The sequence below is a fragment of the Agelaius phoeniceus genome, chromosome 4, assembly GCF_051311805.1.
Source record: "Agelaius phoeniceus isolate bAgePho1 chromosome 4, bAgePho1.hap1, whole genome shotgun sequence".
NCBI classification, from domain to species: Eukaryota; Metazoa; Chordata; class Aves; order Passeriformes; family Icteridae; genus Agelaius; species Agelaius phoeniceus.
Genome location: NC_135268.1, coordinates 71,487,065 through 71,558,788, shown reverse-complemented (window position 1 = coordinate 71,558,788; position 71,724 = coordinate 71,487,065). Strand labels below are relative to the sequence as shown.

At 46.6% G+C, this 71,724-nt stretch overlaps 1 protein-coding gene across 1 annotated transcript; it reads right to left on the bottom strand.

Annotated features, from left to right (window-relative positions):
* Nucleotides 1-16,013: 16,013 nt before the first annotated feature.
* On the bottom strand, nucleotides 16,014-62,286 carry ADRA1D (adrenoceptor alpha 1D). Its single transcript, XM_054633468.2, has 2 exons — nucleotides 60,869-62,286; nucleotides 16,014-20,317 (listed from the first exon to the last, which is right to left on the bottom strand). Exons 1-2 carry the CDS (start codon nucleotides 61,833-61,835, stop codon nucleotides 19,749-19,751), a joined length of 1,536 nt encoding a protein of 511 aa, XP_054489443.1. The 5' UTR covers nucleotides 61,836-62,286; the 3' UTR covers nucleotides 16,014-19,748.
* Between the last annotated feature and the right edge of the window lie 9,438 nt (nucleotides 62,287-71,724).

Genomic DNA, 71,724 nt, shown 5'->3' with positions numbered 1-71,724 from the left:
TTTAATCCCCACCCTGGCAAAAGAGAAGCTAAGGCTGGACAAACCACAAGGGGTGAGAAACTGGTGTGGAACTTCTCCAAACAAAGGGCTCTGATGGCAGCTACAACCTGGTCCAATGCTAAACCCCCTCCAAAATCCTTTTGTGAAGCACAGGGAGAGATTTCCCAGCCCCAGTTATCCTCGTGGGCTCACAGTGGGTGGTTTGCTGTGGGGGCCTGTAAGATGAGTGACACGAGTGGGAGAACAGCAAAAAAAAAGAAAAAAAAAAAAAGAAAAAAAAAAGAAAAAAAAGGGGAATTATGCTTGGAGAAGGAGAAACAGTGTCTCCTTTCTCATGGGCAGTGTGGCCCTGGCCAGGGTGGCTGCCTGAGGGCCATTTGTCAGGCATTTGGCAACTGAACACTGCCAAGAGAAAAGACAACAGCAGAGGCAGGGGCTGGAAAAGCTGATTTATAAGGAGAGAGATTAAAAAAATAAAAACAACAAAACCAGTGGAGCTAAATATGTCATGTTTGGCTGGGCAAGAGGTGAGGGCTGAGCTGGCAGATGCCAGGAACTGGGAGGGGATTTGGGATGCTCGGGGGAGGATTTTTGGCTGTTGTGAGTGACGTGGATGGGTGCAGAGGATGGAGAGCCAGGAGAGAGGGCACTGACCCACGCTGAGATGGGAACATGGATAACAGCGGGGCTGTGCTCCGAGTCACCACCTGAGGGCTGTAAATCTCCAGGAAACTCCAGCACGGGGACAGCAAATCAAACCTTCCCTTCCCTGCTCTTGTTTGCAGTACAGCTGCAAACCCTGAATGTCCCTGCTTGCAGGTAACTCGCTTCAAAGTCCCAATGGATGCTTCTGTCCTGCTTCAAAATCCAAATGGATCCTTCCTTCCTGACCTGGGCATGTTTTCAGACCATCTTGGTGACACCTGGATGTGCTTGTGCCCATAGATACAGGCAGCAATCTTTGCTTGCTCCTCGCCCCACTCCTGTTTCCTGGGCCAATGGGTTGAATTTTTGTGATGACAAATTTTGAATTTTGAATTTTTGCTCCTGTGTGGTAGGAGCAAAAGATTCCTGCAAAAGCCAGGAACTGTGGAATGTCCTGAGCTGGAAGGAACCCACCAGGATCTTTGATCCAGCTCCTGTCCCTGCACAGGCACCCCAACAATCCCAACCTGGGCATCCCTGGAGTGCATGGATTTCTGCTCTCAGTGTTGTCCTGCTGAGGGACCACAGTCTGGGCAGGGTCCTTGGCATGGCAGTGGATTTGTTGGTGTGCCCCTGAGATGGTCCATGGACACTTTGATCTCTCTGCCAGCAGAGCCAGAGCCTGAACTGGACATTTTAGGGTAAGGATAGATCCAGACCCCTGTTTTGAGGATGTCTGAGGTGACCACCCCATGTCCTGACTGTTGGTCCCTGTGCTGGTGGCGCCATCCTGCTCCTCCACCTCATTCCATCTCAGCCACATCCTGATGCCTTCCTTCTCTGCCCAGGCTTAGGGACAACCCGGGAGCTTTGATCCTTTAATTTTTGCTGCCCTCTGCATTAAAACATCAATTTATTCCCCACAAAGTTCTGACAGGATGGCTGGGAAAGGCAGGGAGATCCTCCACGACTCTTCCATGATGCTGAGCCCAAGGAAACCCTTCTGCCTCCACTTTTAAACAACAAAAAAACTCCCCTATCCCTAAAGAATCAAACTGCCTCCTGACACAAGTGGCACTAACTAAATGGACATATTTTAAGGCTTATATGTAGAATTTGATGTAAAATTTCATTAGAATATATAAAAATATATATAAAAACACTCCTAATGAATATATACTCTCATACTCTTAATTTATTTTAATATATAATATATAAATTATTTATAATTTATGAATATAAAAATTATTTTTATTTATTTATAAATATATAAATAATTTCTAATTTATAAATATAGAAGTATATTTTGATCTAAAATCTACACACATTTTAAGGATTATATGTAGAATTTAATGTAAGATTTCTACAGAATAAAATTTTAATACAAGATTTTTATATACACACACATACACACAAATATATAAATATAAACCTATAAAATATATAAATATAAACCTATAAAATAAGTTAAATAAATATAGCTAAAAATATATATTTATATATATTTATATATTTTATATTTTTATATATATGTATTTTATATATTATATATTTTATAAATTTATATATATAAAAATAGCTAAATATAAAATATAAAATTATAGATATATAAATATAAAATTATAAAATAGAAAGAAGTAAAATATAAATAAAATATAAAATTGTAATATATAAATATATTTATATATAAAGATAGAAACATAGAAACATAGAAATACAGAAATATAGAAATATAGAAACATAGAAATATAGAAATATATAAAATACAAACATATCACTGCCAGAGCTCTCTTGAGCTGCCCTTGCTGTGCCCTTTGCAAAGTGCCCAGATGACCTTGAATTCCCAGGCCAGTCCTGCCCTCAGCCTGCAGCAGGGTCCCTTCCCACAGCCCTGCAGCTCCTCCCGTGCTCGGTGTCATCTCCTTGCTATGCAGTCACGTCACTGCAGCCACGCCTGCTGCTCCAGGACAAACATTTCCACTGGGAAATGCAGGAGTGGGAGAGAAGGAGCCTTGCTGAGGAGGCTCAGCACTGCTCACCCCTGCCCTGGGGACAGCTGGGACATTGTACACGTTCTTCTTGACTAAAGAGGTGTGTTTTGGTTTGAAAATACAGGTGTCTGATAAGGAAGGCAGGAGCCCTCCCTGAAATGGGAAATGTGAACCCCCTCCCTCTGAATTGCTGTAATTTTGAAATTAAGGGGCTCTCAGGCAAAGATAGGGGAATAGGAATAAAAGTTCTTTATTAGGGAAGAAAATAAAAATAAAATATAAATGCAGTGATACAAAACAACACTGCCAGAGTCAGAGCAGGCCCTGTCCCCCTGTGTGTCAGGGGGTGGCACAGCCCCATCCCATGGGGGCTCAGCCCTCCTGCAGTGCCAGCTGTGGCTCTGCTGGAGCAGGGATCCTGCACAAGGGGGGAGTTTTCCTCTGCAGCTCCAGGGCTGCTGGAGATGGGCCTGGGCTCCCTCTGGCAATGCAGGGCAGCAGAAGCTGCTCCTCTGGCAATGCACTGGGCAAAGGCTGCTGGGCTGTCCCAAACCTCAGATTGGATCCAGGTAGGAATGCTTGGCTCCTCCCCTGGGCGGAGCATCTCCCCATGGGATGATGGAATTGGATCAGCCATGCAGGGACACTCACTGGCCATGGACAGAAGAGAATTAATAATGAATGGCCCATGAAGAGCAGAGATCTCCTGGAGGGAGGATGGGGTGTGGAAGAGATAAAGAAAACTGCCCAATGAACAGCAGAGAACTGCCCCACCTCTGACAGATGGGAATAGAACACACACATTGCCTTGCAATCTGGGACATGGCCCACCTCAACTCATCCTGGGCTGGGAAAAGTTTCCTTCTCCTGGAGGATTTGGGTCACAATGGATGTGCCAATCCACTCTCCCTGTCCTCCCAGGGAACACAGGCAGGAGTTCCACTGAAGGTAAGGAGAGAGAGAGAGAGAGCAAATGACAAAGTAATTTAGAGGTTTCCCTCCAAATTTGGATGGGATTTTGGAAGAGAGATCTCCCTGAGGCAGGGGCTCTGAAGACAATGGCAGGCACATGAGCTGCTGGATGGAAATACCACCAGGAAGAAATGCAATTTTTCACTGGGCAGGTGTTCTTGTTCCACATTTCAGTGAGAAATTTTCACAGAATCACAGAAGGGCTTGGGTTGGAAAGGACCTTAAGGCCCATCACGTCCAATCCCCTGCCATGGGCAGGCACACCTTCTACTCCAAGCCCCATCCAACCTGGCCTTGGGCACTTCCAGGGATCCAGGGGCAGCCACAGCTTCTCTGGGCACCCTGTGCCAGGGCCTGCCCATCCTCACAGGGAACAATTCCTTCTTAATATCAAATTTAATTCTCTCCTCTTTTACTTTTAAACCATCCCTGTTGTCCTATCACTATCTGACAGTTTAAAAAACCTCTCTTTTTTTCACAAGCTCCCTTTAACTACTTCCAGTAATGCAGCACCTCCTGGTCCATGGAATGACAGTCCCTGCTCCCACTGTCAAAAAGATTGTTTTTCCTTTTTTAATTTCACATCCATCCTGCCAGTGGCTGTCATCTCCAAATGCCAGGGGGACGTGGGTGGTGCCAGCCCCTCTGGAGCCCTGTGCCTGCCTGGTAGAGGCTGTTTGCTTTTGAGAGCCACAAGTGCTGCTGCTCTGACCAAACACAAGTTTTAGATGCTTGATCATAGCACTGGCCCTTTTCCAGGCAGTCAAAACCCCTGGTAGCATCAGCCATATGAAACATTTGGCAGCTTCTCTGCATAGTTTGAATCATTCATGGAAGGGCAAAGATATTCTTTGCTGGATTTTTTTTTTCCCCTGACATAGGCAGTTTCTGGTGAATCTGCTCTCAATTTTGTCCCTTCACATGTGATTATTCAGCTTTTTTCACTGATGGGTTTGGGCAGGGAGCTGGACTCAGTGATCATTCTGGAGCCCTTCCAAATGGAGATATTCTGTGATTCTGTGTGGGATGCAATCAAAATGTTGAAATCCCTCTGATGTACCTGGCAGGGAACTGGGCCCTCTGTGGTGCCTCTGGTTTAATCTGGTGGGATTTTGTGATGTCCATGCCACATGAGCTCTCAAGCAGGTCCTTCAGTGCCATGAAACACAAGATATCTTTACAGTCCTTGGCTCTGCTTTATCCTCTGGCCTCATTCCACCTCAGTGCCAGGGCAAGAGCCGAGGTGCTTGTGGAGTTCTGGATGCAAGGAGACCACAAATCATGCAAATTTTAATGATTTCCAGCTCATTAGTGTGGGAGTGGAGGAGGGATGGTGGCCTGGAGCAGATCTTGCTGCTGTGGAGGTGAGAGATAAACTGGACACTGGGGAAGAAATTTGGGAGTGGGATTTCCTGATCCCTGCATGAATGGAGAGTATTCTGAGCACCACCAAGGCTTTGGAAGGAGGTGGAGAGAGAAGGAAAGGTGCTGGTGTGGCTCAAAACTCCTAATTAGAGAGAGATCTGAGCCAGATACTGATAGTGGAGCCCTGGAAAATGTTAAAGATAGACTTTGAAAACGTTAGGCTTTGTGTTTTCTCAGATCACTGCACCTGCATAAGCAGTATGATAAATGATATAATTGTTAGATGTGATGATTGTTTAGTAACTAAATATAATTATTGTATAATCATAAGAAGAATCATGAGAAACTATCGTAGAAATTTAAGGGGGGAACCATGAGAAGCTATGTTTAGCTGAAATCTGTGTATACAATAGAACAATATAAGTTTAATAATTAACATGAAAGTTATATAACGATAGAATATAAAACACGTTCACCTCGAATGTGTGGTTGGAATCAGATTTGGGTGGAAACTACCCCGATTCCCAGAGCTCTTAAATAAAAAACACCACATATAATCGCTTATGTGATTATGTGTTTTTGAACGCTAACAATACACCTGAGAGACACAAAACATAGAGAGAGATCGGGATCACTGAGCTCTGATATGGGAATGCTCACAGCCAGCCCTCCCAGAGATCAGAACAACTGTCAGATTTTTATTTATTTCCTTTGGAGTTGATTTTTCTGCAGTTGAGAGCTGCATTTTGGGCTTCTGTTGAACTGCAACTGTCTTAGATCAGAGCCCCCCAGGAACTGGGACCACTTTCTTCTCAGCTCAGAGTCATTGAGGAGGAGGATAAAGAGGAGAAGAGGGACATGAAAAATGAAATTGTGCACCTCATCAGTGAGAGTCAATTGGTGCCACAGGTGACCAGGGACAAGGGTGATGGAAGTGTGGTCCCTGTGGGAGCCAACTCTGTCTTCACACACCTGAGCACATATTGCTGCTTGCTTTGCATGAAAACCACACTTTCCAAAGAGAAAACAAGGAAGAATTTATGAAAAACAAAAAAAAGGGGAGAAAAAAAAAATTTGCTTTCTGAGTAACTGTGTATGTACATAGAGGATATGGAAGTGCTTTTATCATAAACATCAATTACAATAAATAAAACCATTTTTCATATTCACTGGGGAGGCGGTGAGGATGTATTAGCATAAAAGTGACTCAGTCTCTAAGTCTAGATGCTTCTGAGTGCACCACATTTATTTTCCACTTTCAATGGCAAATTTGACTTCCAGACATCAGCATTTTTTCTCTAGCTGATGATATTTACACACTTTTTTTTTTTGTTGTTTTTCTGGAGAGAGCGAGAAAAATCCAGCTGCATTTTTGGTTAACTTTCTCCATTTCCTTGTTAAATGCTCTTTGTGCCCTCAAATGGCTCCCAGACCCTGCTGAGGCTGGAAATGTGAGCTTGATGTCATCCATGTGGTGACACCAACCCCATGGACTCCTCTCCTCTCTCTTGGCACCCACCTTGGTGAGACTCAAACATAAATATTGGGATTTCAGGGTTTGAGGGTCTTTCCCTTGGAAACACACCACTTGACCTTGGTGCCCTTTCAGTTTCTGACCCTTCTGATGATGGGAAAGATGTAACAAAAAGCTCTGACCAGCCAGAGCAAATCTGGGTGGTGAAAACTTAGGTCATCCCTGATTTATGAGCCCTGCCGGGGTGCAGGGCGTGCCGACCTCCAGAGCACATCTGAAATTCAACAACAGGGACTGCCTTCTCCCCTGGTTGTAAACAAACCAAAACCAGCAGGGGACAAGAACACTTTTACTTATTTTATTATTATTATCTTTTTAATATCCTGGATGACAGCCAGTGTTTCTCAATGAAGTGTCTTTAAAACTGTGCCCAGGCAAGTCTGGCTGTTTGAGGAGTTATGAACATCTGCTCTGAGGCCTGAGAGGAGCTGCTGCTTCTGAGGCTCCTCAGAGCCTCTAATCTGGTTGTTTCTCTCCGGGAGAAAATGTAAAGCTCTGCCCTCTGCACCTCATGGAAGAAGAGATGGCATTTCTCACCCTAGCCTCAGAGGAATTTCACCCAAGACAAAAAGTGGCCTACAGAAAAACCCATCTCCTAAAGATGGAGGAGATGGCCTACAGGAAAACACATCTCCTAAAGATGGAGGAGATGGCCTACAGAAAAATCCATCTCCTAAAGCTGGAGGAGATGGCCTACAGGAAAACCCATCTCCTAAAGCTGGAGGAGATGGCCTACAGAAAAACACATCTCCTAAAGCTGGAGGAGATGGCCTACAGAAAAATCCATCTCCTAAAGATGGAGGAGATGGCCTACAGGAAAACCTGTTACCTAAAGCTGGAGGAGATGGCCCACAGAAAAACACATCTCCTAAAGATGGAGGAGATGGCCCACAGAAAAACACATCTCCTAAAGATGGAGGAGATGGCCTACAGAAAAACATGTCACCTAAAGCTGGAGGAGATGGCCTACAGAAAAACACATCTCCTAAAGCTGGAGGAGATGGCCTACAGAAAAACACATCTCCTAAAGATGGAGGAGATGGCCTACAGAAAAATCCATCTCCTAAAGATGGAGGAGATGGCCTACAGGAAAACACACCTCCTAAAGCTGGAGGCCTCACACAGATGGGATCTATTTTCCAAAGGATTGTAGCACTGAGGAATTAATGACGTTGGAGGTTTCTAATTCAGCCCTTTGCTCAACACTGGGCCAGGATCAAGTTGCCCAGGGTCTTGTTCTGGGTAGTTTCAGGTGTCTCCAGGGTGTAGCTGCACAGCCCTTCTGGATCCCTGGCCTAGGGCTACACTGCACTCAGAGGAAATACTTTTTATTTGTTTATTTGGAATTCCCTTTGTTGGATATTGATGCCATCACCTCTGAGGGGAGCCTGGCTCTGTCTTTGCACCCCCACTGTAGCAATGCAGCCAGATATCCACCTAAAACCTTCTTTTCTGTGCAGTGGATGAACCCAGCTCCCTCAGCATCTCCTTGAGTGCATCCTCCAAACTCCTGGCCATTACTGTGGCCTCTGGAGCCCCTTGTCCAGGTCACCTTGCACAGCAGCCCGGCCTTCCAGCAAAGTGGCATCCTTATCCAAACTGTCCCCATCCCAGGGAAATCTCCTGGAGAGCTGCTGATCTCCAGGATGTATTGTATTTGTGTTCCCCCCAGATGAAGGAAGGAATGATGAATCTGACTCCATGTTCTCAGAAGGCTAATTTATTATTTTATTATTTTATGATACTATATTTTATTAAAGAATACTAAACTAAACTATATTAAAGAATACAGAAATGATGCTTACAGAATGCTAAAAAGATAATAATGAAAACTCCTGACTCTCCCCAGAGTCCCAACACAGCTTGGCCCTGATTGGCCAAAGAGTGAAAACAACTCCCAGCAGAATCCAATGAAACAATCACCTGTGGGTGAACAATGTCCAAACACATTCCACATGAGCACAACACAGGAGAAGCAAATGAGATAAGAATTGTTTTCCTTTTTCTCTGAGGCTTCTCAGCTTCCCAGGAGAACAATCCTGGGTGAAGGGATTTTTCCAGAAAATGTGAATGCCACAAGGATGGAAGCCCAGATGTCTCCCCTGGATGGGGAAGCATAATACTGCTTTAACTTTTCCTTTCATTGATTAATTATTTATGGCCTATGCAAACACTGAGCTCCTCTTTCTTTCTCTTTCATTTTTTGTCCCCTTTTCTTTTCAACTCATGCTGATATTCAGGTTGTTTTGTTTGATCTGAGACTCTCAAAGCAAGAGGTTCACCCCGATTCTCTTTCAACCTGCCTCAGAATGAGCTCCAGAGCTGGGAGCCTTTTCCTCCTTTTGTTCTGCACTTGTCCAAGTGATTCCAATTTCATTTGAAGATATTTCATTATCCTTTCTCAGTTATTTTTGTACTTTATCCCTCCATTAGATATTACCTCTTGTAGAAACATAGGGTGTGGAATATTTTTGAGCTCTGTTAGATATTTCCAACCTAATTCAATTATGGATTTTGGTTGGTTTTTTTCCTATTTACTTAAATTATTAAAATATATAAACTAATTCTGAATTGTGTATATTCATGTCTCTTATTCTGTTCTGTTCAAGTCTGTTCATTCTGTCTGCCCATGACTTTTTTTTCCTGTGTTGCCAGTGGTATTTTCAGAAATACATGGACACAAACACCGTTTTCTTGTTTAAAATAAAAGAACAAACAAATTCTTTTACCTTGTACTTGCCTGTCACATTGGACTTTGCTATTAAACTGCCCATTGTACCAATGGAAAAAAGTATTTGATTTGGAGAAGTTGGAATGTGAGATATACTGTAGACAGTATCCAAATCCTGATGGTCTTTGAAATTCCTCTCCTGTGATATTATTTCCTCTCTATTACCCATTCCTCTTCCACTTTTCTTTCCCATATAGTCAATATTGACTTCCTTTGTAAAGGTTTATTTGTGTTTACAGCCTTGTTTCTACATTCAGCAGTTTAGCCTGAAAAAGTTCCCCTCCCTCTAAGCTGTCATGGAATAAGGTAAAAGGTGGAATAAAGGTTTGATAACAGGTGGAATAAACAGAGGAGAAGAAGAAAAAGTATGATTAAAGTAATTTCTGACACTGGACAAAGTTTATTAGGTCCTACAATCATTGCTGAATTCCAAAAAGAAATGGGGAAAAATGTGAATAACGAAGTTTGGTGACAATCCTTTGTTATTCAGGGCAAAGCTAATGCTAATTGTGAATATGGTGCACGATGGTGTCATGGATGTAATGACATCCCTGGAGGAGCTGCTGCTGAAATAGTCAGGTTATCTTTGGCATGTGCTCCTAAAAATGAGGGAACAGACCTAGAAAAGGTCAAGGAAAGGAGGGAACTGAGAGGTCTGGAAAAACCTCCTGCTCAGATAGGCTGGGATCTGCATCCTTGGTTGGAGGTGTTCCAGGCCAGGTTGGACAAGGCTTGGAGCATCCTGGGACAGGGAAAATGTCCCTGCCCATGGCTGGGGGGTGGAATTAAATGATTTTTAAGGTCCCTCTCAACACAAAGTCTGGGATTCTGAGACAGGATTCCTTCATTGGAAAAGGGATGGTGGGGCTGGACATGATGGTTTATAATTTGTGAATTAATTACACACATCCATGGGCAGCAGATGGGAGGCAGTTATTGCCACAGGACAGCCTGGATCCTGAAAGTAGATGTGGGATGAAAAAGGAATTAGAAATATCCAGTGATTTGAAATCCATTGGTGACCCCTTCTTTGCATGTCCTGAGTGTCAAAATCCAATTTCTTGGTTTAAAGAGAGGCTGGAGTGAGAGAGACCTCTCAGGCTGTCAGTCAAGTTCTCTCCTCTCTGCTAATAAACCCCTCCAAAATAAAGACCCAAGTGAAAAGGGTAAAAAATTAAACAAATCTGGCCAATATCCAGCAGCAAAAATAGCTGAGGGGGTCCTTGGTAAAAAAATCTAATGCAAAGACCCTTCTGATGATAGGAAAGGGCCACTACTAAAAATAAAGTAAAAATTAAATAAATTTAAATAAAGTAAAAATTAAATAAAAAATAAAGTAAAAATTAAAATAAAAATAAAGTAAAAATTAAAATAAAAATAAAGTAAAAATTAAATAAAGTAAAAAATAAATTTCTGGAAAAAGAGGAGAGGGAGAGGGAGAGGAGTCCTTACCATTCCCTTCAGGTCCTTTGGGCCATGGCAGATGCCTCAGCACATCATTTTCTCCTTTGCAAAACAGGTGCAATCTCTGGACAATACTTTAAGCTCAGCAGGACTTGCCAAGTCAGGCAGAAAAACTTATATTTTTAAGGGCAGACAGCACATTTTGATAATTGAGCCTGACCTCCTTTATAAGCAGGGCAGGAGAACAAATTTTTACATTAAACCCATTACTTTTCCCCCAACCAGATCATGCATTGCAAAAGAATTTTCTCTTTTCTCCCAAGTTCTGCATTTCAACCCCCCTGCCCTCAAATTTTTGAGAAGATTTGCTCTGTTTGTTGATAATTCCCCGTGCTAATTTTGCTTTCAATTTTAATTTGAATTTTATTTTTTTAATTCAATTTTTTAAATTAAAAAAATAAAATTCAATTTTTTAAAAAAAGTTATTTTCATCTCCCTGCTAGAAAAGTGGATTTTCTATTCCTTTGCCTGCTGAATGACAGAATCCTGCTTCCCAAGAGGCTGGGATCAGTTGTTGGAGCCTGTGAGACTCTCAGGAACAGCTCTGTGCCAGAGCAAAAATGATAATTTAGAGGCTGATTGGAGAAAGTGGAGACTGAATACCAAAGTTAAATCATGTCTCCTGGTACATTAATCAGCAGGGGTGTGTTTATTCCTTTTCACAGGCAATTTGTTGGCACAATTATTCATCTTTGCTCAGTTTGAAAAGCTGGAGGTGGGATAAATACCTGTTGTGCAACCAGAAATAGATGGCCAAGGCACAAAAATTGAAACAAAACCTCAGTTTCTAATTCCTTGGGAGCGTGTTGTGAAGAATAAAGCCCTGTCCAACCTGGCCTTGGATATTTCCAGGGATCCAGGGGCAGCCACAGCTTCTCTGGGCACCCTGTGCCAGGGCTCAGCATCCTCCCAGGGAAGAATTTCTTCCTAATATTCAATCTAAACCTGCCCTTTTTCAGCTCAATGCTATATTTCCCCTCATCCTGTCACTATATATAAAAAGTTGGTCTCCCTCTTTTTAACAAGCTCCTTAAAAAAAAAACAAAACAGTTTGAGAGCAAACACATGGAACAGCACAGAACATGGAATTGTACAGCTCACAGGAGCCTCAGCAGGCTCAAACCCCTTCCTCTCTGAAATGCTACCTGTGATAAATATTTGCCTGGACTCCAGGGGTGGAGAATCCACATCCCCACATCCCAGCAGGGCAAGTGGTTTCAGCAGGGCAATATCAGAATGCTCATTATTGATTTCTGCATCCCTTGTGTGGTGATTCAGCAACTGCACTGAGCACATGGAATTTTGGGTGGTCTGGGGAGCACATGGGACCCAGGCCCATGAGTGCTTTGGCAGAGAGAGCACAGAGAGAGGGTTGGAAGGATAAATTGTACACATATTTATCTGTGTTAATGTGCAGATCTGAACAGACATATCTATTAATACAAATATATGAATATACACCTATACAAAACCACATTTATACCCTGTCCACCCCCATCCCCTGCCCCCTAAAGCTTTAACAAGCAGCATTTAAGCTGGAAACTCTGAAACAGCTGAGAAATGAGAGCCCCTCAGCAATCAAAGTGAAATTGGATTTACCCAGTGAATCATCTGCAGTAATAAACACACATAAAACAATGGCAATTTACTGACATATTAACAATTGTGCTGTCAGGGCAGCAAACCTCTGAAACCCATAAAACCACCTTGCTGTGAGAAAAATGGGGCTGCCCAAGGGGGTTCCCTTCTCCCAAGGATGTGTGGAGAAATTCCAATTTCCAACTTGCAAATGGGGAAGAGCTTTTGGGACACCTTGGCCTAAGTGAAGTTTGGATTTTTTTTTTTTTTTTCCTGTTGGTATCTGCTGGGTTTGGGGCTTTTTGAGGGTCTTTTCTTGTGTTCCTGTGAGTTTTGTGAATTTCAAACACCTCCTGCAAACTTTGGGAATGGGAATTCTCCATTGACAAGGAGAAAGACCATGGTGTTCCTCTCCTAATAATTCCAGCTGAAGCCTCCTGGCCATGGATTGGGCTAAGATTTGGGACCTTCTCTTTCCAAAAACACAGTCCTGCCACAGCTGAACTCAAATTCCTGATCCATCCCTTGCTCTGCAGGTTTTAAAGCAGCCATGGATCTGCCAGGGGAGAGCAGAGGGGTTTGAATAGGAAGGGCTGTGCTTTTCAGCAGTGCTGCTGCCACTTAAATATGGTCACATTTCAGTGAGATTTATCAATCATCTATAGCCCTTAAGGATATTTTTTTCTTCTTTTATTATTTTAAATTATTTTAATTTTTTTCTTTTTTTTTTTTTTTCATCCTGAAAGCAGGAGCTGTAGAGGAAAGAAGAATAAATTTCCAGCACATAAGCTGTATCAGGCCTAGATTTTTTGTGAAAATCCCAAATTTTTTTTTTTTAGTGAGATTTTTAGCCATGGTGAGCTGGACTAAAATGGGCTGAATCCCTCCTTGCCTCAGTCTTTTTGAAGGCAAAGGAGAGGAGTGAAGAAAGTCCAGCAACCTCCAAACTGTTTGAAATGTCCTGCTCAAGGCTGTATAATAAAAAGTTAAATTGGAGATCTGGGCACAATAAATGCCAGATAATGTTCTGAGAAAGTGCATAAAACCTATTTTTGATGCCTACAACCCTTCCCCCAAACCCCAAGACATCTGTGACCCACCAGCATTGCACACAGGAAATCTTTAAATTTGGGCAAGTTTGGTTTATTGAACTGAACAGAACTGAACATCTTTGCTATAAACCTTTATTTTTAATGGCCTTTGGGGACCTCAGTGTAATTTTCACCCTGATTTATCCTTCCTGGCCTCTTGGCAGGACTCTGTGTCCTGGGATGTCGCAGGGGCTGGGTGGGTGGTGTCCATCCAGATCTGACTCTTGGGGATGGGTTCAAGCACAGTGAATATCCTGTGTCCCCTTTTCCCAAGAGAAAAGGGGGGATCAGACTTTGAGTTTCTCTCTGTCCCAGCCCAGGTTCTTCTGCCATGATCCTGAGCCACTTTTGCCCATCAGGTTTTTCTGTCCTATTTCCTGACATGTGCAGATGTCTTGGGTAACCTGGAATGGCTCATATGGCATGAAATGCCCATTTTCAATCCAGAATTAATTATTTTTTTTTTCTCTAATGATATTTAAACATGTCTCATTCACAGACACCTCATTGGAATGGAGAGGTTTGAATCCATGAGCTGAATCCCACAGAAGATACCAAAAATCCCCCAAACCTTCTTGTCAGGGACCTTGGTGTCACTCTGTGTGTTGTGAGTCCCCAGGAAGGGAACCTTAGAGGCCTGAAAGTGGGAAAAATAAAGGAAACCTTTGTCACAGTCACATTTTCTGAAAAATCCCTTTGCCCAGGATCTTCTCTGGGAAGCTGAGAAACCTCAGAGAAAAAGGAAAACAATTCTTATCTCATTTGTTTCTCCTGTGTTTTGCTGCTTTGGAATGTGGTTTGGAGATTGTTTATCCAACATGTGATTGTTTGATTGGTCTCATGTGAATTGTTTCTATTTAATGACCAATCAGGGCCAAGCTGTGTCAGGACTCTGGAAAGAGTCAGGAGTTTTCATTATTATCTTTTTAGCCTTCTGTCTCTATCCTTTCTGTATTCTTTAGTGTAGTTCAGTATAGTATTCTTTTATATAATATAGTAACATAAAATAATAAATTAACCTTCTAAGAACATGGAGTCAGATTCATCATTCCTTCCACTGGTGGGGGTCCCAGAAAACACCACAAACTTTTGCCCAGGATGGCTGAAGTTTCTTGGGAAACCTCTGGGGCATCTCCCAGTCCCTGCTAAAATCCCTGTCCTGCAAAAAGATTATAAAAGTCTTTTTATTGAGGGGGTGGTTTTCAATTTCTGAGTGGATAAAGAAATTTCCCAGCAGGAACTGGCACACAGGGATGGCAAAATCTTCTGACCTTGATGATGTGATGGGGACTAAACTTTGGGTTTTCCATTTTTTTTTGGGGGACTAAACTTGAGGTTTCCATTTTTTCCCCTCATTTTTGCCTCTGGGCAGGGAAATGCAGGGTGGAATTTTGGCAGGGATGGGCTGCCAGTGTGCAGAGGGAAGGGATGCAGACAGGGCTGGACCTTCCCAGAGCCTGGCTCATTCTGAGTCCCCTCTCTGAATTCTGAAATTCAGAAAGGATAGAGGAGAAAAAAAAAAAAAAAGACAACAGTGAAATATCCCTTGAAATATCCTCCCAGCTGACAGCAATTGCTGCCTCAGGGATTTCTCAGCTCAGAGATTATATAAATGCTTCCAACTGCCCTTGATGGGTTTATCTGTCACCAAGGCACCTAATTGCTGTTCTAACCCCTACAGACAGATGCAATATCTCGTGGTGATGAGTTCCACCCTTCAGAAATGAGCCATGAGAAGAATTACCTGGCTCACTGGGTTCATTTTGATAATTGGGTTTGATGTCACTTAGTTCTTGTACCAGGAGAGGCAGTGAACATTCACTGCTCGTCTTCTCCCCAGCACTCCCGGTTTTACAGACCTGGATTCTCAGTTATCAGAGTGCCATTTGATTTAAATGCTCCTTGGATGGAAACTGTCCTGTAGCTTTGGTCCATTCTAAATCCATTCTACCTTTTTTGAACTGAACAATCCCAAAAGCAAACAGGAGTCAAATGACACATATTCGGAGGTGCAAAGATATTTTCAAGGTCATTTTCAATCTCTTCCAGTCTCCATTTCTTCCCCCAAATAATTTTCCCCTCTGGCTGCTATCAAATATTGATCCAGTGTTTTCATGATAGATCTCCTTTTGATTTTCCCTTTTGCCTTTCCCCTTCCAATCTACATATGCATCATGTAAATAAGAATCCCAGAATGGTTTGGGTGGGAAAGGACCTTAAAGCTCATCCCATTCCACCCCCTGCCATGGGCAGGGACACCTCCCACTATCCCAGGTTACTCCAAGCCCATCCAGTCTGTCCTTGGACACTCCCAGGGACCCATGGGCAGCCACAGCTTCTCTGGGCACGCTGTGCCAGGGCCTGCCTAGAAAGCCTGGGAAGAATTTTTTTCCTAATATCTAATCCAAAGCCGCTCTCTGGATGTGGCTGGTGCAATCCCTTCCTGCCTGTGTGTCAAGAAACTGAGTGTCCTCTCTTGACTTGCTTTTATCATTAATTCTTCCAAGTGGGAAAGAGTATCCCTGTGAAATTGCAAAAATAATGTCTTAGAGAAATAAGCAAGAGTGGATAATTTTCCGCCTTTTCTTCCTCCCTCCTTCATCCCCTATAACCCTTGTTTTAAAAATCAGACACAGCAACAATTTACAGCAACATTTTAGACAGGTTTGTGCATGTATTTGGTACAAACAAACAAAAATATGTGCATTCTGTTTCATAGAGCTTACATCAATCTGGCAGAACCTGAAACACAAAACAGAAATACTCCGGCTAATAAATACATCTGGGGATGAAAAATAAAAATCTATACATAAAAAATTTCCAACGTTCTGCTAAAGAAAATGTACACTTATATACACACTGTAAACAATAGTAATGCAACCCAGCTGCAGCCCAGCTCAGGCTGGCAGGGACCTTCCTTCCCTCGTGGACCTGGGAGAGTCCAGTGACACAAAATCTCATTTTCCACCCCCAACCCTTGGTTCCTTGGAGCAGCAAGGTCTGAGAATGCAACTGTGACATGGAGCCAGTGCAATGAGGTGGGATCTGATGGATAACTGAGGTGCAGGTGCTTTGGGAAATGGCCTGCCTGGAAAACCTGCTGGAACAGGGCCATTCCCTCAGCTGGTCACACCCTTGTGGATCCAGGGAAATCTGTGGGATTGGACTGAATTTACCTCCTGAAAGTCTGAGCCCGTTTTTCCAAACTTGGGAGAGCTTGGAAATCAGGGGATTCAAGGAAAAATGCTCAATTCCAGACACTCAGGTCATATTTCATACAAGTTTTCCTTCCTCCCTGCCAGCAAAGACAGCCCTGTCTCCTCTAAAGGAAGCTCTGCATAAGCAGCCTCAGAGTCCAGTCCTGGCACTGCTTCTGATGCAAGATGCCAAATCAAAGCAGGGTGAAAACCAAGAATTTTGCCTGAATGCAGCAGAGCAGAGCTCAAGGCTTTCCTACAGCTCCTTCCAGGGCATCTCTTGGGGCCAGATCAAATACAGTGAGTAACTGAGCCAGAATTTGGGCATTCATGAGTGTGTGTGTGCCATGTGTGTGCTTGAACTGACTTTATTTTCTCCCTTGTTGGTCTGTAAAGACTTGGGATGGAGAGGCAGCAAACCTCCTTTTTTCCTTCTCAAAAAGCTTTCAAGGAGCTGGAGGCTGTAAATATAAATATTTCAATACTGGAAAAAAAAAAAAGAAAAAAAATATTGAAAAGGTCAGGGAGAAGTGTCAGCTATAATACCAGCTCATTTATGGGAGTGCACTGCTTGCCAGCATTTGCTAAATGTTCATTTATAGAGGGATGTTTGCCCATTTGTAGGAGAATGCCTGGCATTTTGGAAATGACACATTTATATAAACACAGTGAAGTGTGTCTGTCTGTCTGGTCATGGGTGTCCTCTCCCTGCTCCCTTCTCTGCCACATCCCCAGTGCTTCCCATCAGGATCCCAAAAACACCCAGGAAACCAGTGGCAGCTGCAGTCCTCACACTAAAAATGACTTTTTGTGCCACCCCATTATCACTGCAAAGCCTCAATTCCCTTCAGAGCCAAATAAACCAGGGGAAAAAAATTTATTTCCCCACAGAAGCTCCCATGGGGTGATGGGAAGTCCCCTGCTTTGGTAGGGCAGAGCTGGCAACCTCAGGCTGGTTTTGCAGAGCTGGGGAACATGCAGGTGGTTGTGAGTCTGAGTTCAGTGTAAGTGCTGGGATTTGCTGCTGGGAGGAAAATATCTGGACAAGATCTGCTGGTATTTGTGCAATAATTGGTCCAGTTTGTCCTGCATCATGTAAAGGGTGTTGAGACAGGGCCAGCTCCAGATATCTTGTCCCAATATGCACTGCACAAAAGAGTTAAAAAACAACAAAAAATTCCAACTTCCCTCCTGTCCTGTTTTCATTTAATGCAAATCAGAACATCAGAAAGAAAGGTGACATTCTCCTTGCTGTGCCTGGCACCTTTAATCTTCCTTTGGCAGCCACCCTTGGTGGGATGAGCTGGATGTGCTGCAGGCACTTCCATGAAAGGCTTCCATGAAAGGGTTTGAGGGGCACTGCTGGTGTGGAGCAGTTTCCACCCAGGACACGCTCAGTGCCGTGTTTCCACCCCTCAGGACTTCCCATTCATGTTCTTTAGTTCCCTGGCTTGAGGCACTTCCCCTCAGATCCCTCCTCTGCCTCCATCACCTGCGTGTCTCCTGCTCGTGGCTTAACCTGACGGTCGCTCCTTGGGGCTCATTATCTGGAATTTGATTAAACCACTCTGATTTTTGAAACCAGCGCCTGCAATCCACGGCCAAGCAGAGTTTGGGTCACCATTTCCTGAGCTGCCTGGTCAAGGTGGGCTTGCCATGGCTTCAGATCCTGGAGTTTCCTGGAGGAGGCTGTGGTGCCCTCCCGAGGGGTGCTCACACTCTGGGACTGTGAGCAGGGAAAAACCCACTTTAATTGTCATTACTTTTGGCACAGCCAAGGCAATTGTTGGCAGCCACCAGAAGTTTGATGCATGAAGCATGTGGGAAGTCCCTTGGGAGACGGATCATGAGTGTGACCCTGACTGGGGAGAGGATCCCTCTACTTCAGGGAGCTCCAGCTGCACCTCAGCTCCACTTCAGCTTGGACTCTACGGGCAGTGGGAATGCAAATTTCCCAACTCAGCCATCCCAACCTTTCCTGAGCCACAGCACAGGCTGGCTGAGGACCTTCATTACAGAATCATTACAGTTGGAAAAGACCTCTTGGATCATGGAATCCAACCATCAACCCAGCACCACCCATTCACCATTAAACCACCTCCTCCAGGGCCACATTCGCAGTCTTTTGAACACTTCCAGAGATGGTGACTCCACCACTGTCCTGGGAAGCCTGGTCCAGTGCCTGGCCACCCTTTGAGTGAAGAAATTCTTCCTAATATCCAGCCTAAATCTTCCCTAGCACAACTTGAGGCTGTTTCCTGTTGTCCTGAGTGAAGCCCCTGGGATGCATTTTTTATCCTGCGTTTTTTTGAGAAAAACGAGAGCAAAGAAGGGGACAGGAAGGTTTGGGGGTGACTGACACCAAAAGGAGCTGGTTTCTCTGTGTGTCACGGATGGATGTTCACTAAAGCAAGGTGGGTTGCAAGTGTTTCACTGGAAAGTGAAATGCAAAATGCTTCACAGGATAGAGTTAGAGGAGAGAGACCTGTACACCCCCTGGCAGCACATCTGGAATACTCCTCTGGCCTAAAACCAGGTGATGTGGAAGGGCCAAAGCTGTGGCCACTGCAGAGATGATGACTGAGAGCTGGGATCCCTCCACCTTGCTTGGGAATACCCCAGTCTGCTCTCCCTCCAAAGTCAAGGCCTCATCTGGATGTCCTGTTCAGGACCTCCAGGATCCCAACCCACCCACATAAAGGATCAGCTGCCAGCTCCTGCTTGGCAGGGTCCTTCCTGGCTGCTGCCTCTGAATGGAGACATGAGCACGTTTACTAAGGCAGGGTTGGCAACTTTTGGGATTCAATCTTTCCATTAGGTTTCGCTGTGGTGTTTTTAAGGCAAAGGAGACATCCTGGTTTCCCTTAATTGCACAGCTTCTTCCAAAGCCAAAGACAACTATCCACCAGAGGAGACAGCTCTTGCCCTAAGGTCATATCCACACCTTCTCCTCCTGCTGTGGCTTTTTAGAATGGGATTTGCCATTGGCTCTAATTTGAGGAACCCATAACCCCACAGAAGGGGCTGAGCTCCGCCTGGGGGACGCTTGGACAACCTTTGGGCAACTGCATTTAATACCTGATCGCTGCTTCCAGCCTGCCTGACAGACCCACAGGTGGTATCCCTCCATGTTTCTTCTAGATACCTCTAAAGAAACCATCGACAGCTGCCCCACAGGCTTCAAATATCTGTTTCTCTCAGCCCACAGCAGTCTGTTAAGTCATGGGTTTGGTAGTCGATGGTTTCCGTGAAATCATGAGGGATCCCAATTGAGACAGACTCCACCTCTGTCTTGTAGGTGGCTGTGGCCCCCCCTTTGCTGGATCCACCCCGGATTTTGTTGGAAAGGCTGTTCATCTTCTCCTTCAGCTGGGTGGACGCCGGCTTCTGGAAAGGCGTCAGCATCTTCCAGCCCTTGAAGCTGAGCGTTCGCCTCTTACCGCCTCTCTCCTGGAAGGAGGAGTTAAATATGAAGGAGCTGTTCAGGGTGTTAATCCTGGGCCGTAGGTCTGTCTCTGAGTCCTGCACTGAGCTGTTGATGGAGGCCCCTCTCCAGTGGTGGTCGTAGACCCTCCAGATGGGCCGGCGCCGCCGGCGGCACTGGCACTTGAGCAGCCGGATGAACGCGCGCTTGAACTCCTTGCTGGAGCATGGGTAGATGATGGGGTTCACGCAGCTGTTGAAGTATCCCAGCCAGAAGATGATCTTGAAGACGATTTCCGAGGGCTTCAGGGACGGGAAGAAAGAGCCTTGGGAGAGATTGAAAGGAACATGGTTAGAGGAAGTGGAAGGATGTGGTGGAGTAGGGCAATAAGGTGTCGGGGGTTGACAAGGAAGTGAGTTTCCTTGGGAAGTAATAGCCAGGCTTTGGCTGGAACCTGTCACAGACATCTTTTATGAAAAATCCTTTCCTTAGGATTTTTCCTCCTGAGAAGCTGAGAGGCCTCAGGAACAAAATGTAACCAATGGTTATCTGCTGCTGTGGAATGCAACAGGTGGGATCTGTGATTGGCCCATGTTGGTTGTTTCTAATTAATGACCAATCACAGCCCATCTGGCTTGGACAGAGAGTCAGAGCCACAAGCTTTTTTTATCATTCTTTTTTTTTTCTATTCTTAGCTAGCCTTCTGATGAAATCCTTTCTTCTATTCTTTTAGTATAGTTTAAATATAATATATATCATAAAATAATAAATCAAGCCTTCTGTAACATGGAGTCAGATCCTCATCTCTTCCCTCGTCCTAAGACCCCTGTGAACACAGTCACAGAAACCAGTTCTCTGAGCTTTCTGGAGGATGGTTTTCCTCCAGCAAACAGCCCAGGGAGCCCTTATGTAGGTCAGTCACAAAGCTGGGGGTTAATCCAGTCTGGAAGAGGGGAGATGTGTAGAAGAGGCTGATGGTGTGGTGGTGGTGAGACCCTGGAACATGTTTCCCAGAGAAATTGTGTCTCCTCACCCTGGAACTGTCCAAGGCCAGGTTGGATGGGGTTTGGAGCAACCTGGCCTGGTGGAATGTGCCTTTCAGGTAATTTACTGCCTCCAGACTTATGGACTTCAGCATAAAAGTATGGCCACAGCCCTGTCACCTGCACTGAGAGAAGAGCAACACCTCCTCACATCCTCCTCTCGTGTATTTTGGGTCATCAGTGTCACACACCCTCTGCTCAGATTCTGTGGTGATGCTAAGGGAGGCTGTTAAATGGGCTCAGACAATATCCACTGCCCCGAAGCTTGTCCTTGATACTTTAAAACACTTTTGTCCACCCAGTTCCTCCTTAGGTTTTTGCAGAGTTTCCCAGTGTTTTTCTCCATGAAAAAGCTGGAGATAATATTTATTTTGAGCCAGAAGATGTCAGTGTTGCTCCCACATGGCCTCGGAACAGCATTCCCCACTTGGATCTGAAATAACTTTCTGACTCAGCCTTAATTTCTTTTAATTTTAGCTCCAGATGACAAATCATGCCACCATGTGACTGAGCGTTAATTTGTATTTTAGTAAATAACATTAACTCCAGATATCATTATTATTTTCCCCTGCGCTCCTAAGCCTGGTGTCAAAACAGTAAAACAGGTGCCAGGAGCCAGAAATTCATGACTGACACTACATAAAATCTCCCCAGGCTGTTTGCTGGAGGAAAACCATCCTCCAGGAAGCTCAGAGAACTGGTTCCAGCAAACCTTTTCTACACCCATCCCTAAAAAGTGGAGAAGTTTCAGCCAGACTCAACATTAGGTACGTGGGCAGCTCCACCACGGGTGTGTGGGAGAACACAGACACATACCAGCATTTTGGGCAGGCAAAGCAGATTAAATATCTGCTGCAGGCCCACCCAAAGCAGGCAGGAGCTCAGGCTGGCTGTCAGTGTGTGCTGAAGGGGGCATGGAATGAGGACTGTGAGCAGGACTGACATCTCTGTGCTGGGAAGGCTCAGGGCCTTCCTGGAAATGAAGGCATTTGCAGCTGAATGAGCAGCAGCTGGTGGTGGCTTTGAATGGAGCAATGATCATGGAATGGTTTGGGTTGGAAGGGACCTGAAAGATCAGCTTGTCCCAAACGCCCTGCCATGGGCAGGGACACCTTCCACCATCCCAGGCTGCTCCAAGCCCTGTCCAGCCTGGCCTTGGGCACTTCCAGGGATCCAGGAGCAGCCACAGCTGCTCTGGGCACCCTGAGCCAGGCTCCTCACCCTCACAGGGAACAATTTCTTCCCAATATCCCATCCAACCCTGCTCTCTGTCAGTCTGAAGCCAATCCCCCTCATCCTGTCACTCCATGCCCCCATAAATAGTTTCTCTCCACCTTCCCTGTAAGCTCCCTTAACACAGGGCTCAGTTCTGTGGGCAGTGACCCCACCTTGGTTGTTCCAGATTAAAGGAATTTATTCTCTTGGGGACAGTGCTGAGATTTCCAGGTTGGCTCTGGGCTGCTGGAATCACAGGTTTTGATTTTAACCCCACCAGAAACTCCCTGAGTGACAGCTCTGAACCCCCCCAGTGCTGCTGGGGCCATCCCCCTTTGCCTTCCACACAACACCTCCAGTTTTCATCCCACCTTCTCCCTTTTTTCACAGTGCCCCCAGCCCACCCCTCTGGACCTACAGGAACCATGGATGTGCCAGGAAATTGGACCTAGGAAGATGAACTGAACATGCAATCCTGCTTATTCCCTTGTCAGGGAGAGGTTTCCTGCCTCAGTTTCCCCACAGAGAAAGGGTTAATGACCAGGAACTCCCCACAGTGTTGCTGTGAACCCTTTTTGCAGCGTGCTCTGGGTTCTCAGAGGAGCTGCAGCTCTGTGGAGCATTTTTTTTTTTAGCTTCAAGAGAGAGGAAAAGAAAACAAAAAACTATGGTAACAAAGCAAATAAAAGAAGGGTCTCTTTTTAAATTCAGCTGGTAATTACTGCTTGAGCCAGGCTACTTAAGAGATTGGTGTTGCCTAAACAGCCTGATGATTGCTAAAATAATAATTTCTATCTGGTGTTTAGCAGTTCAGGGCACAATGCAGTTTCTGTACTATGTGCTTTGTCTTTTGCATCCAGATAGAAAACACAAATTGAAAAGGAAGAGAAACTATGAATTCTCTGAAATTCAACTCTGGCTGGTTTTCACCCAGTGAGAACCTTGTGTACATATAAAGACAAGGGGCCCATTAGCATCCTCATTACCATGCAAATTAGCGTGCCCCTCGAAGGGACGTGTCCTGAGTGCAGCCACAGTTTCCTCATTTCCTCACCCTGGGATGAACAGAACTGGGCAGGGAATCCCCAGAATGGCTCCTCTGCACATGCTGGAGCATCAGAATCTTCTGATGGGCACTGGGAAGCTCCACATATGAGAATTTAAGAGGTTTTTTAAAGGAATGAGTGAAAAATCAAAGAAATCAGCTCTTGCTTTCATATACTCGAATATGCAACAACACTTTGAGGGTTTTTGGGCTGGGCTTTGTGACATTTTCTATATACATAAGTGAAAGTCAGTACTGAGTGATGGACACTCAGGAAACACAGAAGGATGTGTCCAAGGTCCAGAAATGTGAGTAAAAGATGAATAATAGCAACACAGAGTGAAGCACCAGCACTTCAGTCTGTTATCTTAGTGTGAGAGCAATTTTTGGTGATCTGGCCCCAAAAGCATCAAGGCCAGTACAGGGCAACATCAAAGAAGAGGAAATATGATTTCTGTGGGATCTGTCACAATCCAACAGGAAACCTGGTCTTGGTTAGAGAGGAGAATTTGCTGAGCACTCAAAATCAGCCCTCTGGGCACCTCTCCTGGGCATCCAGCTCAGCACCTCATGGGGTGAGGGAGGAGGAGATGGTGACACCCACCTTAGGGACAACCATCAGAATTTATAATAAAAAATAATGCTGGGGTCTTAATAGTCCATCTGGGGACTTTATTCCTTCCACCATTTTATAAAAAGATCATCCCACACCTTGCAAGATCTGAATCTGACAGAGCTGGGTCAGGGCAAGGGCTCTATGTCTTGTTGTAACCTTAAATAATTCCTGTTGTAACCCTAAATAATTGTCTTCAGGACCATTCAGAAATTAAGAAGGCTGCAGGTGAGCTCAGGAAAAGCCTGTTTGCAGCTTGCAAAGTGACTAAAGTTACAGACTAAGCATGATCTGAAGATTGAACTGCAGTTTTCTGGTGATGCAGAAGTCGAGCCAATAAAGTATGTACTCATACAATTTTTAAATTTTTTTTTTATTGTTACTTGTTAATGTGTTACTTGTTAATGTTTTTTTTTTTATTGTTACTTGTTAATGCTCATATTTGGGGAAAACCAGGCAGGTAAAAATCTCTGGAACTATGGGCACAATTCCCAAAACTAAAACTGTGACACTCTGTGGTGGGAGGTAGTGGATGCAATCTGCCCTCCATGTATCCAAACACATTTCCCATTTTTTTTAGGTTGTTTGAGCTGACACAATCTCATGATCTCTCCTCGCCTGCCCTTCTCCACCCTGCCCTCCCCATGACTCACTGGAAGGTGATATCACTTGGATTGTTCAGAGTTGCTGGTCCCAGTGTTCAGAGCTCAAAAAAATAAAGCAAAACAAGGAAAAAAAAAAAAGACAAATGCACCAATGCAAATGGAGCCAGTCCAATCTAAATTCTGGCCCTGGCTCCCAGTGTACAGCCAGAATTCATGAGCAGGCTTAGCTGGCAAGGGCATCTTTGTTGTAAAAGATCCCTGCTTTGCAGCATGTCCTGAATAGTCCATGGAGCAGGAATGCTGCAGACATGGGAGAGGTGGGAAGAACAAAGGGACAAAGTCATGTCCCAGCGCTGCCCCAACTTGGAAATGCAAGGACCAGCAGGGCTGCTCAACACTGATAAAGGGGTTGCTGTTGCTTGGTGTGGGCTTTGTATCAGGAATGGGCTTGCAAAAAAATAGCTTTTGGAGAGCTGGATTTTACAGGTGTCATCACAGGAGAGGACAGGTAAAACCTTCCACAGGAGGTGGCAGGTGAACAGCTAAGAAGAGGACATGGCTCATCTCACAGCAGGTTGCTCAGCTGTGCATGTCCCTGCAAGCAGGAGGTAAAAATTGATTGGCCAAACTCATGGAAAATAATAATAATAAAAAAAAAAAAATTACCAATGTGTGAACCACTGTTTCTGAGCTAGGAAGCTCCAGAAATCCATCTGTAGGATTAGAACTGTGGTGGGGACAGGTGTGCCATCACCTGAGCCTCTCCTGGATGTGTCTTAAAGGTTCAGGAGGGGATTGAGGACTGCCTTGGGAGGTATCAGAGCAGCAGGTCAGAAGAAATCCAGCTGACAGAGGAAAAGCCCTGGCACAGGAGGTACCACAGCTGCTCACTGTGGGTCCTCCTGGCCAAAGGAAGGCAGAGAATCATGGAATGGTTTGGGTTGGGACGGATCATAAAGCCCATTTCATTCCACACCTTCCACTGTCCCAGGTTGCTCTGAGCCCTACCCAAGCTGGCCTTGGACACTTCCAGGGATGCAGGGGCAGCCACAGCTTCTCTGGGCACCCTGTGCCAGGGCCTCCTCACTCTCATACTCAAAAACCTTTCCCTTGTATCCAACCTAAATTGACCCTCACTCTCTTCCTTCTTTTTTTTTTTTTTTTTTTCCTGACTCTCAAAAAGTAAATTAATTAAATCTGCTCCAAAAGAACCATGAGCTGCCCCTTTCTGCTCAATACCCAGCTTGCATCTCTCCTTGCCAGCTCCTTCCTGGGCCCCAGGATAGACAACCTCCCTGGAGCAGCTGCCAAGCTGTGGGAGAAGGGGCTGGATTTCAGCAAGGACTTCTCCCAGTGGTGGGGCTCTGATTCTGACTGGTCCTTCCTGACCTTCTCCTCTGTTCTCTATGAGCCACCTCCACTGGGTATTTGTAGGCATGTCAGGGTCCCTAGAGGGTTAACACCTCCTTGGTGTGTCTTGGAGTGGTCAGGGAGTTCACTGCCCTGCTAGGATGGATCCAAGAGCTGCTTGGCCTGGGGAGGAGGACAGCATGTTCACAGCCACTCCAGCATTTTCCCTGGAGGATGATGGCATTGGGATATCGGGTGGAATTCCTCAGGCCTGTCAGCTCTCCAGCCAACCCCATAAACAATGTCACAGATAAGCTGCAGCTTCCCAATGAAAGCCCCAATGAGCTGCCTGCTTGTCTCCCTGCTGCCTGTGAGTCCAACTTGTGCATCCTGCTCTGGCCCAAAGAGAAGCAGGGAGGAGCCACCACTGCCCTGACCACTGCTGACCTTCTAGGCCGTGTTTTGTCCCAGGTCATGGCTGGAGATGTGCTCCTGGAGAGCCCCTGGCCATGCCAAACCTGGTGTGTGGGCCCTGCTGGGGAGGGAGGGAAGCTTTAGGTGTGATGGAGATCAGGGAAACATTTGTCTGGCAGATTGCAGAGGGAGGAGAAACCAGTCAAGGGCTCTGAAACACACCAACAGTCTCAAGCAGGATCTCAAATTTGAGGTCTGAGCATGGTTTGTGGGCCAGCAAGAGGAGGATAATGAATCAGAGCCTTGCTCTGGTCATTCACTGTCAAATTCATGGCCCCCAAACCTGTATCCCACCATTTAGGTGCATCCTGCTCTGGCCCAAAGAGAAGCAGGGAGGAGCCACCACTGCCCTGACCACTGCTGACCTTCTAGGCAGTGTTTTGTCCCATGTCATGGTTGGAGAGGTGCTCCTGGAGAGCCCCTGGCCATGCCAAACCTGGTGTGTGGGCCCTGCTGGGGAGGGAGGGAAGCTTTAGGTGTGATGGAGATCAGGGAAACATTTGTCTGGCAGATTGCAGAGGGAGGAGAAACCAGTGAAGGGCTCTGAAACACACCAACAGTCTCAAGCAGGATCTCAAACTAGAGGTCTGAGTGTGGTTGTTGTCGCCACATTTCTCTTCCCAGAGAAAAGCAAGGCACAATGCTTCCCAAGAATATTTCTGAGATTCACATTCTCTGAACCTCAGAGAGAGGAAAAACAATTCTTATCATTTCCTGGGCCTGTGTTTGTGCAAAATATGAAGATTATTTACCCAAAGTGATGGTGTTTTGTTTCCTTGGCCTATCAGGGCCTATCTCAGCTGACAGTCACGAGAGTCAGAGCAGTTGTGTGCAGAGTTGAGTACTTAGAAAAGTCAGTTTAGATATAATGTAACATAATGTAATATAGTATAAAATAATATAGTATAATAAAGTAATTAATTAACCTTCTAATGAGATGGAGTCAAATGCATCCTTCTCTCCCCTCGTTGGGGATCCCTGCAAATACTATAGTTTGTGTGTCAGCAAGAGGAGGATAATGATCAGAGCCTTGCTCTGGTCATTCACTGTCAAATTCATGGCCCCCAAACCTGTCTCCCAACATTTAGGAGTATGGTCCTAGTGATGTCCCCAAAACTTTTCTCTAAGGTGCTGCACATCAGTAGGACTTTGACCAAAATTGCCCTTTATTCCCCTCAAATATTGGAGATGATCTCAGAGTAATCCTGGGAATTTGGCCTGGTGGGAGTAATTGATGTGAGGATGTTTATGAGGCATCAAATTTCCTCAAAATTGTGGCTTCTGTGTGAATCACCTGCCTGAGTTCAGGCACCTGAGCAGGTCCTGGGGCTCCACTTACAGTCACTGGCTTAGAGGGCAAATTTTGTGATGAGAGTGGGGTGATCTATCTCATCCTCAGTAGAAGCCACAGGGCAGATGGATCACAGCAGTTTCAGGTGACTGGACTCAGACTCCTGGCTCATCACAGACATTCAAGGTTACTCCTGGTGGGTGGATTTCACCCTCAATGTCACGATCATCTGGTGGTCTGATGCTCTCTGAGAAGTTGCCAAAGCTTCCCATGCACCAGTTTCTCCCCTGTGTGGGACAGGACTTTGATCAAGGAAGAATTTCACCAGTGGAAGGTGAAGTGAAAAGCCACACAGGTTCCTCTACGCTGTTCCCTGACAGAAACATCACAAGTAATTTCAAGAATTTTGAATACTGCTAACTTGCTTAGCGTGGTCCAGCCAGACCCCTCCAGATAAATTTGGTCCAGGGAACAATTTAATCCAGAGCCCATCCTCAAAAAAAAAAAAAAAAAAGGGATTGACTTTGCAGCCTGCCAACATTGCCCCAGCAGACTGTGCTCCCTTAACCACCTCCAGATGCCCTGGTGCCACATCACAGGGCAGGGAATGCAAAGCTTCTGCTCCACCCTGCAGATCCAGGCTGGTGGGCTGCCACACAGCCCCCCTGCTCTGCCAGAGATCCTGAACTTCACAAGACAGGAATTTTGCTGTAGGACCATGCATGGGGCACAAGACAGGCTTTGGGCAAGATCCTGTGAAGTATTTACTCTGCTCTGCTGTGCTCTACAGCTCTTGCTCCAGGCAGGGGCTTGAGATCATAAACTGGCTTTTTTTCCCCTTTTTTTCTTTCTTTCTTTTTTTTTTTTTTTTTTTTTTTTACAGTATAGCTGCTCTTAGTTTGATTCCTAAGCAAGTTGTACCAAAATAAAATTTGTGATTTGCTGAATATTATTTGGAATGTGCTTTTTTGATATGAGGTGAAGGGGACTTAGAGTTTTAAAATATAGTAACATATATGAAACAAAATAGAAGTTTTAGAGCAGAAACCAGTTATTCTTCTTTACCTTGTTACTTCTTCTTCATAAATTTAAGTAATATTTTGTACTTAGACAAAAAAGTCTGCATTACAGACTTCAAGTAATTAGTTATTAAGTTAAAAGTAAAAATAATTTATGTGTCATTTCTTAATTAAATAGTTTAACCTTAGAGGACTTTATAAGAAAAAATAGTTAACCATTTTGTACCTTGCTAATAAAAGACTACAGAACTCACTGCTGTGAAACTATAACATAGAAAAGAAATAATAAACACCTAAGTCTAAACCCAAACTATCATCTCAAGTACCTTCAATCCCAATCTCAACAAAAGTAAAAAAAAATTAAAAAAAACCCAACAAGGGGATACAAAGAAGGTTCAATCATACAATCAGGGAATGGTTTGGGTTGGAAAGGACCTGAAAGATCATTTAAGTTCCACCTCCTGCCATGGGCAGGGACACTTTCCACTATCCCAGGTTGCTCCAAGCCCCATCCAACCTGGCTTTGGACACTTCCAGGGATCCAGGGGCAGCCACAGCTTCTCTGGGCACCCTGAGCCAGGTCCTCACCACCCTCACAGGGAAGAATTTCTTTTAATACCCAGTTTAAACCTACTCTCTTTCAATGTAATCCATCTCCCTTTTCCGGTCACTCCATGATTTTGTAAATAACCTCTCCATCTTTCTTGTATGCTCCCTTCAGGTGCTGGAAGGGCACAGTTAGGTCACTCCAAAGCCTTCTCTTTTCCAGGCTAAATAATCCAAATCCTCTTATATGCCATCTTTCTTGGGAGGGCGCTGACCCTTCACCTGGGGACTCACAGCTGAAATCATCATCAGCAAATCCCTAGAATGTCATTTCATCCATTGCATCCTCCTTCCAAAGACCTGGATTCCCATGCACAAAACCCTCTTGGCCCTGCAAGGAACACACCACATTGCATCTTTCATGAGGGAACCTCTAAAGAAGAAAGCCATGTTTTAAACCAAGGAATAACCCAGGAATTGTGGCCTGGTACTGCAGAGGGGTTGATACCAAGGTCTGTAAGGAGAAACTGTACCTGCAGCACAGAGTGGATGGCACCAAAAGAAGCCCTGAGTGGTGCATCTTGTCTGATTGGATTTCTCCAAGGTTTTCCATATGGTTTTCCATAGTCTCTTGGAGAAACTGATGCACTTTTGTCTGGAAAACGGGTCTGTGCAGTGGGTGGGGAACTGGCTGACAGGGCACACCTAGGGAGAGGTGGTAAAAAGCTTCTTCCCAAAGAGGCAGCCTGTCAGCAGTGGGATTGATATCACTCCCAACGCTGTTTAACATCTCCCAGGTGAGCTGGATGATGGGATCAGCTGTATCCTGGTGAATTTTCCTGATGATGCTGATGCCTTGTGGAGGCTGACCTAGAGCAGAGGCTGGACAGAGCTAAAGAATAAAGCAGGGATTTATTAGGAGGCCTCAATGGATGCACCTTGGGCAGCACAAGAGCCCAGCCAGGGCTGCACCCAAGATGAACCAAAATGGTCACAAAATGCACGACTGCTCACGGGGTCTGTCACTTTGATCAGTTCTGCTCCATTTGCATCTTGGAATTAATTGTTCAATTACAGCTTTAGGTTGTGAAGTCCCATCCTTCTTGTTTTTCTCTCTCCAGCCCACGTTGTTTGTGCTCTTGGGCCTGAGATTTGGATCCTGTCCTTGGTGCCCAGCTGGAGCAGGAATTGTTTTGTCTCCCTGCCCTGTGCACAGAGCTCACCATCCCCTGACATGAAGCTCAGACCCACACACTAAAGCAGCACAGAATCTGAAAAATAGAAAAGCCAAAACCTGAGGCATCAATACCAAACAGAATGAGGAAGTGGACACTTCAGGAGTGGGGGACACCCTGCAGGAAGATCTGCATCAACATGAGCATCACCAGCAGAGATGGAGAAGGAATTGTGCCACTCAGTGTGTTCAGTTTTGGTCCCCACCAGGGAAAAAATATGTGGGCAGGCTGGAGAGGGTCCAGAGAGTGGCCAAGAAGATGATCCAAGCACTGGGAAGCTGCCATGTGAGGAAAAGCTGAGAGAACTGAGCTTGCTAAGTTCTTGAGAAAAGAAGGCTGAGGGGGAGGTTTTGTCACTGTGTAGCTACAAGGAAATTGTGGCTCCCTTTTTACAAGGAGTCACCTGGAAAAGATGAGGGGTCATGGGTACAGGTTATTCCTGGGGGTATTTCTATTGCACACAATTTTTCACCATGACAACCATCAGACATCAGAATAATTTACCCAGGGAAGTGGTGGGTTCCACTTTTAAGATTCATCTGGACATGATGCTGGGCCATCTTGTGCAGATTGTGCTTTTGCCAAGAAAAGTTGGACCAGATGGTCCTTCAGGTCCCTTCTAACCTGATATTTTGTGATTCCACAAGTTTTCCCTGCTTCTTGATTTTTAGCAGGAGCTCTGTGGACTCTACGCAGGCAGGACTAGGCAGAGGGAAGGGAGAGAAATTCTGACACCAGACCTGGGCTTGGATACTGCAAACCAAACTCTGTAATAAATCTTTTAAATGGTTAAGGCAATGCTTCCATGGCAGAATCACAGAATGGTTTGGGTTGGAAGAGACCTTGAGGACCATCTAATTCCAGCCCATACCCTCAAATCACGCTGTTCTATCCAACTCACTTCAACACTGCCCTGGAATTGCCTTTTTAGCTGCTTGTTTCATCCTCCAAGAAGAAGGCCCAAGAAGGGCAGCAGATTCAGGACACAGATAGTGCTGAATAAAGCATGGTGAACAGGAAGATGGACTTTGAAATTAATCACAAAATTAAAAGGAAGATGAAGATGTAGGCGTTTGACATCTGACTTTTAGCACAGACTCCCTTAAAGGTACTGCAAAATATTTTTGCAATGTTCCTCATGCTTGGGAAAGATATATGTGTGTCCAACTCCCTGCTCCTTGATTCACAAATAATAGCCTGACTCCAGCCCCAGAGGGGAGCTTAAAACAAATCTTAGAATCATGAGACTCAGCAAAGGACATAAATAAAATTAATGAAAAAAAAAATAAAAAGACAAGACTGACCAGTCTGGCAAATCCAAAGGGAGATATCAGGAAGGCTTTTATTTACCAGATGCAAATGAAGAAAAAAAAAAAAGAGTCTCCTGAGAAAAGGAAAAAGTCAGGGCAACCGAGCTGCCTGTCAAGAGCTCTTGTCCTGCTGTCTGAGCAGGGAGGAGAGTGGGATCCATGTGCTGATGGATTGAGCACGGCTGAGATCCGTGCTGGGATGGCTCACCAGAGGAAACACGCTTGGGGCAGCCTTTAAAAAGAAAATTTCCATCTGGCTTGGGATCTGAACGAACACAATGGCCTTGTGGGGTTGCTAAGCTCCCTCCAGGGCAGTGCAGAGCTTGCTCAGAGAGGAGCATTCCTGGGGCTCTCCGTGCTCCAAACTGGAGCATCCTGAGCTCATGCTGCGCCTGAGCCTGGGAATCTCTTCCCTGAGCACACCGTGGGGAAGCACAGCCAGGATGACCAGCTTGGGGAAAGGAAACATTTACAGACAAGCTGACTTGCTTGCCATCTCAGCAGGAATAAGCCAGAGGTAGAATGTCTCATGGGCAAAAATCCAACAACAGGCATTGATTTTCCAGGGGCATTGATAAGACGAGGGGAAATGTCCTTGAACTGAAAGAAGAGGGATTTAGACAAGTTACCATGAAGAAATTTTTTGCTCAGGAGGTGGAGAGGCTCTGGAACCACTTGCTCAGAGAAGCTGCGGCTGCTCCTTCCCTGGAAGTGTCCAAGGCCAGGGCTTGGAGCAACCTGGGCTAGTGGAAGGTTTCCCTGCCCATGGCCAGGACTACAATGAGATCTTTAAGGTCCCTTCCAACCCAACTGATTCCATAATTCCATGACAAACTGTTAATCCTCAAATTTTCTAGAGCTGGCTGGCTCCCTTATACTCCAGTTTTCCATGAACCATTTATCAGGCCTTCATGGACTGTCAAGGTCTGGAGAGCACAGTTTGGGAATTACAGTTCCAGATTACCCCTTGCATTTATTGACAGTGGTGCTTCGTGGTGAACCCTCCAGTTGCCTTCTGCTGTTCAACTCCTTTTAACACCTTCCTTAAACTTCCCTTTGCAAGGAACTGTTGTTCTTTGGTGGCTTCTGCAAACACAAGTCTGGCTTCCACTCACCTCCAAGATAAAATGTCCCTTTTCTATCAAGCTGCCCCCTCCGCTCTGCTCAGAAACATTGGGAATGTGTAATTTTTTTTTCCCAAATGAAAAGGTAAGCTTGGGAAATCCTGTGGAAAAGGAATGGAGTGGAATGATTCTCAAGCAAGCCATCCAAGTCTTGGAAAAGCCACTGTGTTTGCTGGGCTGGGCCCAAGACTACTCTTTGTTTTTCCAACTCAGAAGTTCTTTTCTCTGCACTTGGTTTTCTAAGAATGTGAACTCACCCGCCCCGTCCTGTTTACAAGCTCGTAAATATGTAGATCAGATTTGGCTGCAGGGTAGGCCTTGGAAGGGCTGAATCCTGCTGGGAACACATGGCATTTTATGTTCAGCGAGGCCAGATCTGTGCTGCACAGAGGAAAAAGCCAATTTTTCATTGGGACCAACCCAGCTCAGGGAAAAAAAATTGTACCCAGCGCAAAATGCGCAAATCCCGACTTCAATTTGAAGCTTCAATTTGAAGCTCGCGGTAAGCAGAACTCACTGGGGTGGCTGAGTGTGGCCAGCACCCCAACAGAGGTGACCCCAATGGTCTGGGAGGACCCCACAGTGAGCCACGGTGGTGGATGATGGCTGGGAATGCTGGGGAGAACGTTGGGATGTCAGCGTTGGGAAACCGCGATATCGGGAGGAAGTGTGGGAGCTTCCTCGGCACATTTCCACCGTGCCAGCCCCCAGGGCTTTTCTGTTTGTACCAGAACTGGGCAGACAGGACGTCACTGGAGCCTGGCACTGCAGCCCATGTCCCCTCCCAGCACTGCCAGCTCTGATGGATGCTGGACAGCATCCTCCAGAGAGCCGCACCGTGGCGTCACGGAGGAAAGGGTGGGGGGAAACAAAAAGGATGGGGGAGGTGGGTATTTTCAGCTCTGACGAAAAATTGTGGCTGGTTCCGCAGGCTCAGGAGGGGTTATTCCAGATCAGCCAGCCGGCTTCTTATTTCTTTTCAGGCTTGGAGGGGAAAATCCTCCAACGCCTGCCCTGTTTCCGCACTCGGCTCCAAGGCACAGCCCTTTTGGCTTTACTTTGCATGGAAAAATCCATGGTTTCTCATCGCTCACTTTCTCTTTCTTGGTGTTTTTTTCCTGTGATAAGAAGGGAAACTTAAAACCCCAAACCATATTTCCGTCTTTTGCCCCAGCCTGGAAATATTCAGCGGAGATAGCAAAGAGTTGGTCTGTCTCTCCCCAGCCCTGGAAGACATTTTTCAGCTGATACGAAGCTCTAAACACATTGCACTTCAAAAAGAGACATTTTTCCCCCCCTCTCTCAGAAAACAATGGGTCAGTGGAACTGAGCTCCAAAAATATATCAGGAGTGGTGAGATAACAACATCCTCATCACTCCCAACAGTTCCTGAAGCCCTTAACTTGGAGGGATAAATTCTCCTGTAAAATGCTGCACTGATTGCCGGTGAAGGAACCCTCTTACATCTGTCTGATGTGACCACAGAATCATGGAATGGTTTGGGTTTGAAGGGGCCTTAAAGATCATCTCATTCCAACCCCCTGCCATGGGCAGGGATGGGACCACTAGAGCAGGTGGCTCCTCTCTGGTTATTCAGCAGTGATGCACTTAAGCCATGTATTTTGACACAAGAGGCAAAAATTGGCTGCCTGGTTGTCTTTTCCCAAGAGCTGAGCCTGGGACAAGCACAGAGACAATGCTGGGAAGGACCAAGAAATGTGGGAGCAGATGAACCATTACCTCACGGTGGTTTTGTACAAGCTTTACAGCCACAGGGAATTTTAAGGAGGTATTTCAGGAGAGGGAGTGCAAAACCCATGCTGCATTTGCCTGGCTTAAATGCCTGCACAGGGTAATGGGATCTCTGCTGAGGAGAGAAGAGTGTCTCAAAGTGTCTCATTATTATAATGAGGCTCTCTCTCCACTGACATGCTTCCTGCTCCATCTCAGCCCTATCCCTATTTATTTTTTAATTTCTGAACCTGAAGGGAAAGGATGAAGATTTGCATTCCATTTTCATGGCACTTTGAGCACTGCCCATGAGGTTCTGTCTGCCTCTCTTCCACCTTTTCCTTGGACAAACTAAAGTCTCTTTGCTCCCATGCTCCTCACTCCCTGCTCAGAAATATCAGACATGGCACATGGGGAACTCTCCCTGCCTTGACATGGCCTTGATTCCTAATTAGCTCTTGGATATTCAAATTTTGCACGTTTACTTCTCATTCCAGGCAAGTGACTCTAGGCAGGCTTTCAAACTCCCCTTTGAGAAAGTGCTGCTTTTGTGGACAGCCCTTATCAAGAAAGGAATCACCCCAGGAAATTATTATCCTCTCTTTTTTTCCATCATCACCAACTAGTTCCTGAGTTGCCATCTCCCTCTTTGTTCACTTTGATGTGTTCTTATTTCAAGGGAACAAAAACCCCACGCCATATAAGATTGGCTGTGCTTGTGCACTTCCTCCAGCAGTGCTGTCTAAAATCTGGGGGGACACTGGGGGGGGTCCCAGTTGGTCCCCAGGGTGTCTTGGTCAGAAGATCTTTGAGCAGAGCTGTTCAGCCCCCTCTCTGTGTGATGAATTTAAGGCTGGATAAGGAGACTCTACTCTTGCTGTGAGGAAAAACTGAGTTTGCCTCCAATGAAGATCCCTTACAAATTTCCTCCAGATATCCAAAAAGAGCAAATTTCCTGGCAACTGAAGCCATCTGGCTCAGACAACACCACTGACCTGCTTCTTTGATTTTATCAACCTGTTCATAATTAAGTATTCTGTACTACTGTGTGAAGCTGAGCCGTGTGATGACCCCTGATGTAAAGGTTGTGGCACAGATTTTAGAGGTTGTTACACACTGAACTCTGACTAAACTCACAGGCATTAAGCATGAAAATATCTTCTGGACATGAGAGTTCCCAGCATCAAGCCCAGTACTGAATCTATTAGCAATAATGTCAGTTCTGGGTCAGTATTTGTGCTCACCCTCAGCAGCAGCACGTGCGAATATTTTGGTTAAATGATTCACTGGAGGAATGTTTTTTCCTTCCAGGAACAAGTGGATGACTTGCTCTTACAGTCACTTCCCTCACAGAATGGCTGTCAGGGCTGTTGGCAAAAAGACAGGTGTGATTCACCTAGGAGCAACATGTCACAGAGAATTTATAAAAATAACTCATGCTCAGATCATAAAATGCCAAGAACGGGAGCAGGTGAATGAGACCAAGAAAGAGTGAAAAATGGAGGTTACTCATATGGAAAATCACATCCTTTTTCTGTGCCCACAGAGCAGAAAAAGAGCCAAGGAGAGAGAAAATGCTCTGAGGAGCTCTACAAGGCAACACAAAGGTCTGGAAAACTCAACTTAGACCATGAGATTAAAGGGTTTTGATGTATTTGCATTACCCAGGAGAAACTGAAGTGATTTGCTCACACTTCATGGTGAAATACAGGAGAAGCTGCTCCTGACAGCAAACATATCTTCAATCCAGCCAAGAGAGGTAGAAAAATTTAATGGCTTGAAGTTCTAGCTAGATAAATTTACTCTGGGAGGAAAGCAGCCATTTGTAATAGCAAGGATATAAAACAATTGGGAAAAACATAATTGGAGGCAGGGGTTCTCCATTATTTGCAGTCCTGAATTAATTCTGAGTGTCTCTTCAGGGACAAAACGTGTCTTTGAGTTATGGGGGAGCTGAAAAAATTATTGAATGAGGTGCTGAGGGCTGCAGGTTTCTGTGAATCACTGCAGACAGTCAGAGCAATCCCTCCAAACCTTGGAACTCCATCCCAAAACGTGGTGGGTCTTGAATATGAAAGAGTTGTAAAAATTATCCTGACACAGAGAACTTCAGACATGACAAGAACTATTTAAGAAACTGCTTGTCTGCTCCAGAAACTGCTTTAATTAGGAATAGCAGTGACCTTTATTCCCTGCTGTAAGATCTTTCCCTGTGTTCCACACGTGTGCTGTGATGTCTGCATTTCTATGCATTCCATTGCACTTGGAGGCACTGACAGTGAGTGTCAGGGGGTTTAATTTGAGCATAATGAAGGTTTTGCTTGTTGGGGGATCATGTCAGCATTTAATTAATTACAATGAACTACACTGTTGATATTTGAGAGCAGCGCTCTCACGTCCAGACTTAATATCCTTTGGTGCAGCAATAATTACCCAGAGCAAACAAAGCTGGGAAGAAACAAGCACTGCAGAGGCCTTTCTGGGCCCTTCCTCACAAAGAAAGCTGCTGCCACTCGCTGGCACAGGTGTCAAGGTCTGCAAGACCTTGTGAATGCCATGAGCAGAGCCCTGCGCCAGCTGTGAGCAGTGATTCAGGTCCCAGCAACATTAAAACTCCATTTTTTTTTTGTTCTGCTGAGGAAATCAACGTGTGACATTCAGAGTACTGGATATTTTGAAGAATATCCTCTCTTTTTTGGTGGGAAGGCGCTGGCACGGGGTGCCCAGAGAAGCTGTGTCTGCCCCTGGATCCCTGGAAGTGACCAAGTAGCCACCTGGCCAGTGGAAGGTGTCCCTGTCCATGGAAGGGGTGGAACTGGATGATGTTTGAGGTTCTTTCCAACCCAAACCATCCTGTGGTGATTCTGTGAGATGCTGAAACTGCCCTGCAGCTCTGGGGACAGCTCTGGGGAGCAGCCTGGGCTGTCCCTGTGGTGTTGGGTATCTGACTGCTGATAGAGCCTTGTACCTGTGGGACACACAGCCCACCTGGGAGTGGCTGTAAGGCCCTCCCAAGGAGCTGGAAAAGCAGATGTATTAATAGAAAACATCATGAAAAAGAGCTTTTCTATTAACATGCCTTTCTCCTGATGTGTGAGCTTTCCCCTCTCAATCCAGCAGAACGTGGATAACCAAGATCAAGAGAAGTAAAAACCCTCAAGGCTTATTATAAATAAACATCTCCCTTCTCCTTCTCACACCTAATGCTTTCTTTAGGGACACTTTCTGAAGATCCCCATCAAAATATTCTCTGTTGCCTGTCAGGGCAAGGAAGCAGCGCCTGCCAGTGACTCTTTCCTGTGCTTTCCTCCCTGTGGTGACATCTCACTCTCAGGGACAGGTGACAAAGGGCACGAGCTCATCTCTGGCCATGCCCCAAAGAGGAGAATCAACCCCAGGGCAGCCCTGCCTGCAAGCAGCTGGCAAACCCTGCAACTGGAGCCCTGCAAAGCTTCCAGCACTGGGGCCTTTTCCATCCCAGTGCTGCCATCACCAGCTCTGCTTCTCCTGCAGGTGGGTAGGGGATCACCTTGTTTCTCCATTCCCTCCTCAGGATTCCTCTCCCTGAGCTGTTCCCCCCTGTGGCTCAGCTGGGGTGAAGGTTCCCTGGACCTCTCACTGCAAGGTGTAAGGGAAATCCTTGAGGGATGGTTCTTTCCAAACCTGGCTGCTCTCCTCGGTCGCACTGGAGAGCTGGAGCTGCTCCACTTTCCCAAAATAAAATTAATATTCAGAAAATAATGAAATAAAAATGTATCTCTGATGAACTGGCCAGGATGCCAATTATGAGATACAGGGGAGGTGGGCTAAAAGCCTGAATGGGGGGGTGGGAAAGCAGTCCCTGGGACGCAGGTCAGCACAAGGCTGGAGACAGAGGTGGCTCTTCTTCAGGAAATATCTTCACAAGCACTGCAGACCAGCAGACACACACATTCCTCAGTGCCAGCTCTCCAGCTGGAGCTGCAGTGCCAGACTCATCCTGCATGGCTGGAAAGGGGATACACGAGGCCCTGAGAAACCACAGAGATTGCTGGAACCCTGGATGCTGAGAATTTCAGACTTTCTGTGCTGCCAGACACTGATCCCCAGGAGAACACTGCATTGAGCTGAGGCCCTGGAGAAGGCTTCCAAAATGGAATGATAGAACTGGGATTGTGGGTGTGGAGTTTGATTAGAAGTGTGTGATATCACAGGGTGGAAAACTTGGAGTTTAAGGTTTTAGAATCTAGTAATATATATATATAAAGCAAAATGGAGGCTTTAGGGTGGAGGCTGGTCCTTCTTCTTCACTTTCTTCTTCATGGGTTTGGGTGGTTTTGTGTAATTGGATAAAAAAGTTCACATTACAGGCCATGGGTGCTTTGTGGTTGGGTTAAAATTAAAAACAATTTAGGTGTCATTTCTTAATTGGACAGTTCATCCCTAAAGGGCCTCATAGAAAGAGAGATAGGGCTCCATTTTTAGTTTGTTAGAGTGAAGTGCTGTAGAATTCAGGGTTTGTGAGACTGTGACAGAGATAAGAACTAATCAACAACAGACTGCTGAGCTGAGGAGCCACCTGCAGCTCTGAGGGGCTTTGCAAAGCCTGGCCTGGCCTTGTGTCCCTGCTGTCCCCAAGCCACCACTGCTGGGGATGCCCTTGATAAATGCAGCTAATTCCCAGTGTTCCTGGATGCTGGGCTAAGCCTGATGGCACACAGAGTGACCTTCTGCCATCTGCCCCCAGAGCAGAGCACACAAGTCCCTGATCCCAGCTCTTCCCCTTGCACATGCCAATGGATGCCAATCCAAGTTATTTATCAGGCCACACAGCATCAAGGGGATGCTGTGCTCTGAATTCCAGAGTGCATGACCCAAGGCAGGGCAGGAATTACTGCCTGCAGCCACACAACTCTTCTGCTGCATAAAAAAAGCAAACCCATTGCTTTTCCCACTGAACCAAGCTCTTAAAACCTGGATGTGCCTCTGTGCGTGTTGGGGTGAAGAAAAATGTGTTTGGGTTCCCGTTCCTGTACATGGGACCCAAATCAGAGAGTATTTGAGGCTTGGCACCTCTGCCTTTAACCTTGGATATCTGGAGGTGATGCTTTCCCTTGCACCCCTAAGTGTTTTTGGATCCTTCTGTTACTCTTGGAAGGCCCAAATCCCTTCACGCCACAGATGAATTTTCCATGAACATGGGGCTTATTTAGTTCCAACTGCACACAGCCATGTGGCTGCCCAATGACAAATTTCTAGGGATGAGTGTTTTCCAGGTGGATTTCTTTTTTTCTACTGTCCTCCCAGCTCAAAGGCTCAGATTAGCTGAGCTGTGCTTGCCCATGCCTGATAACATCTTTAATATCTCTTAAAAGTACCTACAAAATATCAATACCCTGCCTGATGCCATCAAGCCCATGTCTGAGAAGAAAAGGAGGAGCTCCTTGCCAGGCATGAAATTGAGCCTGGAGTCATCCTGGATCCAAATAAAATCTCTTCTGGAAAGCAAAGCTGCAAGCTGCTGAACAGATGTGGCCTTATCCATGCATGGGGGAAAACATGGAGAGATGAAAGCCTGACATGTCATTCCTGACCTGGCAAAGAAATGGGAATGTCAGCTCAGAGTTTGAAACAGGCTCCAGGGATCCCAGATACACTCTCAGACAGTTGGAAGGGTGAAGATGGATGGAAGGTGTGTGTTGTGTGTATGGGAATCTGGGATAAAAAAAAATCACTTATGAGATTGGGGCAATGGGGCTGTTGGGAAAGAGGAGGCAGCAAAGGCTGAAGTATTAATCAGGAATTGGATTTTGGGTGAATTTATGTCAAACACTCTATATTTGCACTGCTCTAGGATGGAAAAGCTTTTCCCTCAGTGATAGCTGCCTTGTGGTGATGCAGATTCTGCCTGGATTACACCAAGCAGCAAAAGCAGATTTGCACACTACAATCAGTTTCACAACATCAGTACAGCCAGAAATTCCCTTGTAACTCCACCACATGCTCATTTTATAGATGTTTCTTCTGACCTGAGGTCAGGGGAGGGACAAGATCATCTTTTAAGACAGTTCCCATCCCCAATCATCCACAATTCCACAAAGCCAGTGGCCCAAATCCCCGTGATTTTAATGTTATGAGATGGAATTGGTAAGACGGTTCTTTTGCAGAATGTGTCAACCCATGCTCAGGAACAGAACTACCTGGAAATCCAGATGTGTGGTTTGGGGGAAATTTCAGTGTTTGATATTTGTCTTCTTTAAAAAAAAACCTCAAAAAACCAATCCAGCAACAATAAAAAAATCAATTAAAATTTCTGAGGAACTATGAATTAAAAAAAAAAAAAAAAGAATTTATAGAACCTGCAGTGCACACTGTTGTCTAGAAAGGATTCCTGGGAACCTGACAGCTACCAGCTGACATGGAAACACTTGTAAATCCATGGAGAAAACCATGGCAACAGTCAACAAGCATGAGATGGATCTGCACTGTGGGACAGTGCTCTCTCCTCTTTCCCAAGCTTCCATAGCCACAGCATGCAGAAAATCAGAAAATCGCAGTGCAGAAAATCACAGTCTCAAGCTGCATCAAGGGAAATACAGGTTGGATATCAGGAAAAAGTTTTTTACAGAAAGGGTGATAAAGTTCTGGAATGGCTGCCCGGGGAGGTGGTGCAGTCCCCATCCCTGGGTGTGTTTAACAAAGCCTGGATGTGGCACTGGGTGCCAGGGTTTGGTTGAGGTGTTGGGGCTGGGTTGGACTCGGTGATCTTGAAGGTCTCTTCCAACCCAGTGTTTCTGGGATTCTGTGAATTCTGTGAAAATGCAAAGTCCTTAGCTAAGTACATTCCCTGGGTTTCCCTGGACTGAACCACACAGGAGTTCAGTCAACGGAAATCCTGAAATCCTTGGAATTCATGAATCTGGCTATCTGGAGTGTCCTGAACTCCTCCAAATTAACATACTTGCAGCAGGAAAGCCTTGAAGCACGAGAAAACCCTTTCTGGAGCCAGGATGCTCCAGGGGCTTCCAGGTTTCTGGCGTTGGATCCAGGAGTCAATCCCGGCTTAGCCCGGAGCTGCCAAGGTTTCACTCTGATGGCTGCATGGCAAGAAAGCCATGGAAACTTGGCATGGAAGGGCTGCCCTGGAGCTAAAAGGAGTGATTGAAGTGGAGGCTGTTAAACCTGGGATGTTTCCACTTGGTTTTCCAACTGGCATTTCCCAATGGAATCCTCGTTCGCTGGCCAGCACCCAGGGCAGCTACTTGGGAATCTCGTTAAATTCTGCAGGAATGTTTCACTCACTTCGGGCCACTGCACCCAGGAGAGTGGCCAGTGCTTTGCAGATGTGCAGGAGGCTGAGGCCATGCCCCAGATTTTGCAGCAGGAAGATCAAATGTGACCAGTTTGGGTTTATTGCTGGCTCTGAATTGACACTGGGGAGCTCTGGAGCTTCTGGAATAGCTCATCAATGAAGGAGAAAGGGAGAGGCTGCACAGATGGATCTGTGCTCCATTCCTACTTTAACCTCTGCTTAATTCCCATTTTAACCTCTCCTTAATGGTCTTTTCCTTTTTCTAGCTCATTCTTCACATCTATAACGCATCTCTTCCCAGCAATTTAAAGCTAGAGATGCAATCAATCACCTGCAGGCAGCTAAACCACCAATTTTGGAGCTGGAATAGCCATTTCCAGGGATTGAAAATGCAAATAGAGGCAGGTTTGTAGCAGCATGGATGCCACCAGACATTTCACTCCTGGCTGCTGGAAAAGCCCACACTTCCCTCCCCAGGATGGATGAGGCACCAAGTTGGCCACTGATTCTGAAGAACAGAAATGCTGCAAGCAATGGCAAATTGAGTCTCTAATTCTTTTGGTCTCTGATGAGAATGGAGGAAAAAATGCTTCCACCCAGACAATTTCACCTTCTGTTGGAAGAAAGTTCTTTCAGTTATTGGAGATGGTCAAATCATGCCTTGAAAAATGGACACTTCCAGGGATGGGGATGCCACAGATTCTCTGGGCCACCTGTGCCAGGGCCTCACCACCCTCGCTGCAAAAAATTTTGCCCTTAAATCCAATCTCAGCCTACTCTCTTTTAGTTTAAAACTGTTGCCCCTTGTTCTGTCATTACAGGCCCTGGTAAAGAGCCTCTCTCCATATTTCTTAAAAGCCCCCTATAGACACTGGATGTAGGAATGTGCCCCCTGTTCACAGAGTGACAAAACTATCCTTTGCCTCCTTCAAAAGGAAAAAAGCCCAGAAATTTCTTTCCTCAATTATCAAAGAAGACAGCTCATGGGACCTGGGGGACTTCACCTCAAACTTAAGGATGGCCAGCAGGACAGAAGCCAAAAAGTCCCACCTGAGGAATTTACTAGAAAAAGAAGAGAACAAAGAAACTAATGGCTTTTGTGAGGTGTTTTACCAGGAGGAAGAACCTCTTGCACCTGGCTCGGGTTTTCTCTGTAAAGAGTTTTGTTATTTTGCCTTTTATTAAAACATTTTTGTTTCCAACACTACCACAGAAGCCATCCTGCTGATTTTATGCCATCTGAGGTGGCTGAGCTATCTTGGGTATGAAGCAGATCTCCAAGAGCTTATGAGACATAGCTTGAGGAGACCATATATCAACTGGAAGGGGCTCTGAGCTCTCCCTGGAACTTTCCTTTCTCCAGGTGAGCACCCCCAGCTCTCCCAGCCTGGCTCCAGCCCTTGGGGGAGCTCTGTGGCCTCCTCTGGATTTGCTCCAGCAGCTCCACATCCTTCTGATGTTGGCCCCAGGGCTGGAGCAGCTTTGCAGGAGGGGTCTCACCTGCAGAATCCCCCTGCCCTGCTGCCCAGGCCGGGGGATGAGCCCAGGATGCCCAGGATGGCTCCCCAGGCTGTGACACACATTGCTGGGCTGTGCCCAGCTGTTCCTCTCCCTTCATCCCCCAGCCTTCTCTGACACCCTGCCCTGCCCTTGCACTGGGCTTCAAAAACAAGATGAAGGAGTTGGGTGACATAAAATATTCCCCTGGGTGACAAATCAATCCAGAGCCCACTAAAGGACTCTGCCCTCAGGGAAGGAAGAGGGGCTGGAGCAGCTGGGAGATTCTCCCTGGAGGAGACCCTGGGGTGGAGGTGTCTCTGCCCTCCTCACACCCTGGAACATCCACGATCCTTTGTTGTTCTTTTGGACCTCCCTTGGTTCTCTCAGAGACCTCCTTGTGGAATCAAGAGGCCTGCTATCCATTAGGCCTGTGAGACGGCTGGTTATAATCTCCTCTTTGATGTCCTGGCACTGAGAAATCCCTGGATGTTCCCACTGACAGAAGGGAAACAGCCCAAGTCATGGGCTGGCCCTGCAGCCTGGGAATCTCCCAGGTCATGAACCTGCCCTTGTTCCTGCTCTGCTGGGGCACTGCTGGCCCAGCTTGGCCAAATTGAGGAGGTTTGGGTGATGCCATCCATGCCCAGAGCAGCAGAGAGGGATTTGGAGGTAACACTGGGAGGGATTTGTCCCTGTGCCTGATCCTGGCTCTGTGCCGTAAATTTATTGGTGGCCTCTTTCATTCACATATTGGAGGAGGCAAAACCAAATTTTCACGGGGAGAAAAATCATCAAATTATTTTTGTCAAAGCAAAAATAATTATTTTTGCCAAATATCAAGTTATTTTTGCCAAAGATGAGATAGAAAGAAAGAATTTGGAAAACAAAGGCGAAGTTTCAATATTGAAACTTTTCTAAGCAAAACTTTTCTTTTGGGGTAGGGAGGAACACACATGTTGAAGCACTTTATACTAAAATTTACTTACATTTAAGTTTACAAACCAAACCAAACCTAATAAAAACTCAAGAGGAAATAGAAAATTATGGATAATTTCGAAAAAGAGAGTTTAATTTTCTCTTGGCCCAACTCTCCCCTCACTAGATTCCAAATCTGTGGATAAAGGACCATTATGAGCCTTCTGTACCTCCCCTGGGTACTTCCACATCCTCATTATCCAACTTTTCATTGAAAACATGGACATTTTAATGCTTGATATTCTTCTGTACATCTGCTGTGGAGCACTCGTGGTAGCCCCACAAACTAATGGTACCCAGAGGTCAATGATTTGCACAGTTAAACTCACAAAAACAAAGCAGTGAACTCTTTGGAGTGAGGAATCATCATTTTACAATAGGAAATCCAGATCCTACCCTCATGTTCCTGGACAAAACTGCAGTCCAAATAGATTTTATTAGTACGAAAAACAAATAACAAATAACGAATTGTTCCCAAATGATCACATTCTTGCATTCTTTGTTGTTTTGCTGTTTGTTTGGGTTGTTTTGTTGGGTTTTTTTTTCCTGTTTGTAAATGGCAATAAACAGCTCGATTTGCTTTTCATTTGTAGGCTTTTTTTGAGTGGTTTTGTGGACATTCCTAAATTTAATGGAACCATCTGTCTAGTGGGATTGGTTTTACTCCTTGCCAGTATTTGGGGGAATGGATGGCTTAGCACTGATGTCAGAATTGGTGGTTTCTGCTGAAACCTGCAGGGCCCAAACTCCAGTTTACCTGTCAAAACCTGCCACAGTGTTTCTCTTTCCTGCAGGGAATGAAATGGAGCAAAAAACCAATAAGGATAACCAAGGAGAGGATGAAAACAAGGGAAAAACTGCTAGTGCTGGAATTTCTGAGTGACCAGCCTAGCACCAGCAGAATTGGGACAAAAAAGACATTCAGAGTGGGGTGGAGACCAACAGCCACTGAAAGAGGAAGGATTTAACCTTGAGAAGGAAGAAAACAATCTCTGGGTGCAAAGATCTCTACAGGCACCAGGGTGACAACTGTGGTGACCCCAGTGCAGACACCTAAACTCAGTGTCGTGCTTTGCAGAGCCCTTAAAAGTGCCCACAGCATTGCCTGGGTGCCTGCCAGACCCTGAGGAGGGTTTCCTCACCTACAGCTGGCTCAGTCCCTCTGTCTCTTCACAAGCCAAGTGATTTCTTGTGGACTCTGACACCTTTTCCAAACGTGTGTGGTAGAGCTGCCTCCCTGATGATGCAGTTCGGAATAAAATAAAGGTTCCTTAGTCCCCTGTGAACCTGAAATGCAGTCACTCCTGGGCTGGAGAAGAGTGAGAGGAAGGTGTTTAGAAGTGTTTAGAAGTGTCAAGAAATAAAAGGGGAGACAGAAAAATGGAGTTTCCCAGACCATTTTGCTGAGGTGGTTGACCCAGTCCCCAAGGTGACCATCAGGCAGTGCTGGAGAGGGAGGATGACTCACATCCTCACATCTGGCAGGGCAGCAGCATTTCTTCATCCCCATTTCAGCACTGCTGGATGGAGACCTCAGGGCTTCGAGGTGTGACTCCTCCAGTGACCTGGGGAGGTGTTTCCAGCTGAGTTTGGAAGAAGGATCCTATGGAAAATCCCTTATGGAGCAAAACAGCAGTGAAAAAGATGAAATTAACTTATGCTCAGGCTTATGAAATTAACCCTGAGCATGAGCTTGGGCATGGCAGGGAGCAACTATTTATTTTTTGGACACTTTCCCTCGGAGAGCTCTGTGGCATGACCCAGAATTGTCCAAACCCGGTGCCAGCAGAGCACCAAACTGCAAAGCCTGGGCAGAGGCAGCCACAGGGGACATCCACCAAGACAACCCAGGTTCTTCTTTTCTCCATCTCTTCTCCAGGTGGGAAGTGTGATCTGTCAGGATCACTGCTAACAGGGACATCAGGGTTATCACCACACAGAGCTGCTTGCCCAGACACCCCTTTTTCTGCTGTATCTCCAAGAGTTTGAGTGTGAAGTACAAGGCTGGTCCCCCAAAGCACCCAAACCATCAGTGACCTAAAAGGGAGTAAATCCAGATGGATCAGTGGGGGAATATGGAGAAAATCATCACGTGGGATGGATTCAACAAAAAGGGGCTACAGGGGGAGAAGACCTCTAAGAAGTTGTTTGCCAAAAGGATGAAATCTAAGGAAAGAATCTAATTCCTTAAAGAAGATGACATGGACACACAACTAATGAATTTGCAAGGAGACACGGATATGTTCCCACTGCAAGGAATAAAATTTCCAGGAATTGGGTGCAGTAAGATCCAGAATGGCCTCTCTCAAGCACAGCAGCAGAGGTTCAGGGACTGGCACACACGTGCAGCCCACGTGGTTTTGAATGGCTGATCCATGGGGAGCTGCAGAGACAGACAATCCTTCATCCAAATGTCACCACTGCCCATGGTATTTGCCACCAGAGCCACAGAGGGGTACAGGCAGGAGGAGAATCAGGAAAAGTGAGAAGAAGACGAAGAGCTGCAAAGGCAGAAGGCACCTGAGGGTTTGCCAATGCACCCGGTGGGATGGCAGACAGATCATATTTCTGCAGTGCTGCTCTCCAATGGCTGATCTGAATTCTGCTGTGAGTCACCCAGCTCTGCTTGGAGCAGTAAACACCCGGTTTTGGAGCAAATTATTTTTGTTCCATACATTAGGCTGTTAATTTAATCACCTGTGGTTTCTCTGAGTGCATGCTGAGGGGTGTGCAGAGAGAGTACACAGGGAAGGAACAGACCTTTTCCAGCTGAATGTGTGGAATTCATCCTGACAGGCTGATGGCCCCATTTAATGTAAACACTCTCCACCCAGCCCCCTTCCCTCCCTGCCTCTGACTGGAGCAGCCACAGACACTGGGAAAGTTCTGTTTTGAGTGTAAATACTTTCCCTTGCCCTGTCCTTGCAGCAGGAAAATGAAACCACCCACGTTCCCATTCCCCTGACCTCTGGGGGAAGTTCATGGATCCTTCCTGTAGGACAGCAGCAGCCTTTGGGATTGTTAATGAATCCCAGGAAGAGTCTGAGCATCACATGTGTCAGGAAATCATGGAATTGCAGAGTGGCTTGGGTTGGAGGGACTTTAATGTCATCCAGCTCCAAGCCCTTGCCATGGACAGGGACACCTCCCAGGTTTCTCTGAGCAGCATCTAACCTGGCCTTGTGTGTTTGTGGTTCTCACATCTCAGCATTGGCAGGTGGGCAAAGACCTACAGCTGTGATAGGATGAACTCTGTGTGCACCACCACCACCCTGTCCAACACCCTACTGTCACTACCTGTCCTAAAGGGAGAGGCCAAACTGGCAGAGAAATCCCTGTTTTCCATCTGCTGAGAAAGTCAGTGGGGTCCTGCTTTCCTGGAGCACAGGTCAAGTGATGGAGACTGTGAAAAATGTGTATTTTATGATTGGCTTTTCACAAATATGAAAATTATATGTGTTATGTTAGAAAGTTATGCTGTATTAATTTTCTTTAGGTAGTGTGTTAAATATAGTTTTAGGTTATGACATAATGTTAAAATAGAAACTAAGCTATGTAAGATATTTTTTAAAAAGAGGAATGGGGCACTTGCACTGAGATAGCAGCCACAGGACACCTGAATCTTTCAGAGAAAGAGAATTTATTGCTCCATTATCAGAAGAAATGAACTTCTTCCTGCCTTGCTCAGTCCTGAAGATGCTGTCAGGATTCAGAGGAAGAAGCTGACCCTGACCAGACAGAATCCTGTGTTTGAATGGAATTTATGCATCATGTATGAGATGTATGAATATGCAACAGGCTGTTGCTTTTAAGGGTTAATCCTTTGTTAATGTGGGTCCTTTTTCGGGCTTATTTTGCCCAGAAAGAGGTACCTGGACTGTGTGTAACTCTTTGTTTTTATTGTCTCGTATTATCCTAAATCCTAATTGTCCAAATTTTTATTAGTCTAATTATATTCCTATTTTTATAACCATTTTATTACTATTAAACTTTTAAAATTTTAAAAATGAGCGATTGGCGTTTTTCACAGAGACTACAGAAGAAACAGTCAGGTCAGATCAGTAAAATCACACAAATTACTTTTCTTCTCTATCTCTGCCTGTCAGGAAAAAATTAAGCCCTTCCTTCAGAGACTTTTATGCATATTTCCTACTATTGCTGCACTGAAGCAAAGATGTGCCCTTCAGTGCTTGGCAGCAATGTGAAGAAAGCCAGGCTGGCTCCTCTCAGGCCAGCTGAGCAGGCAGCAGTGACCCCTTTATTTTCATTTTCAGGACACAGCTTCAGAATCCTCCTGTGGAAAGGTGCACCTGAGGGAAAGGCATTGACATGCCAAGGTACCGAGCTGCAGGGCTGATCCTAAACTCAGTATGGGGAGGTTACTGGATGTATTTCCCACGAGGGTATCTGGTTTTCTTTTTAATTTTTTGGGGAAGCAATCCAGGGTACAATCCAGTCATCTGAAAGCAGACACTGAGGTTGCCCATGTGTCTTGTGCCACTGGAGACAAATGCCACCCTCCTGGACCCTGGATGTCCCTCCAGGACCCTGGGTGTCCCTCCTGGACCCTGGGTGTCCTTCTAGAAGAGCATGGAGCTCCTCTCCATCCTGCTTTGAGCCAAAACCTCACGTGGTTTCCTCTTCTACCTTAGGGGTGGCACTGGGCATATTTGAGGGAAGCAAATTGCAATCCAAGCCTGATGAACAACCATGGCTCTGTAGGCATGGACAGTAATGGGAGATGAGACATCAACTCTCCACAGAGATCTTCACCTGTGAGTCTGGTCCCAGTTTCTGTGTCTACCTGTGCACCAGGGATGATTACATTCCTTGTCTACCAGAGCCGTGGATGAGAAGGGAGCACTGATTAAGGTTTTCAGGGAAGGGGACTCAGGGAGAGTCCACTGGTGATAAATACCCTGGGTGTCCTTCTAGAAGAGCATGGAGCTGCTCTCCATCCTGCTTTGAGCCAAAACCTCACGTGGTTTCCTCATCTACCTTAGGGATGGCACTGGACATATTTCAGGGAAGTAAATTGCAATCCAACCCTGGTGAGCAATCTGAAGGCATGGACAAAAATGAGAGATGAGACATCCACCTGCTGACAGACAACTCTCCACAGAGATCTTCACCTGTGAGTCTGGTCCCAGTTTCTGTGACCACCTGCACACCAGAAATGATTTCATTCCTTGTCTACCATGGATGAGAAAGAAAGCACTGATTAAGGAGGTGCTCAGGGAAGGGGACTCAGGGAGGTGGTGGCAAGGGAGGTGATCAGATGCAATGGAAATTGTTCCCTTCTCCTGGGTGGCTTTCCCAGGAGAGCAGAAGCTCTCTGCCAGCATCTGCACCACTCCTTTGCCTAAATGCTGGCAAAACTGCAATCTGCCTGCATGCAGATACTACAGGGTGCTCTCCTGCCTCCCACACCATCTGTATCCACCAGTGTGAGCTGCTCCAGTCTAGAAATAACACTACTGTATGAATAGCCCCTGACACAGAAGAGGCTGAAGCTCCTGACTGATGGGCTGGTGCATCATGAGGGATCTCAGAAACATCAGTCTGCAAAGAGCCCAGGAGTGCTGCAACTGTGTGCTGTCACTGGAAGTGAAGCCCAGCATGATTTAATCCCAAATAATCTGGTTTTTTTTGCGAGGCAGAAGAGAGGGAGAGATGAAATATTTGGAAAATCTTGGACTTTTCTCCTTCTTTCTCATTGCTGAGAAGGTGGTGAGGCCCTGGCACAGGGTGCCCAGAGTGGCTGTGGCTGCCCCTGGATCCCTGGAAGTGTCCAAGGCCAGATTGGATGGGGCTTGGAGCAACCTGGGATGGTGGAAACTGTCCCTGCCCATGGCAGGAGGAATTGGATGGTGTTTGGGATCCAACCCAAACCATTCTGTGATTGTATGATGATCTCTGAGTGAGGAACACACAGGAAACAAACCCTGTGATGTAAAGTCACTCTGCTTTGCTTCCCCAAATGCCCACAAGTCCTGGCTGGCTGCCAGCTGCACTCCACACTGCATCCTCACAGCTCTCCAGATAATTCCTATGGAAGGAACCCTGGGGACAGAAAGAACCCATGGCTGAAAACCTTTTCTGGTGCAGTTTGGAAAGAGTCTCTGAGAGAACTTGGCTTCAAAGGCTGAGGATCAGAAGCTGGAAGCTGCTCTGAACCCAAGTCCTCTGCTCTCAGACCAGGACGAGGGGCAGCTGATGGTGCCACCACTGCTGTGTTTTCTGTGTGCCCCATGCCCTTCCAAATTGCCTTTCTGAGAACCCAGCTGGGCAGGGAGCACAGGTGTCAGGTGCCCTGCTGGGCCCTCAGGTGAGAGGGCAGGAAATGTCACCATTTCCAGCTTCTTCTGCTCAAAACTGGGTGCCTGGATTCTGGGGTCAGTGCCCTCCATGATCCCTGTCATTACTCATGAGCTGTTCCTCAGTGATTTGTGGAGCTGCTCTGAGGAAACCTGAGCTGGAAAACAGCCAGGGATGAGATGTGACACAAGCCCAGGGTGCTGGTGACATCCTCCCCTCAGCAGTGCCTGGCTCCACATCATCCTCCTGCTGCAGGGGACCCTCCTGTCCCTTTCCTGTCCTGCTGCCCCTCTTGCCTCACTGCCACAAGGATACCCCCATTCCTCACCGTCTCTCTGCTATAGACCATCAGTTTTAGGCCTAGGATATGATTGTCCCCAATTCCAAACAAGTTTCTTTTTTATCTTTTCCCCACCTCAATGCTTTCACCAAGGTCTTGCCCCTGTCTCCTGGACTGGAGCTCTGGCAAAGCCCTTCCAGCAGAGTCTGGGGCCACATTCTTGTGCAGCGGGGGCTGTTCCCTGCTCAGTGTTTGCAGAATTGAGCCTTTAATTGGAGATCTCTTGCAGGGATGCCTTATGGCTGGTTTTTTTGGGTTTTTTTTCCCCATAATGTACATTTTTTGGAAGGTTTTCAGCTTTTTTCTCAGCATTTGCAGTCCTGCGCTGCAAGAGCCTTGCAGGGGAATACAGCCAGGAGTTCTTTAATTCAGTTTATCAGACAGGGAAGCCCCTGTGATTTGCTCCAGCCTCTGACTCACTGGGGGAAATACAGATCCCATAAAACATGACAAATAAACAAACTCGTGGACACAAGAGGAGCAAGTTTGATTCCAGGTCCTGAAATCAAGTGACACCAACAATCCCATGTTCCTACAGCTCCAGGCACACTTCTGGGGCAGATTTGTGTTGGAAAGAGCTGTCTGGGCCCAGTCCAGTTGATCTGCCTTAACTGAATGTCATCAATGTGCTCACTGTGAACAACAGGAAAGGCAGCATGGATTTGTCCAGTGCAGGGATTTCTCCCAGCAAATTTCTCCCTTATAAATGTTTCTTTTTAATTTTTTTTTCCTCCTTTCCTTTCCTTTCCTTTCCTTTCCTTTCCTTTCCTTTCCTTTCCTTTCCTTTCCTTTCCTTTCCTTTCCTTTCCTTTCCTTTCCTTTCCTTTCCTTCCCTTCCCTTCCCTTCCCTTCCCTTCCCTTCCCTTCCCTTCCCTTCCCTTCCCTTCCCTTCCCTTCCCTTCCCTTCCCTTCCCTTCCCTTCCCTTCCCTTCCCTTCCCTTCCCTTCCCTTCCCTTCCCTTCCCTTCCCTTCCCTTCCCTTCCCTTCCCTTCCCTTCCCTTCCCTTCCCTTCCCTTCCCTTCCCTTCCCTTCCCTTCCCTTCCCTTCCCTTCCCTTCCCTTCCCTTCCCTTCTCTTTTTTCTTTCTTTTTTTTTCCTTTCCTTTTTTTTTTCCCCAGCTCCTGGAGGGGGTAAGAATAAAAGATGCATTTCAAGGGCCTTAATGACTGAGCTGTGAATTGCCTCGGGTTGGAAACTGCCCAGGAGGAGGAAATGCCCTCTCTTGATCAAGCTGGCAGTTGGTTTTCTGCCACCAGATCTGGTGGTTCTTGGGCTTGGCTCCAAAGGCATCAGCCACGAGCCCTCCTGGAGAAAGGCTATTCATTAGGAGCAGCTAAAAACCATCTCCTGTTCCAGCCACTCCAGTTAATCCATCCCTGGGCTGATCTCACCCATAAATTATGGTGCAGGGAGAAGTGCAGCCTTCTGTTTCCATGTGACAGCTTCACAGAGCACCAAACCAGAGAACACAGGGCAGGCAGAAGTAGAATCAGGGAATCACAGGGACATTCAGGTTGGAAAAGCCCTCCAAGATCACAAAATCCAACCATTCCAAGCGCCACATCCACATGGATTTTAAATCCCTCCAGGGGTGGGGATTCCACCACTGCCCAGGCAGCCTTTGATGGTGTTTGAAAACCCTTTCCACGAAGGAATTCTTCCTAAACATCAGTTAAAAAATCCTAATCAGTGAACAAAGCTGATTCACTACAATCATAGAATCAATACATCAAGTTATCCCATAAGGAATGATGGAAATAAATCTCCTGCTTTGTACCTGCAAGCATAGAGACCCCAGGAACCAAAATCTGTGTTTTACCTGTCATCTTCCACAGGTTTGTCGATCTCATGTTGTCTCACATTGAGCAGAACAACCTCAGCTTGTTACACAGACACAGAATGGAAAATTTCACTTGATAGATAATGTCTGGTACCAGAAGCTGGGACTTTATCCCAGAAGGGTCCCATAATATTAAAAGGTGCTATCAGCCCTACCTAGAATACAGCACAGTAATCATAGCAGGTAAAACTCCTATTGATGCCTCAGAAGATAATTCAGGTTTCTTTCCCAAGGAAATACACTTGTTTTGCCAAATATAATAAAGCCATCAAACCCAGCTTAATATAGATGAATTTACTGTTATGTGGTTTATTCTGGTATTGCTTCCAAAACTCCTGTTGAGAGATTTTGTAACATTTTGCTCACTGAATCCCAGCAGTTTCAATTTTTTCAGAGTCTATTTTTTCCCTGTTTGTGGTACACTCCTTATAGCAACTGCCTCGAGATGCGTCAAGACTCTGCTATATAAATATGGACATTTGGCTCTAAATAGTTTTATTTGGTGGTGGAGGGGGTGGACTGGAAGCAGAATAATCCCTTACACAAGTCATGGAATATCTGTGTCCCACTCCCAATCACTGCATTGCTTTGGCCAGGCAGAAGCAGAGCAGATGTTCAAATCTGGGTGTCCAAATCATTGACTGAGGTCCAGAATAAGGCATCTGCTATAACAGCAAAAACTGCACTGAGCCCCTCTGTCCATCTCTGGCTTCCCACACAGGTAGGAAACACTTGGGCTCCAAATAATTGGTTTTGGCTGATTATTTCCAAACAAACATGGAGTGTTTCCCTGTTTTTCTACACCCTGGTGTCTTCTGAACTCAGGCGCGTGGAGGGAATCAACACTGCCTAATGCTTTGGCTGCATAATTTACTCACAGGCTTGTTATCCATGTGCCTACTTGGAATTGTCTCCTGTGTCCCTCCTGCAGGATGGAAATGTGTTTTCCCTGGAGGGAAACCCAGCTCCCAGGCTGTTTTTCCACAGAGTTTCTCCAGACAGACACAATCCCTGCAGGTGAATCCACGGTTCCCTCAGTGCTATCCCAGGGGGCTGCACATGCCCACAGGTCCCTGTGCCTTTCCCACTGCACACATCCCTGCTGCCATGCCCCAAGAATGGCACGCTGGCAGGCTGCTACACAGCCCTGATGCTATTGCAAGGAAAAAGAGAGGCAGAAATCACATTTAAGGGGTGCTGAAGCAAAAGCAAAATTTGTCAGGGAAAACAATGGATTTCTTCTCACTTGAATGCTTTAATAGTCTTGTAATGGTTCAGGAATGGTTTGGGGCCAAGTCTTCTCTTCTTGAGAAAGGGAGATGGGCTGGAAGATCCATCCATCCATCCATCATCCATCATGCATCCATCCATCATCCATCCATCCATCCATCATCCATCTTCCATCATCCATCCATCCATCCATCATCCATCCATCCATCCATCCATCCATCCATCCATCCATCATCCATCATGCATCCATCCATCATCCATCCATCCATCCATCATCCATCTTCCATCATCCATCCATCCATCATCCATCCATCATCCATCCATCATCCATCATCCATCATCTATCCATCCATCATCCATCCATCCATCCATCTATCATCCATCCATCCATCCATCCATCCATCCATCCATCCATCCATCCATCATCCATCATGCATCCATCCATCATCCATCCATCCATCATCCATCCATCCATCCATCCATCCATCCATCCATCCATCCATCCATCATCCATCATGCATCCATCCATCATCCATCCATCCATCATCCATCCATCCATCATCCATCATCCATCATCTATCCATCCATCATCCATCCATCCATCCATCCATCCATCCATCCATCCATCCATCATCCATCCATCCATCCATCCATCCATCCATCCATCCATCCATCCATCATCCATCCATCATCCATCCATCCATCCATCCATCCATCCATCCATCGTCCATCCATCCATCCATCCATCCATCCATCCATCCATCCATCCATCCATCCATCATCCATTCATCATCCATTCATCATCCATCCATCCATCCATCCATCCATCCATCCATCCATCCATCCATCCATCATCCATCCATCCATCCATCCATCCATCCATCCATCCATCCACCCATCCCCTATAATTTAATTAATTTATGGTACTTTGGCATGAGCCCATTTGATGGGAACACCCTGTGGTGCCTCTTTCCTGGATGATGTTCATAAATCCAGCCAGAGCTTGGTCCCAGCAGCTTGTGACACCAGCAGTGTCTTTGCTGGTGTTTTTAATCAATGTTTGGTTCCTGTGAACCAGGACCAACAGGGGACATGTGGCAGATGGCATGGTTCATCCCAACTGCTCTTGTTCCACTTTGATCTGATGCTCTGGGCCATAGATAATTATCCCAGAGCATTTTGCATTCCTTTCTCTACATCACTTCTGCCACTTCCACCATAACTCAGAAAAGTTCAGAAGATACAAGGAACTGCCCTGACAATCAAAGTAACTAAACGTACTTTTATCCTTCTACTTTCAAATCACCTTTTTTTTTTATCAGGTCCTCCTGTGCACAAAAACACTACAGAAGTTGGGGGTTTTCCTGGGATTGTGGCTTGTGGTAGATTTTAATATTTTCTGATGTCTAAGCAGGTGCTGAGCTCCCTCTGAACCTTCCTTCTGTGAGGAAGAGTATAGGAGTTTTCAGTCCTTTACCCACCTGTCCATTTTTACAGGAACTTGGGATATTAGAGCACTTTTAGCACTTTCTGAAATGTGACTGGGGTTGATGATGGGCTCCATCCAGAGCAGAGTGACCAGATCAGGAGAGGGGATGGGGCTTGGAGCCACCTGCTTTGGTGGAAGATGTCCCTGCCCATGGCAGGGGGTGGAATGAGATGAACTTTCAGGTCCCTCCCAACCCAAACCATTCTGTGATTCTATCACAAAAGAGTTCATCAGGTGGTGAGCTCATCACAGGCACAGAGTGATAACATAAACCCTTTTTCTATTAAAAAAACAGCGCTAAATGCTATTTTATCAGAGTAGAATTAGATTCTCAATTTCTACCAGAACTTGGTCTCGCATGAAACGTGCTTTCACAGTGTTTTTCCCATAATTTATTTTACAAGTGGCACTTCCTGAAGTAGACCAGTGCTACAGCTCTGCAAAGTGCTTTGTGAAGGACCTCCTGCCCTGTGTCAAACAGCAACTCAAAAGATATTTATATTTTGGCTTGAAGGAGACCTTTCAGAGCCTGGCTGGTGCAGCAGCTGCCTTTCCTTCAGGGTGCAGGTGGAAAAGCCTGCAGTTCACTGTTCTTCTGCATCATCCCTGGGAATGAGCAGCAGCTTCCACTGCAAACCCAGCGAGTCACCCGCCCAAGGCAAAGGTTGGACCGTCAGTCTGGAGGGTTTTATCCATGCCCAGGGATCTCTTCAGGCATTCCTTGAGTGGGTGACCTCCTGCTTGTGGATGGAGCCTTGGGTTGTGGCCTTCACCCTTGTGTGGCACTAACTAAGGTGTTTCCCCATTTCTCACTATGTGTCTTTCTTTCTCACACCAGTCCTGATTTCTGACCAAATCTAAAGAATAACAAACATGGGAGCCTGCTATGGGAGCCCAGACTTAAAAACCACAGGCACTGAGGTACATAAATCACCATCCTGGGTACCAGCCTGTCCATCCTTGATCCCAAGGGATGGCTGTTTCCTCCTAGATCCTTCTGAGGTGCTGATGGACAAGTCTTGACCTCCACTCCTGGGATGGTCCTGTGAACTCACACTGACTTCAGGTGCTCCCCAGCTGAAGAGTGATGGGAATCAGGCTTCCATTCCTCCTCCTACTCTTACCTACATTCTCCTGGATCAGAAAGCAGGTGACTATCTACCTGTAGGGGGTTCTGGTTCCCTGACTACCTGGAATAGGTGTCCTACTGCAAGGACAAACCCAGCACCTAAATTTAACAGGATTTTCCATCAGCAGAAGAGCCAGTGAAGCCTCTATAGAGCCACAGAATTGTTAAAGTTGAAGAAGTTCTCAGAGATCGTTGAGTAAAAAATCCAGACTAGGATATATCCCACTTTTCTGCAAATACCTGCAGTGCAGACACCCTCAGCTCATTAGTTGAGCCTGGATGTTTTTGTAGTCATAGAATCACCACGGAATGGTTTGGTTTGGAAGGGACCAGCATCTATCTGGTTGCTCCAAATCCCACTATCCCAGGCTGCTCCAAATCCCACTATCCCAGGTTGCTCCAACCTGGCCTTGGACACTTCCAGAGATCCAGGGACAGCCACAGCTTCTCTGGGCACCCTGTGCCAGGACCTCACCATCCTCACAGCCAGGAATTTCTTCCCAATCTCCCATCCAACCCTGCCCTCTGTTCAGTTTAAAACCACTGCCCCTTGTCCTATCACTTTCTGCCCACATAAGAAATTGCTCTGCCTCCTTTTATGAGCCTCCTTTAGGCACTGAGCTCTCCCTGGAGCCTTCTCCTCTCCATGTGAGCACTCCCAGCTCTCCCATCCTGGCTCCAGAGCAGAGCCCCAGCCCTTGGAGCATCTCCATGGCTTGGCACAACCAAAGGGAGATGAACTCTATGCTACAAACCAGCCTTAAACTCCTGGCCCCACATCTCTGAGAAGTCTCCAGCTAAATTCTCTTGGCAGGTGTTTGCTCAGGGAGCAGGAGCCCTGCCACAAACCCCAGAAGCAGCTCCCAGGAGCCCAGGAGAGCTCCACTGCTCTCCACACTCGGCAAAGACAGGACCCAAACACAAACTACAAACCAGGATTTCATCTTGGCTTGAACAACCCGCTGCTAAAGATCCTCATCAGCCACAGGAGCTGTTAATTGTATTTAAACTGCTGGTGATAACGTCCCGTGCTCAGGGACTGTGATCACACATCCAGGAGGGAGTTAAATCACTCAGCTGATGAATAGACTGTGGTGGTACTGGGGAGTTTGAGCTGATTTAAAGAAAAATCATTGTAGATTATTTGAGCATGGAGAAATGGCTGACAGCATTTGGCACGCACATAATTTGAAAATTTTGATTATTTCAGTTTTTCAGCACCACTGTGAGGAATATTACCCCTGTGTAACAAATGTGGGAGCTACTCTGCAGAGTGGCAGGGATGTGTACAGACTCAGAGACACCGAGTACAGAAGTTTCCGAGTGCTGAAGGACTTTAAAGTGGAGCTGAGAGTCTTTTGTCACTTGAAAAATTTAATTTTACTAAAAATTTTAATCAGACCTCAGTGAACAGTGTGACTCAATGATGACTTCCTGCAAATTCATGTCAAAGAGAGAAAAAAACAAGTCAAAACATTTGGATATTTTCAGAAGAAAAGCAATCACTTGTTCATTTCACTTTCATGCGATTTGAAGGCTCAATTTGAAACGTCTCTGAATTTTAATAAATTCCAATTTACTCTGAACTTGAAATAATACATTGCTCTTGAATTGAAAGTTATTTTGTTTTTCATGGGAGTTTTACTTTCATTTAAAGTGTGTATCAATATAATTTTCTGTTGGTCCCAAATTCTTTCAACTAATTTTGTCTTATAAAATAAATAAAACCCATTCTACTTTACCACTTACAACCTTCTTTTTTAGCAGAGTTGGCCACAGCATGTTTCAGCTAGTGGATTTACAGTGAAATTTCCTGATTTTTGCAAGTTTCAGACCTGTCTCCTGTGCTGCAAAATCCAAGATTAGAAGTTTCTGTTCCCTTCTTGACAGCATTGGATGATTCTCAGATTTGAATAGGAAATTGCCATTAATAAAGGGGAGGGAGGGGAAATCAGAGGCCACATATTTTGTAGTCATAAAATAAATGAACTTCTGCCGTGTTTATATTATACATATAATATGGCAGGAAGCAAAGATCAAAGCTGTGTTTATAAAGGACTTGGCCAGTTGTGTGCTCGGAGGAAGCAAATGGGTTTGTGGGAGGCACCCCAAGAATGAAGTTTGGATTTTTAGCTGGTGAAAATCAGTGTGCCTTCTTTGACTTGTCTGATTTACATCAGCTGGTACAAAGGTTTCAAGGCAGAACAGATATGGTAAAACAAAATAAAATTGTTTTTTTCCTACTGAAAAGTATTTGCCTGAGGTTCCTTCTCTGTTTCAAAGTACTGGGAGTAACTCAGAAGAACAGGATCCCGATTTCCAGCTTCATTAGCTGGAAGGTTGTCAGGTGGTTGGATCCAAACAATCTTTAAAGCCCCTTCCATCCCAAATCATTCAGTGATTTTGTTATTTTTAAGGTGTTAGGGTGCAAATGAGGTTTGGAGCTGGTTCCTGCCCTGGTTGGCCGAGGAAGGGAACATCAGAATGGGGCTGCTCAGAGGGCTCAGCCTTCAAGGACTGGCATCTCCCTGAGCCCCACAAGTCCCAAACAGTTTATTTGCAGGTTACACCACGTCCCCTCCATTCCCCCCAATACACCTGATCACTGAAAGGGAAACTGAGGCATGGCCAAATGGGATAATTCATCCCTGGTCTTGCAGGGAGAGGAGTTCAGTGCAGCCTCACTGCTCCCTGCCTGAGTTATACCATCAACTGCAACACTCCCACAGGGTGAAAATTCCTCACAGCAATGACTTCATCCCATGGAGAGCTGAGCCAAACCCCCCCAAACACCACTCTCACCCACAGGAGACACTGAAGAGGCACCAGACAGCAGCAGGGTGAGAGCAGACAGGCACAGCCCTGATCCACCACTCCAGGGACCCCTCAGCTCCCCAGGCACCATGGATCCCACTGGAAGGTGTCCCACAGCCCTGGGCTCCAGCTGTGCCTGGGGATACAGCCCAGGGAAACAGCCCCAGTGTGGAGGGAGCTCAAAAACCTCAGCAGCTCAAAATCTGTCCTGCAGTCACGATGCTGCTCCCACTGACCTGAGAGGCAGCCCCGAGCAAGAGGATCTGAAAAACCCTGAGAAAAAAGTGCAGCAGCCCCAGCTGTGATGAATGCTCCTCTGGCTGCAGGGCTGGTGGGACACAAGTCCCCCATGGGCTGTGGGACACGTGGGTCCCAGCTGGCAGATGGAATGACAGACCTCCCTGCTTTGCTGAGCTCTGTGCAAAGGCTGCTGCTGATACTCAGGAATTATTCCAACCTCGTTTTTCCCAGCTCCAGGTTCAGCTGCAGCATTCCAGAGGGTCATTCGGGTCCCCTGAGCTGGGTGCCTGCTGTCAGGGTGAGGAGCACTGGCTTCCCTGCACATCCTGGGTCCCTGGTGCTGGAAGGGGACGCTCACACACATCCCTGGTGGGCTCTGTGCCTGCTCAGCCTCCCCTGCACGCAGGAGGGAGCATCCTTCTCACAACCAACTTGCCAAAACTTTAGAGCACAACACGAGGGACAGCCCTAAATGAGCACACGGGCACTACAGCAGGGCCACAGCTCCTGGGGGTGGTGGATCAGTCCTGGAAAACCACAAGGGATCTTCACCCACCGCCCTTATGGATCATACCCGGTCCTGCTCCAGGTCCCTGCACAAAAACAGCAACTCAGGAAGCCAGGATTTGTGCTTCAGGCTCTGACACACTCCTTGGAGGGATAAAACCTCCCTCATCTCCAACAGAGGTGGGAGCCCTGGACCCACAGGGGCATATCCAAGTGCAGTTCCCAAACTAGGAGAACGAGGAGATAGCAAAACTGTTTGAAACCACTGTGCCACAGAAACAGCCTGTTTAAAACAGAGTTGCTTCCTTCTTAGCCTAAACTTTGTTAGTTAAAATGCTGAAAGCAGAATGAATTAATTAAAGCAATTATTATTTATAGCTGCTATTTTATTCATTTGCTATCTACTCTGATTGATTATATGACTTTGCTTAATAAATATTGAATAAGTGTTAATTAATTGAATTAATTCATCGCTGGTTTATTCACCTATCAGTCACCTCTCCCTCATTTCTATGCATGAGTTGTGTCCTGAAAAGTTTGTCCCAAGGAGCAGGTCCCCAGGGGCTCAGCCCCAGGCAGCAGAGATGGGATGGGGTCACTTACCAAAAGGCAGGATGAAGAAGAAGGGGAACCAGCAGAGGATGAAAACACCCACGACGATGGCGAGAGTCTTGGCTGCTTTTTTCTCCCGGGAGAACTTGAGGAGCCTCACGGAGAGGGAGCTCCTGAAGTTGTGGCCCTTGCTCCGGGCGCTGGAGAGGGGCTCCTCCAGCACGCTGCGGCAGTGGATGCGCAGCACCACCTCCATGGACTTGTTCCTCTCCTTCTTGACCCCTGCCTCCAGGCTCCGGGTGGTCCGCCTGGCCACCACGTAAATCCTGAAGTACATCACCAGGATGACCATGAGGGGCAGGTAGAAGGAGAAGAGGGAGGAGAAGAGGGCATAGCCCGGCTCCTCCGTGATGCTGCAGATGCTCTCGTCCGGCGGCGGCGGCTCCTTCCAGCCCAGCAGCGGCCCGATGGAGATGACCATGGAGGAGAGCCAGACCACCACGAGGATGACTCCTGCCTTCCTCTCGGTCATGATGGTGGGGTACTTGAGGGAGTACTTGACACCAATGTACCTGTCCACAGAGATGATGCAGAGGCTCATGATGGAGGCAGAGCAGCAGAGCACGTCCACCGCTGCCCAGATGTTGCAGAAGATGCGCCCGAACACCCAGAAGCCCAACACCTCCAAGGTGGCCGAGAAGGGCAGCACGGTGGTGCTGAGCAGCAGGTCGGCGATGGCCAGGTTGACGATGAAGTAGTTGGTGACAGTCTGCAGGTGCCGGTTGCAAGCCACCGAGAGGATGACCAGGATGTTCCCCACGATGGCCGAGAGGATGAAGACGGCCAGGAACACCCCGACTCCCACCGCCTGCACATCCAAGGCAAAAGTCAGCGTGGTGCCGTTGCCCTCGGGGGTCTCCTCCCCTTGCAGCCCCCAGGACCGGTTGGCAGCGCTCTGGCTGCCTTGTCCCGTCCGGTTCCCACTCAAGCTGCCATTGCTCAGCTCGGGGAAAGTCATTGTAGAGAAAGTCCGGGCTCCATTGAGGGCGAGGAGAAAGCGGTGCCGAGGCGCAGCTCCCCCAGCATCATCCCCGGCTGGCAGCCCCCGCCAATTCGCGCTCCGCACCTCGCTCCGCCGGCCGGGGTGGAGGAGAAAGGGATGGAGGGATGGAGCGAAAGAGAGAGAAAGGGAGGGAGGGCAGGACGCGCTGCCCGTCGCCCCCCGCCCGCTTCACGCCGTCCGCCCGCGCTGCCCCCCGTCCCCGCTGTCCCCGCTGTCCCCGGCGCTCAGCCCCGGGGGGGCAGCGCGGTCAGAGCCCCCCCGCCGCCCTGGCATGCTCCGGGGGCTGCGCTGGGCACGGCCGGCAGCGCCCGGCGGCTCCGCGGCTCCGAGCTCCGACCGGGAGCGGCGGGAGGGGCCGGACGGGCCGGGGGCGGGGGGAGCCCCGCGCGTCAGGTGCCGCCGGGGAGGAGGAGGAGGAGGAGGAGGAGGGGAGGAGGCAGCGCTGCTTTGCAGGACGAGGCGAGCCCAGGGCAGAGTGAAAGCGGCAGCAGAGCAGGAGGGGAGAGGAGAGATGATAGAGGGGGTCCAGGCGAGATGATGATGATGGAGGCGGTCCAGGCGAGATGATGGAGGGGTCCAGGCGAGATGATGAGGGGGTTCACGCACGCTCTGGGAGGAGGCAGCTCCCGGGAGGGTCTCGCAGCACTGGGGTGCAGCCCCAGGAGGAGCACTCAGAACTGGGGTTTAGCCCTCAGCAGGAGCACTCAGAATTGAGGTTTAGCCCCCAGGAGGAGTCACTCAGAACTGAGGTGCAGCCCCAGCAGGATCATTCAGAATTGGGATGCAATCCCAGGAGGAGCACTCAGCATTGGGATTTAACTCCCAGCAGGATCACTCAGAACTCCGGTACAGCCCCAGCAGGATCACTCAGCACTGGGGTTTAGCCCCTAGGAGGATCACTCAGAATTGGGGCGCAGTCCCATGAGGATCCCTCAGTACCGGGGTGCAGTCCCGGGGGCGCGGCGCTCCCGCCCGTCACCGCCGGAGGGCAGCAGAGCGCAGGGATTGCCCGGCGGGTCCCGGGGCTGCGGGGACCGAGCGGGGACCGCGAGGGGACAGCGAGGGGACAGCGAGGGGACAGCGCCATCCCGCTGGAGACCACCCTGCGGCACCCCCGGGACTGCATCCCAGCAGGAGGGTGCCCTGCCAGGCTGGCGTTCCCTCCCTTTGCCCCAGCATCCCAGCAGGAGAATGCCCTGCCAGGCTGGCATTCCCTCCCTTAGCCCCAGCATCCCAGCAGGAGGATGCCCTGCCAGTCTGATGTGCCCCTCTCCCAGCGTCCCACCACAAGGACGTCCTGTATGGCTGGCATGTCCCTGCCAGCCTCCACATCCCAGCAGGAGGATGCTGTGCACAGCTGTCCTGTTTCCCCCAGCCCCAGGTCCCCACCAGGAGAATGCCCTGCCAGTCTGATCATTCATCCCCAGCCCCAGCACCCCACCAGAAGGATGCCCTGCCAGTTTTCCTTTGTGGTCCTGCATCCAGCATCCCTCCCATGCCAAACCCTGACCCCTCAGCCCCTCAAGCATCCTGCTGAGGGTGCAAGCATCCCCTCATGAGCTCCTTCCCAAAGCACAAGGGACAGTCAGGGTCTTGCATTTGGGGACAGCTCTGTGCCAGGGACTGAACCCTGCAGCACAGCTTGGACACAGCAGCTTCTGACTATAACATATAGGAACATATTTCTGGCTAATTTAAACAGGACTGGGGTTTTTTTCCCACTGATAAAAGCAGATCCTGTTTACACTGGTTTCCTCCCAGTGACCTGCCTCCATACATTGGGATGGGGACTGACCCTGCTGGTGAACAGGGGCTCTCCCTCAGCTTCTTTCTACTGTACACAGGAAATATTTCCTTGGAGTGTGTTTATCCATGATTTTTCAACTTATTTTTTTCTTAAAAAATAGTTGGTTTAAAGGGCAGGCCAAGTGGACAGTTGGGATGATTTAACTGGTGCTGTCAGAGCATGGGAGATCTGGAGATTCACTGGGTATGAGAGTGGACAAAAATACTATAGCTTCTTTATTCTTTTTTTCCCCTTGATAATCATTGCAGGAAATGACACATTTTTGATTTTCCTCATTTCTCTTGACATTGATTTTCCTCGTGCACTTTTTTCTTCCTTAAGATTTCACCCAACTTCCTTGAGCTGGGTTTTTTGTCCTGCTGAGAAGAAGAAAACTTGAAAATACAAGAAAATAGAAACAAATATTGCACAAGAAAAATATTCATAAGGATGGTTTTGCTTAAAATAACCCACCCAACAAACCCTTAACAGCTTTTTTTAATGTGAATTTTTTTAAAAAAAAGCCCAAACACCCAACACTTGAGGTCAAATTCATTTTCCTTATGTTTTGATGAAAACATGTCAGCCACCAAAATGAAGGATTGTTTCTTACTGGGATGCTAAACTCAGCATGGGAAGATCTCATCCATGGAATTTCATAGCCCTGTCTTTGCAGCAACACAGATTGCTGTGGAGATAAATTTATCTCATCTAATCTATCCAGTGACACCCAGAGATAAAGAAAACATGTGCCTCTCTCCAAAGTGAGGGCTTGAGTGAAGCTTCTCATGTACTGCAGGATTTTAAGCACGTAGGGAGAAAAGATGGGATGAAGATTTCGTGTCTGCCCTGATCCTGCCTGTTGGGACCCTGGATGATGAGAATTTCAGACTTTCTGTGCTGCCAGGCACTGATCCCCAAAGAGAACACTGCATTGCCCTGAGGCCATGGAGAAGGCTTCCAAAATGGAATGACAGAACTGGGATTGTGGGTGTGGAGTTTGAATGGAAGTGTGTGATATCACAGGGTGGAAAACTTAGAGTTTAAAGTAGTCATTTATGTAAAACAAGATGGAGGTTTTAGGGCAGAGTGGTCCTTCTTCTCCACCTTCTTCTTCACTTTCTTCTCCACCTTCCTCTTCACCTTCTTCTCCATGGATTTTGGTGGTATTGTGTGATTGGATAAACAAATCCCCATTGTGGGCCATGGGTGGTTGGTTATTGGATTAAAATTAAAAATAATTCCAGTGTAATTTCTTAATTGGACAGTTTATCCTTAAAAGGCCTTGTAGAGAGAGAGATGGGGCTCCATTTTTTAGCTTGTTGGAGTGAAGTGCTGCAGAACTCAGGGTTTGTGAGACTGTGACATAGATAAGAACCAACAAACACCTGAGTCTGAACAGGAAATACCATCTCACACATTTAATCCCAACCCTGGCAAAAAAAGAAGCAAAAGAATCCTCACCTGCCCTCCCCTGAGTGAGCTCTCCTCCTCTCTTGATGTCTCCAAACACAACTTGTCCCTGTTGCTGAGCGGTTGGAGCTGGCACGGACTGCAGGGTTTGAATGGGGTGCAAGGATGGGATGGGAGAGAGGAAGGGGCAATTTTTGGTGGGGGTAAGAGCCTGGGGGCTGCCACTTCTGCCCCAACCACACAGAAAACCCTCGAGGTTGCACTGATGCCTTTGCCCTCCCCAGCAGGGCAGGGAGAGATCACGTCCTGTGCTGTCACTGTCAGCTAAAGCACATCAGGGCTCACTGCCACCCTGTCACCTCCTCGCTTTTCATCTGTTTCTCTCCAAATCAGGGCCATTATGGTTAATTTAATTTTTAATTTGCTCCTAACAAGGAACAGGTTTGTGCTGATGCACTTAAACCCAAATAAAAGTGTTGGGCTAGGTCTGCATGGAGGAATTTGAAGTAAACACACACAGAGGTGTGTGCGCACCTGGGATCTTCCCTCTTGACACTTTTTATCCCTTTCCTCCTTCTTTTTTTACCCTTTTGGGGCAGAGGTAGTGCCATTTGGTGATGTGAACAGGGCTCTTTAGATAATAAAAAGACACACACACACCCACCTGCTGAACAGTGTTTGTCATGCTGTAATTACATGTTATGCCCAAATCTTGGAAAGAAAAGGCAATTTTTTGGTTCAAAGCACCAGAGCTTAAAGGATTTTGAACAACATTTGCAAATACTCTGGGGTTTGTACCGAGGAGAGTGGTACTGTGGGTGGAAAGTGTCCTTGCCCATGGCAGGGGGTTGGAAATAAATGATCTTTAAGGTCCTTCCCAACCCAAACCATGATTTTGTGACTCTACCCTTGCTCTGCAAAGGAAGATTCTCCATGGTGCATGTGCCTGCCAGCATCTCCTGGATCCACAGCTGGGAGAAATGGATCCAGATCACAGCCAATGCAGATTCATAACATTCATAATATTTAAGGCAAATTAGTAATATTTAAGTGTTTGTAAAAGTGGGTTTGCCTTGCCTTGGGCAGGGCATCCAAAAATCCTCAGGAAAGCCAGGATCAATCTTCACTGCTGGTCTCTCTGAGGTCCTGTCCAGCTCTGCTGGCTCCTGTGCTGCTCACAGGTCTTCAAACAAAATAAAAATGAGCTAAAAGTGATTGCAAGGGATGGTTCAAACCTGTTCTGCTGCACATTTTGTTTCCAAACATGGGGGCTCTGGAGAAATTGGAGATCAGGACAATAACTGGGAGATGTAATGAGCAAAACCTGGACTGGGCAATTTCTGCATTAGAGCATTAGAAATATGGGGAAATTTGATTTTAATTGTGAATGAGGGGTGGGGTATGTGTGTAAATTGTCCACATTTGTTGGTGTTGTGATGTTATTCTTTTTCAACCTAAATGATTCTAAGAAGTTATTTTGACTTTGTTAGTGTGAATTCTTCTCGTTGATATAAGTGAAGATTTTGTGATGAATGCATGTTTTGTTAATATTTTTGTATTCTTGCAATTTTATTTAAGTCTAGGAAAAATCAGGCTATGCTGTGAATGTTTATGGCTTAATAAATGAGGCAGGAAGGAGAAGAAAATAGCTTTTGTTAACTGCATGATAAAGGTGGGGGAGAAGAAACTCTGAGCTTCCTCTAATGATATCTACCTAAACCTGCTCAGATATGGATTACAATTCCCTTTCTCTTTGCCTTCCTGCTCCCACAGCCCATCCCAGCCACTATCACATCTTACCACATTTACTGGTTTTCCCCAGTTTTCTCCTTTTCATGTGGTTGTGGCTGCTCAGGGTATGGTCTGGTTTTTAAATATTTGCTCCCCTACTCAAGTGCTGTGATCCCAGAGCACCCAATTGAGATCTGGGGTCCAAGCCCCTTTCCTGATGATGGATTTGTCTTTTCCAAAACCTCCCTTCATGGTGGCTTTCTCCTTCTTCAGTGGTTCCCTGCCCTCCTGGTTGGAAGGTTTCTGGTCGAGTCTAAGCTTTCTTTGCCCTTTGTCAGCTGATGCAGAGAACAATTTATTACCTTCCTCTTACAGGTTTTTAATTTAATTTTGGAGCAGCTGAATAGAAAAAAAAAATTGGGAAAATAATCACGGAATGGTTTGGGTTAGAAGGGACATCAAAGACCATCTCTTTCCAACTCCCTGCCATGGGCAGGGACACCTTCCACTGTCCCAGGGTGCTCCAAGCCTGATCCAGCCTGGCCTTGGACACTGCCAGGGATCCAGGGGCAGCCACAGCTGCTCTGGGCACCCTGTGCCAGGGCCTGCCCACCCTCACAGGGAACAATTCCTAATTCCCAATATCCCATCCATCCCTGCCCTCTGGCAGTGGGAGCCATTCCCTGTGTCCTGTCCCTCCATCCCTTGTCCCCAGTCCCTCTCCAGCTCCCTTGGAGTCCCTTTAGGCCCTGCAAGGGGCTCTGAGCCTCTCTGGGCTGAACAATCACAAATCTTTCAGGCTGTTTCCATAGCAGGGATGGTCCAACCCTTGGAGAATCTCTGGGTCCTCCTTTGGACCCCCTGCACCACATCCACATCTTTCCTGTGCAGAGGAACCCAGCGCTGGATGCAGCAGTGCAGGTGGGGGTCTCACTGCCCTCCCTGGGGAAAAGGATTACCAAACACATGAACTCCTTTCTGACCGTGCTCTTGGAGCAGGGAGGGTGCTGTGGCAGGTCCCTGCTGTGATTTACAGTGAACTTTCTGAGAAGCAGAAATAATTTTGGCTTCCTGGACACAAGAACTGACACAGCAAGTGGAGGAGGGAGGCTGAGGGAAATTGGAGCCCCTCCAAACCACCCCCCCAAAAAAAAGGGGATGAAGTGAGGTGGCAAAGCACTTTTAACAGCATAAAGTGAGGTGGTAAAGCACCTTCCTGTATCAGGAATAGTGTGGCCAGCAGGAGCAGGGAGGTCATTCTCCCCCTATACTCATCTCTGGTGAGGTCACACCTCGAGTGCTGTGTCCATTTCAGGGCCCTCAGTTTGGGAAGGATGTGGAGGGGCTGGAGCCCATCCAGAGGAGACAATGAGACTGGGAACACAAACCCTGTGAGCAATGTTTTTGAGGGAAATGGGAGTGCTCAGCCTGGAGAAAAGGAGACTCAGGGCTGCCCCCATCACTCTGTACAGCTCCTGAAAGGTGCCTGTGCTCAGCTGGGGCTGGGCTCTGTCTCCAGCAGCACTGACACAACCAGAGCACACAGCCTCGAGCTGTGCCAAGGGAAATACAGGTTGGATAGCAGGAAAAGGTTTTTCACAGAAAGGTGATAAAGTTCTGGAATGGCTGCCCAGGGAGGTGGTGGAGTCACCATCCCTGGGTGTGTTTAAAAAAAGACTGGGTGTTGTGGCATTCACATTTTCTGAAAAATCCCTTCACCCAGGATTTTTCTCCTGGGAAGCTCAGAAGCCTCAGAGAAAAAGGAAAAAAATTCTAATCTCATTTGATTCTCTTGTGTTTTGTTCCTTTGGAATGTGTTTGGAGATTGTTTACCCACAGGTGATTGTTCCATTGGATTCTGCTGGGAGTTGTTTTCACTCTTTGGCCAATCAGGGCCAAGCTGTGTTGGGACTCTGGGGAGAGTCAGGAGTTTTCATTATTATCTTTTTAGCATTTAGTAAGTATCTTTTCTGTAATCTTTAGTATAGTATAGTTTATAATTTTTTACTATAATATAGTCTCATAAAATAATAAATTAACCTTCTGAGAACATGGAGTCAGATTCATCATTCCTTCCTTCATCTGGGGGGGAACCAAAATACAAGAGGATGTGGCACTGGGTGCCAGGGAACGGGTTGGACTTGATGGTCTTGAAGGTCTCTTCCAACCTGGTCATTCTGTGATTCCAGACCATCAGCCATAAGTGCCTATGGACACACGGGGAATGTGGGCATTCAGGAGGTGCAAGCCTCCACCCCACATCTCAGCCCCAGCCTGATCCAGTGGGCAGGAGCCAAGGAGAGAGGCTGGAGCTGTTGTGTGGAAGGGGAAGGGCTCTGAGAGCCCTGCTGCTGTCAGGGAGGCCACAGCAGGTGGGGATGGGTAGATAGAACAAGCAGATAAGTGTGGTTTATAGAGCTGGTGGGACATGTTTGTTATTTCAGTGGGAATGTTGATGTGTTCAAAATGAAGCATTCCTCAGGGATGTTCTTTTTTTTTTTTTTTGCCTTTTGCTCTGTTAAAAGCCATATAATAAAACACTCCAATACCAGGCACAGCATTTTAGATCCACATTGCAAAACGCTTTTATTTTTTCAGGGAAAAATGAGCAAAGCATAAGGCAAATTACTTCAGAATTACTGGGAGAATTAGCAATTAGCAGAAAAATGGCTAATGACGGTGTAAAAAAAGCAGTCGCTGATGTATAGAATGAAATAAATAACAGCATAAGAGATAAATCACAGCAGAACCAAATATATAAATAAAAATGCTACAAAAGGTCAAAACTGCAACAAAGAATTGCTCTGTTATCGCAGAAAAATATTTCTGTTGGCAGTTTTATTTCTTTGCGAAATTTCACTTCACCGAAATGTCAACGTTTATTTGCCATTACTGTATATTTTCCTACCAGTTAGAAATCCAGGCCATCAACTGCTTCAAATGGCAGGTATGGAATGAGGTCTGAACCAAAGCCCCTCTGATTTGTCACGGTCTGCCTCTCATGGTTGATTCTTTGGGTCATAAATAAAAGCCCGAGAAACGTTTTTTGGAAAAGGAGACTAAACTAGGACTTCATAGAATCAGAGAATATCCTGAGCTGGAAGGGACACACAAGGATCATTCAGTTCAACCCCTGTTCCTGCACAGACACCCCAACAGTTCCACCCTGTGCATCCCTGGCAGTGTTGTCCAAACTCTCTTGGAGCTCTGGCAGATTTGGGGCTGTGCCCATTCCCTGGGGAGCCTGGGCAGTGCCCAGCACCCTCTGGATGAGGAACCTTTCCCTGATATCCAACATAAACCTCTCCTGGGACAGCTCCAGCTGTTCCCTTGGATCCTGGCACTGACATAGTGTCTTGGTTTGAAGAGACAGGTGTCTGCTAAGGAAGGCAGGAGCCTCCCTTGAATTCGAAAATGTAAAACTCCTCCCTCTGAATTATTATAGTTTTTGAAATTAAGAGGCTCTCAGGCAAAGATATGGGAATGGGAATAAAAGTTCTTTACTAGGAAAATTAAAAATACAAATGCAATAGTAAAAAAAAAAACAAAAAACCAAACCAACACTGCCAGAGTCAGAGCAGGCCCTGTCTCCTGTGTGTCAGGGGGTGGCACAGCCCCATCCCATGGGGGCTCAGCCCTCCTGCAGTGCCAGCTGTGGCTCTGCTGGAGCAGGGATCCTGCACAAGGGGGGAGTTTTCCTCTGCAGCTCCAGGGCTGCTGGAGATGGGCCTGGGCTCCCTCTGGCAATGCAGGGCAGCAGAAGCTGCTCCTCTGGCAATGCAGGGGGCAAAGGCTGCTGGGCTGTCCCAAACCTCAGATTGGATCCAGGTAGGAATGCTTGGCTCCTCCCCTGGGCAGAGCATCTCCCCATGGGATGATGGGATTGGATCAGCCATGCAGGGACACTCAGTGGCCATGGACAGAAGAGAATTAATAATGAATGGCCCATGAACAGCAGAGATCTCCTGGAGGGAGGATTGGGTGTGGAAGAGATAAAGAAAACTGCCCAATGAACAGCAGAGAACTGCCCCACCTCTGACAGATGGTGATAGAGTACCCCCAAACCATACTTTAGAACTCAGGACACACAGAGTGCAGAGATCAGAGCTGCCCCTGGGGAGGAGCTGCAGACCCTGATGAGTCTCCCCTCAGTCTCGTGTTTTGCAGGCTAAACCAACCAAGGGACCTCAGCCACTCCTCATGTGGCCCCTCCAGACCCTTCACCATCTTCACAGCCTATTGGTTTCTTGAGGTTGGGATTGAAGGCACTTGAGATGGTAGTTTATGTTTGGACTTAGGTGTTATTTTTTATTAGTGAAACAACTTTACAACTATGATTTTGGCAGTCTTTCATTAGCAAGGTACAAAATGTCTTACTATCTCTTGTTACAAGGTCTTTTAAGACTAAATTATCTAATTAAGAAAGGACACTTAGATTGTTTTCCCTTTTAACCCAATAACTGATCCCTCAAAGCCTGCAATGCGGAATTTTCTGCCCAATTACAAAGCATCACCCAAACCCATGAAGAAGAAGGAAGAAGAAGGTAAAAAAGAACAACTTGCTTCTGCCCTAAAACTTCTATCTTGCTTCATATTTATTTCTATATTCTAAAACTCGAAACTCTAAGTTTTCTACCTTGTGATATTACACACTTCTAACCAACTCCACACTCACAATCCCAGTGCTATGAATCAATTTTGGAAGTCTTCTCCACAGCCTCGGGTTAAATGCAGGTTTTTTTGTGCGTCTGTGCCTTTGAGCACAGAAAGTTTAAAATTTTCAGTATCTGGGATTCCAACATCAGCCCTCTTTTGGACACTCTCTAATAGCTTTATATCCTTCTTGTATGACCCACAAAGAAGCTGACATCCTTCCATCCTGTCAGTCATAAGATAACCAGAAAACTTGAAAAA

What these genes read in the sequence shown, in the direction of transcription:
- ADRA1D (XM_054633468.2), bottom strand. Translation starts at nt 61,835, where the DNA reads ATGACTTTCCCCGAGCTGAGCAATGGCAGCTTGAGTGGGAACCGGACG. An exon ending in CTTCTTCATCCTGCCTTTTG is followed by an intron (nt 20,318 to 60,868) that starts GTAAGTGACCCC and finishes ATCTCTCCCAAG; the next exon opens with GCTCTTTCTTCCCGTCCCTG.